This window comes from Canis lupus, chromosome 25, assembly GCF_048164855.1.
Source record: "Canis lupus baileyi chromosome 25, mCanLup2.hap1, whole genome shotgun sequence".
Classification (NCBI taxonomy): Eukaryota; Metazoa; Chordata; class Mammalia; order Carnivora; family Canidae; genus Canis; species Canis lupus.
The window spans coordinates 12,007,061-12,079,149 of record NC_132862.1 but is presented as its reverse complement, the minus strand read 5'-3'; the positions used below and the strand labels follow the sequence as shown (position 1 = coordinate 12,079,149).

The 72,089-nt window shown below is 38.7% G+C and overlaps 1 long non-coding RNA gene across 1 annotated transcript; it reads left to right on the top strand.

The window, feature by feature from the left end:
- The first annotated feature begins 27,529 nt into the window (after nt 1–27,529).
- Nucleotides 27,530–64,110, top strand: LOC140616820 (uncharacterized). The gene is made up of 6 exons (XR_012017155.1): nt 27,530–27,601; nt 29,962–30,033; nt 32,267–32,349; nt 34,082–34,264; nt 37,111–37,268; nt 63,983–64,110. It is a non-coding gene; the product is annotated as an uncharacterized lncRNA (long non-coding RNA).
- Nucleotides 64,111–72,089: the final 7,979 nt, after the last annotated feature.

Here is a 72,089-nt window from a genome sequence, read left to right as displayed (position 1 = left end):
TCTTAATCTCTCTTCCTACAAGGCCTCAACTTCCTGATGCATGACACAGAATATATCCAGAGTCCACGTAGTTCCCAGAGCACCCATGCAACTCTCCCTTCTCTCTCACTCAAGAAAACATGTTAGAATGTAAGAAAGTATAAATGATGGTTAATTATAGATATAACCTTGACTGCCTTAATCCACCAAAGTAATAAAATATTCACAAGCATTAGTTCCTTCTTATTAAGAAGACATTACTTGCAACCCACTGCACCAGGCATAGGAGTATATCACACTCCTATGACAAGGAGACCCAGTACCTGAATAAGACTCAACTCATCAAGATGCATCAGCTCAAGGGACACCTGGGTGGCTCAGTGTTTAAGCATCTGCCTTTTGCTCAGGTCGTGATCCTGGAGTCCCAGGATCGAGTCCCACATCGGGCTCCCTGCACGTTGCCTGCTTCTCTCTCTGCCTATGTCTCTACCTTGGTGTGTGTGTGTGTGTGTGTGTGTGTGTGTGTGTGTTGAATAAATAAATAAAATCTTTAAATAAAAAAAAAAAAAAAAAAGATTCATCAGCTCCAAAGAACAAAAGCCCAAATCAGATGGGGAGGATTTGTTTAAAGTAGGCAGGGGAATCTCCTATGAATGCAGGAAGGACAGAGTAAAGCTGGGCCCCAGAGACAAGTTCAGTGCTGCCTAGACTCTCCTCGTCTTTCTCCTTCACAGCTGCTCCCTTCTTCCTGGACACCTGCTTCCTCCACATTGCAGAGGGGGCCACAGGAGCTCCTGTAGCTCTCACAGCCAGAGAGGGGTCTCTCTCCATTACCACCTGAAAACCCCTGGAAGGACAGTGATTGACAGCACTTCTGCCCGGTGCCAATCCCCAAGTCAATCGGCAAGGCCTGCAGGGCCTGGGTCCCAAGACAGACACTCTTGCCAACCAGAGCCAATCCAGAGAAGGGAAAATTGTTGATATCTGTTACAAAGATACATTTTGTCTAGACGTGGGCATAGTTCTATTCTGATTATGACATTCGCCGAATGCAGGGGGTAAAACTAGCAGAATAAGTCACAAAAGAAGCCAAAATCAGGACCTGGGAAGTGGAGACCAATAAGTGGTTTTCTCAGTTAAAATAGCCAGACGTTAGGTTTAAATCAGAGTTGGATTGAATATCACAGCAGTCTGAGAGTGAGTGAAAGGAAGTTGTTTGTGACAGTCTGATGGCTCCCCATGATAAGGCACTGATCCCCATCTTTAATAATAACCAATAATAAGCACACTGCACGACTCTCTTCTACTTCTAATATTATGGGTAAAATTGTGCAGGCCGAATCAAATGCAATTACTGCTTAAGGCAGAATGGATGAAAACCCACAGCTCCTACACATTAAAAAGATTCAGTGGGTAAAAGACCTAAAGAAGAAAGATGTAATAATGTTTTTTATGATTATTACTTCCATTGTTATTATTTTGGTTTGGGTTATTATAATTATTATGATAATTACTTTTTTATTGATACTTCTCGTTACGTTTATCTTGAGACGGAAACAATTACTGCCCAGCTCTTCTTGTAAAAGTGCCAAGGGAGTAGTTGGAAGTAATGATGAAAAAGTCTTTTTCTTTTATATTAGTCCTGCTGTAAAAGGGGTGGTTACTCTTTCTATAAAGGTAGCTTATGTCGCATAAAATAAAGTCATATATTTTTTCCAAAGCTGTTCACTCAAATCTGGAAGTGACTTCTTCCTTGCAAAATGGCATACTTGAGGGATCATCCATCAAATCTTCTGAACTTCCCTTCCTCATGTAATATGGAGAGTTAATAAAGAGGCATGCCCCCCCCCTTTCTAAGCCTGGGTCTCATTTTCCCCCACGTTCCAGTGCTCCGTTGACTCCGTTGATTAAAGAGCTCACATAGCAGGGTTTCTTGTGATCGGTGTTTTTCAGGAGGAGAAGAACAGGGATTAATTGATCTTTTGTCCCTGAATAATACTATATGATGGAAATTTAATAGGAACTGGTAGATTTCAATATCACCAGGAAGCCATACAGAACTTGACATTTCAATTTGTTTCTGAATCATTCATATAGGAGAAAAGCCAGGAATATACATACGTTAATAAGCTTTCTGACAGAGCAATGAGGAGGAGAGAAGGAAAGAAAGAACTACATGGATCATTCATCCATAGGAGACGCAGCAAGAAACAAGTTTGAGCTGTATATAGAGATTTCTTTTCAGTCGTGTTTACGAGCTGGGAATAAATAAATGTATTACTCTGGGGGATTATATCACTGAGAACCTAAACTTAAAGTAATGCAGATATGCAAGATTTTAGGGAACTTGGGGAAGTCCCTTGATCCCCTCCTCCTCTCCCAGCTAGGGTGGTCCCAGCCACTGCACCAGATGGGGGCAGCCCTGAAACTGGTCCTGGTGCCCCAGGGTCATTAACTCCAGCCCATTTTTCTTATTGGAGTTTAATTTGCCAACATATAGCATAACACCCAGTGCTCATCTCATCAAGTGCCCCCCTCAGTGCCCGTCACCCATTTTCTGAAGCACTTTTCTCCTCCTTATGTCTCAAGGCAATCTCCATGCCCAATCCCTCTGGTCACAGCAGGAAGCAACCTAAATATCCCTCTTTCTTCAAGACAGGAGGGACTGAATGTGTTACCTCTGGAGTATTTGCACTCAAAATAAAAAGGATCGTCCTTAATTATCAAGAATGACTTAGTTACGGATTTTGTGTGTCATACAGCCTGACAGGTCCCACCACGGAAGACACTGCCTCCCACAAACCAAGGTGCCATAGAGTGTACTCTTTAGAGAAATGTAGCTTCTAACCTGAATAAAGTCATAGATTTTTCCTAATTTACTTTTCAGACCACCCAGATGAACCCTCCTTAACTAACCTTGATGATTGACATTTTAGAAAAATTTTCTTCAAGGCTGCTAAAGGGCGAGCATTAAGAAAGTTCATTTAAGTATTTTGTTTATTAAAAAAATTAATGTGAACACCACTTTTCAATAAAAAATCTCTTGCATAAAGAGAGGCTTTCCAAGGATACATGCAAACACCCACACTTGTTAAACCCAAAAAGATAAAAAATGGACAATTAGACCACATCCATTTAAGATGTCTCCATCATGGAAACTAATAAAGCATTAGATGCCATCTCTGGCCTAATGAGGTCTTTTACCTGGGACAACCTATATGGATGGTAATTAATCATTACATACCACAAGCTCTACTCACTACCAAACAGAGAGTCCTCTGCAACCTTCATGGTTTCCCCACATGTATTGAACTGTGGATTCATTGCCCCTTTGGAGTACTGCATATGGAGTGAGTCCATATCTCAAGCAAGTTTTCTTTCAGTTTTGCCTTTTTGTTGGAAGTAATATCTGCCAGCTTAATCTAAGTTAAAATAAACGCTAATTTTTATCAAGAACTTACTATAGGGGCACTTGGGTGGCTCAGTCAGTTAAGCATCTGCCTTGGGCTCAGGTCATGATCCTGGAGTCCCAGGATCAAGTCCCATGTCTGGCTCCTTACTGGGCAGGCAACCTACTCTTCCCTCTGCCCTTGTTCATGTTCTCTCTCTCGCTCTCTCACTCTCTCAAATAAATGAATAAAATCCTTAAAAAAAAAAAAAACTTCCTGTGGACCTAAAAAATAAATCGGACTGAGAAAGACAAACACCATATTTCACTTACATGTGGAATACAAACAAACAGACTCTTAAATACAGAGAACAAACTGGTGGTTGCCAGAGGGGAGGTGGGTCTAGGGATGGGTGAAGTAGGTGAAGGGGATTAGGAGGTATAAGTTTCCAATATTAAAATAAATAAGTCATGGAGGTGAAAAATACAGCATAGGGAACATAGTCAATAATATAATAACATTGTATAGTGACTGATAGTGACTACACTTATCTTGGTGAGCACTGAGCAAAGCATAGAATTGTTGAATCCCTATGCTGTACACCTGAAACTAATATAACATTGTATGGCAACTCTACTTCAATAATATATTTTCAAAACTTACTATGTGCTAAACACAATTCTAAAGACTGTAAAATCATTCATCCTCCCAACAACCCTATGAAGTATATGCTACTATTATCTCCAATATACAAGGGAGCGAATGGAAGCATAGAGAGATGAGACAACTCTCCCGGAATTACGCAGAGAATTAGTGGTGAGTCTAAGGTTAACTTTTCTATCCTAGGCTTTCAACATCATTATTTTATTTCTCATATTATTTCCAGACCATGGCAGGTCATGACTACAATCAGAGCAAGTGGTCTGATCCACCTTCAAATTAGATCCAGTATCTGATTCTTTTTTTTTTTTTTTACCCCCTTCACTGTTAGTACCCTAGCCCAAGCCATCATTTTATCTCACCTGGATTATTAGCATAGACCCCAAATTAGTATCCCTGCTTTCATACTTGTCCCCGTATAGTTAGTTTTTGACACAGCAGCTGTAGCAATGTTTTTCAAATATGCCATACTTCACAAAAGAATATATCCAAATGAATATGAAGAAAGGGTGTTCAGTATCATCACTCATCAGGAGATTGCAAAATTAAACCACCATGCAATGGCACTGCACAACCACCATAATATCTAAAATGAAACAGCAGACAAAACCAAGTGTTGTCAAGCATGTAGAGCAGCTTGAAATTGTCACCTACTGGTGGGTACAATGGCATCAAGAAACTATTTGGCAATATCTGCTCAAGATGAACAAACCCTGTGACCAAACCATCCTCCTCCTGGGCACATATCTAACCAATATATATACATACATTCACCTAAAAGTTTACACAAGAACGTTCACAGCAGCATTATTTATTTATTTTAAAGATTTATTTATTTATTTATTCATGATAGACAAAGAGAGAGAGAGAGAGAGGCAGAGACACAGGAGGAGGGAGAAGCAGGCTCCATGCTGGGAGCCCGACATGGGACTCAATGGACTCAATCCCGGGAATCCAGGATTGCGCCCTGGGCCAAAGGCAGGTGCTAAACTGCTGAGCCACCCAGGGATCCCCTAGCATTATTTATAATAGCAAAACCCAGAAAAACTCATAAGTCCACCTACAACAGAATAGATAAATAAGCCCCATAAAATTGGATTATGCAAACTAATCACATAATAAAATACTATATAGCAACAAGAATTTTAAAAAATAAATAATAAAAAAATAAAAAATAAATAATGCTGAATGAAAGGAGTTAGACAAAATTGAGCATGTTATTCAAACCCAGAACTAATTTTTTATGTTAGAAGTCAGAGTAGAGTTACCCCTGTGGAGTGAGAAGGGGTAGTGACTAGACAAGAAGTTGCAGGAGGAGTTTCTTAGTTGCTGAATCCCATAAATGGTGTTTAACCCTATAGATCCATTTTCAGCTTGTTATTTTCTTATGTTTTTGAAGTGTGTCCACTTTCACATACTTAGATATAGTTTAACCCTTTTTACCTGCTGCATGATATTCCATCATATGATTATATTACAGCATACATATCCATTGCCCTTTAATGGAGATTTATGATTTTCCAGTATAATTGCTTTGTGCCCTAAAATATTTTTCTAGCCATTGTCATGAGCGCTGCATCAGGTTTGTCCTAAGTCACCTCTGTTTGCTCATTGTACTTCCTTGCTACCACAGCCACCAGAATGGCTTTTCTGCACATAAATCCCATCCAACCCTATTTAAGCATTTTATCATTTCTAAATATACAAACCACACTCTCTCCTTCGAATGTAAATCCTTCCAGGGTTTGGCCTTTGCTTGCATTTCCTGCCCGCCCTGCTCACCTCCTGTGCTCCCTGCATGTTGGCCATGACACACTACACATATTCCTTTTTTTTTTTTTTTACTACACACATTCCTAAAGGCATCATGCTCTTGTTCAGTTCTCTACCTTTGAGTTCTATGCCTTCAATTTCTTAGAGTCTTCCTCCTTCTACCTGCCTTCCTTCCTTCCTTCTTTCCTTCCTTTCTTGTTTCCTTCCTTCCTTTCTTCCTCCCCTCTCCACTCCCAGACTGGAAGCCTCCTTTATCCTGTCTGAACAGAAATAAACTCTTCCTCTTCTTGGCTTGTGTAAGACATTGCGCATAACTCTACTGAAATGCTTCCTCAGTGCATTGCCATTTTTTTCAGATATGTCCCCAAACTGCTCCATATACTCCTGGGAAGGATGGACTGTATTCTAGTCATCTTCATATACCTGGTACCTGGTGCACTGGAACAAGAGTAGGAATTTAATAAACGTTGATTGAAAGAATGAACTGATGTATGGAGCTTACTCTGTGGCAATTGAGAACAACAGAATATTTGTCATAAAGGGAGATGAAGAAAATCTGGTTTCTGTGCTTGAAATTGCTCAATATGGAGACTAGAGGCAAGAAATCAAGTTAAAGGTATTGCAATGCTCTAACTATGGTTTCTGACTAGGGTTTCATTGTGTGTTGTTGGCTTTCTATCAAGGGATATGATTTAAATGGAGGTATGTCTTAACATGTGTAATGCTAACTAAGCTATCACAGGTTCTAAAATACTTAGGCAGGAGGCTGATTGCAATTATGTTCACTATAATTTCCTCTCACATGGTACTGTGGTGTCCCCCTAAGCCCCATCTTTATTTCCACCATGGGACATGTGTCATTTATAGTTTCCTGAACCTTCAAAGAGCTATTCCATGGCAACAGACTGCGAGCTTCTAGAAAAGGCCTTAAGGCACTCATTCAGGGACTGCTGTGTACTAATAAATGCTCCTTGAGATGACATGGAAGCTATGTATTAGATGAATTATGCACTTATTCATAAAGAGATCATTAATGAGGTCTTCCTAAACACAAATGTGTCCACATGTATAATATCAACTGGGCAACAGCTCAGAAAGCTTGTTGTTCATATTGCTCATTTTGAGGAATAGGCAGTGACAAATGACAGCAGATTACAGGGCTGACAGTCTAACAAAGTTTTAATAGTAATGTTGACACTTATGGATGGTACTTGAGTAAGTCCTTCATGGGCATTATTTTATTTAATCTTGACCACAAATCTGTAAATCTCTATTTTTACACAGTAAGAAATTGAGCCTTAGATGGGTTAAATGACTCGCTTTGGATCACACAATCCATGTGAGGGAACTGGATTTTTCACCCAATTTTTCTGATTCCAACACCTTTGCTTTAAGCTGCTATTATGACATTACATTGGCAGCTGTTTCCACCACAAGAGTCTGCCTCATGTATGGGGCCAAATCCAAGCTAATGTTTTTCATCTTATCCATTGCTCAATTAAGAAAATTACTGAAGCATGCTTCGGATACCCAGGCTTCATTTCCTCCTTTCTAACAGTACACTGGCTTTCCCATTACTCAAGCCAAGAGTTTCCGGATGTTTCTTCCATTTGAGTCTCTCTTGTCAATATAGTCAGGGGATGGCCACAAGCAAAGCTCAGCTCAGTCAATCTCTCTCCTGGGGATCTGAATTGCCACAGGGCCTCAAATACCAAAGAAACCACTGGAGTTAATTCATTCTAGGCCCCAGTGGAGAAGATAACTGCACAGTTCTTACTAAAGAGACCAATGGAGCTGCCTGGGCCTGTACCTCCCAGCCCTGGTTCTTCATTCTTCTTGTCAATCTTGTAACACTACATCTTCTGTTTTTGCTTAAAATACCCAGAGTCATTTTCTGTGACCTGCAACCAATAAGCGAATTGACTGAAGTGTTCGCCAGTACCTACAAACCTTTCCCTTAAATATTCCCTTATGGAGGACAACATACAATAGGAGTACTCTAAGACAGAAAAATGAACTTAATGCAACACTCAAAGCTGTGTGAGAGGTTGTCAAGTGTGGAGTATCTTGTTATGACTTCAACATCATAATCTTTCCTACTGCAGCCACAGACTGGCCCCAAACCCAATATGAAAAGAGAATCCAGCATTTATCTACCCCCTGACCTGCTAGCTTCTTTGCTGAGCAGTGCAATGAGCCTTTAAACTTCTGCTGCCAGCTGCTTTGGACAGGGGGGAAACACGAGAGGAACGGTGGCAGTGATCTCAACTGCAAAGGCCCTAGCAAGTAGGATAGAGAGATGGAATATAACTTGTATGCTAAGAAGAATCAATCAATTTAGTGATCTAAAATAAGCTAAATGACAAAGACATTTCAGAATCTATACTGGGAAAGTGAGGCAGAGAAATGGGCTGTGCTCAGGAGTGTAGGGGCCATGAAGAGAAAGCCACTGGGTATTAAGGTATGGCAAATAGTAGATATGGGAGTTAGGGGTAGCAAATCAATAATCCTTCTGTGGGTGGGGGCATAACTATCACTCATAAAACTTCACTCTCATCAGTTTGGAAATCATTATAAAATGAATGGCAAATGAGCTGACTGTAGACTAAAAGACCACAAGGAACAACACCAACATTTTAACAGTAGTCATTCCAGGTTAATGAGATTATAGGTGATTTTTGTAATTTTTTTTAAAGATTTACTTATGTATTTGAGAGGAGGGAGGGGTAAAGAGAGGGAAAGAGATAATCTCAAGCAGACTCCCATGCTGAGCCTAACAGAGAGCAGAATCTCACAGCCCTGAGATCATGACCTGAGCTGAAATCGAGTCCAAAGCCTAACCAACTAAGCCACTTAGGAGCCCCTGATCACATGTGATTTTTATTTTATTCTCTATATTCTCTTCATTCTTCAACAGTCAATGTTCACTTCTATTTTTCTGAATTCTTCAAATGTTCCTCAATGAGAATATTTTTCTGAAACTACCAGACATCTAATAAACTGGTTCCAGAATGATGTAATCACCTAATATAACAGGTTGGCCAAGAACAGGGGATGATCACTGTGTGTGGAAAGCTCTGTAATATTGAGTTGCCGAGGAAGTGTTTTTTTTTTGTTATCTGTTTGGGGAGTTTTTTGTCCCCATTAAAGTGGAAAAAAAATTATCCCGCAACCTGTATTTCCTCTAATCCCATCCAGCATCCTGCATCCCAGAACCTGCTGATAAAGTTTGGTCAATTGATTCGTTAACATTTACTCTCCCAATACCTGTAGAATGTGCTCTCCTTGAAATAGTTGTCACTCAATACAGGAATATAGGCCTGGCTGAACAAGTTTCCCTGGATTTTCACAGCTTTAATTCATACAACAATCATTTATTTGGAACTTGTATTGGTTGAAGAATGTTAACTTTTCTTTACCGCATGGCATAAATACACTGCACAGTGCCCTATGTAAGTAGCCTCTCCAGTGGCCAAGAGACCAACTTTAATTGCCTCCAACAAACAGAGAAGAGCGAGGAGCACCTGGGTGGCTCAGTCGGTTAAGTAACCCTTGATCTCAGCTGAAGTTTTGATCTCTGAGTCACAAGAAAGAGAGAGAGAGAAAAGGGATTCATGGTGTGAGGTAAGAAGTGATTCATTATATATATAACCTTGTCTCCTGGGCTGCCTGTGCTCAATTGAAAATGGTTAAGCCCTGTTATCTGATAAAATAAGACCAATAGCTGGTGGTCCTGCTGATTCCAGCTCTGCATCATTTCTAAACAAACCACACCTAGAATGCAAGTTTATCAATGACAGTTTCGCTTTTGTGTGTGGCGTGTATGTGTTTTTGAGAGAGATCACGAGCACGCATGTGAGCACTGGGTGGGGAAGGGGAGGCAGTCAGAAGGAAAAGGAGAACTTAAGCAGGCTCCACACCCACTGTGTGATACAGGGCTCCATCTCAAGACCCTGAGACCATTTCCCCTGAGGGGAAATCAAGAGTCAGACACTTAACCGACTGAGCCATCCAGGTGCCCCACTTTTGCTTTTTTGAAATTGTAACAAGAATTTGAAGATCCTTGCAAGGCTTCACTCTCAGAATTACTCATTTTTATAATATTTAATTAAGTAATATGTAATAAAAGTACAATGGACACAAACAAGCTTAGAAACAAACAAAATTGACTCTTGGGTAAGAAACCATTTGCTTGAGCCTATTAGTCTCCAGTATTGAGCATGCTCTTGGCATCAGTCAATAAGACAGTTGGTTAGGGGCACCTGGGTGGCTCAGTCAGTTAAGCCTCCACCTTCAGCTCAAGTCATGATCCCAAGGTCCTGGAACTGAGCTCTGTGTTGGGCTCCCTGCTCTGCAGGGAGTCTGCTTCTCCCTCTCCCTCTGCCTGCTGCTCCCCCAGCTTGTGTTCTCTCTCTCTCTCTCAAAGGTACAAATCTTAAAAAAAAAAAAAAAAAAGATGGTTAGACAGGTCACTTGAATAAGAGGCATTGGTTAAGAGAATATCCATTGCCCATGCTTTTGTTAACGCCTACCCCTTTACTTCACAGCTGACTCTCGTTCACCCTAATTCCTAGAATTGAAGAAGGAAGTAGAGTAATTGCCCAGAGCAGAGGTTGGCAAACTATGTCTCACTGGCCAAACCCAGCCTGCTGCCTGCTTTTTTAAAGTTTAAAGAACACAGCTATGTTTTGTTGTTTACCTGTTGTTTCTGACTGCTTTCACACTACAAGGTCAGAGTTGAGTAGTTAAAACAGAGACCGCATGGCCTATAAAACCTAAAATATTTACTATCTGGCCCTTTACAGAAAGTTTGCCTATCCCTCATCCAGCCCAACTGGATTAATGAACTGAATTATAGACAGTAGTGTGCTAGTCAAGGCTAAACGACTGGCTCTCTGGGGAAGAAAGTCACTATTTGTAGCGTCTGCTGATTTCCCCAGTATAAATGCTCCCACCATGGCTAACTCCAAGGTACCAATGTGAAGTCACTGACTCTGGGGTTGGGAAAAGATGAGCACAATTGGATTCTCCGGCCAGTGCAAGCCGGCTCTGACACATCACTGACTCTAGAAATCATCTTAAGTAGAAATGACCATTCCATATAAGCAGGGAATGAACTATGAACCCTGGATTCTACAAAACCTTCCTTGAAGTTACCAAGCTAGAGGTCTAAGGCCCAAATACTTTTCAACCAACAAAAATCTGATCTCTAGTTCCATCTCTGGCTGCATTTATAACATATTTAGAGCGCTTACTGTTCACCTAGGACTGTTCTATACCTACAGTACTTTACACTTAATTATTTTAACACACATAATAGCTTTGTGAGGTACATACAATCATCATACCTTTTAACAGATACGAACATTGAAACAAAGAGAATTGACCTAAAAAAAAAAAGTTTTTGAAAAGTCTGCACAACAAAACAGTTGACTTAGGACATTCCCATGACTTTCAAGTCATGTTCCTACAGTCTTGTATCCGTTTCCATTGTGGTGAACATCAAAAATATTGATTTCTTTTTCAGATTCAAAAGAGGAAGAGTCATTTGTTTTTTTCTGTTGTTTTAATCAGGAAAAGTGAAAATATCCCAAAGAAACTACATTCAAACAGAAAGAGGCAAAGGACATTGGGGGAGGGGGGGCAAAGAATAGAGACTAAAAGACAGAGATAGGAACCAGCACAATTTGAGCATTTAAAGATTTTTTGAGGAGGATATAGGAAGAGATTGAGGAATTGCCATAGAACAATATGCAAGGTGCTGGGAGAGAGATGGGAAAGAGGATTTTAGGTAGTTTTGCTGTATGTGAAGCCTTATTAAGAGACATAAATGAAGGCTAAGTGGACATTCTCGGGAGATTTTTGGACATTAGGTTAATGCTTTTAAATGCAAAACTGTGTTGAAACTACTCAAAATGTACTAAGATTAATATGTTACCCCATTAAATCTAATGCTAAAGAGAATCTGAAAAGACAAAGCAGTTGGGTTGTGACTTTGATTATCCACAATAATAAGGAGTCATCAGTCCATCCAGCACAGAGAGTGGAATAAGGCAGACTCCAAAACTCCAGTGGAGCCCCTTCAAAGGAATATGCCAGGGGCTACAAAGGTGACCAAGTCTCAATCTTTATCTATAAGAAGGGCACAGTCTGGCAGAAGAGATCAGACAAGTACATGATTACAATACATAAGTGCTATAATAGTACTGTGTCCGGTGGTAGGCGAAGAGCCTCTGCATTCCTGACTTCCCGGTCTTCCATCTTGTAGGATGTTGAGGTTTGCTACCTGCAATGGGTAGACTGCTGACTGTAGTCACAGCTGTCCCATTTTTAAAAACATGTAAAGTTGGGAGCACTTGTTTGACTGAACCATCTCCTCATTCCTAGTCTTTTCCATCTTTACTGGCACCTTCTTTCAACTTCCCCCTAACACCTACTTGGGAGACAGATGTGTGAGGATGTGCTGCTTGAATCATGGCAGCGATGCTGTGAGCCTGAAGAAAGAGTCAATAAAATATCAGAGACATCAACCCAATGTCCTGACTTGATAGAGCCCCTGAATGGACAAACCATAGGTTCACCATTTTCCAGATTTTTTATGTGAAACAACTGTCTCTATTATTTAAACTTGATTTCTGGATCTGTAATTTACCAATCATGTGACCTTGAGCAAATGACTCAACCTTTAGTACCTATTTCTTTATCCAAAAAATGTCAATTCTAATAATACTTCAGAAGGTGGCTGTGACAATTACGTAGCATGTAAACATAGTATATTTCTTAAACTATAGCAAAGTAATCAATAAATATTAGTTTAATATTATTTACATTATAAGTTGGGTATTTTGCTGCTTCTAGGCATAAATTATTTTTAAGTGACGCAGATACCTACTTAAAGTAGTAAATGGTCAATAGTGGCTCCTAACATTATTTTGCAAGCTTATAAGATATCTTTCTTTAACAGAAGTCAATGAGTATTTATTGAGCCAGTAAGGGCAAGACTCTGTTCTAGACACCTAAGGAAAGCGTATGTGGAATTGGGATCTGTAGACTCCCTGTATCGATGGGAGAGAGATATGGGAGGGGCAGAGGAATGCTCCTGTTAAGTCTTGATATCACAAGATATATGCCATTTCCTTTGGACATACAGAGTTGGTGTACGCTTTGCCCTATATTTTGCCCTATATTTTGCCCTATATATATACCTACAAGCTGGTAATGACAAGACTCTCCATTCAGGTATTGCATCCACTCCACTTAAACTTAAAGATACCTTTACAGCATATTTTGTATATTCGCCTTTTCCTATCTAAAGTCTTACTGTGATCTTGGTACTTGGTACCATGGCATCACCGAGCCCCCTCCAGGCTCCACTCTTGGCCTCTTAATAATGCCTTCTTTCTTTCCAGCATACATTATGAAACCTTGTACACTGATATCCAGTCATCTCAAAGAACTTTGTTCTCTGCCCTCAAGCTGTTCAATTTTGACCACAGCATACGGTCTTGGATCCCCTGGTAGAAGTTGGACAAGGGGATACTGGCCTTCCAGTCGATCTGCTTTGGGTTCAGCTGCTTTCACAAAGGAGTCATTTCACATCCTGAGCCAAATTTGTATCCTCATTCTGTTTTGGCATCATCAGATTTAAATGTTTACAGACTTAGATAAAGCAACGGAAATGCCAGAATATTTTAGCAGCTGTTAGTGCTAGATTAGATTTCTCCCAACTTCTGGTGAGTTGTCAATAAGTCTTTCGTAGGAGTCCTGTTAATTTCCTTCCACTTTATCCCGTCCTTAGAGCCACCAAAACAGCTCTCCCTGATTTTTTTCTTTCCGTATTTCCTTTATTTGAAGAACCATTTTTCCTCTGGCCATTTGCTTTCTTCCAAATAGCTAAATTTTCTTTGGCAGCTACAAGAATAAATCTACCGTGGCTCTTGTTTACTTTCTTTTCTTCCCACGGGCAGGTCACTTCAGGAAGCCAGGCAGGAGGTGTTCCTCCAAGTAAGGTGAACTGTCATGTGGGGCTGCTCACCTCTGATTTTCACATAACTAGCCCCAGGCTGCGGCTCCCCTTACATGCCCCTGGAGTGGTCAGGGCTTTGGCATTTCACCGCTGAGGAGAACTGAGGTGACTCCCACCTGGTATGGGCTCCTCTCACTTGAGCCCTCCTCCCTCACCCATTCCTGACCACCCGTCCTCATTCCTCCTTGCTGGCCGTGCTGAAGGCTAAACTGCAGCAGATTAATGACTGGTAGGAACATTCCTTTCCATTCTCCAGATGCCAAAAATAAATTATGAGGCCGTAGGCTAATTAACCTGACAATCCAGAGAAGCAGGGGTTCCAGGTAAATAATGATACTTTCCAGCAAAATGACCCAGCTCTTGTACCCTGGAGCCCTAGGTTTCCAGGAAGTTATGAAAGGGTTAACACCAAACTGGAAAATGACCTCTGAATCCGTTTTCTCTGAGTACTGGTTTTCTTTTGTTTTGTCTTGTTTTGTTTTGTGTGGAAGCTGCAAAGTTGGGATAAATATGGAATTTACCCTGCATCTATCTTGTTTGCTCTGCAAGCCCTGATGCAGAGGACAGCTCCTGGGCTGGGGGAGCCATGAGGGAGCCTCTGGGCCCTGTGGGAGGGGGGGGGTGCGGAGGAGGGACCTCCATCTTTAGAATGGTCTAACAGAGTGGTGGGAAATCATGTGGGCAGGGGACAAAGGAAATCGTGTGCCTGGGTAGCTGCAGGGACTTCCAAAGGACTGAAGATACTCTCCTGCTGGATCTTGCTCTGCATTCTTCCATAAAGCTCAATAACTGTAGTAGTAAACTACAGCCAACTGTGTCTTACACATTTGATCGTCAACTTGAACTTGTGTCAACCACTGTGGAGAGTGAAGAAAAAATTCGGCTATGAAGACATTTAGGAAATTGTCTATTAGAGAGCAATGAAACATTGGTGACATAAGAACACTCCAGTTATATCTATGTCCAGTGTCTGTCATCCTCCTGGGTTTTCCTCTTTTACCCTGGCCCCACGGCCCATGTCTCCACACAATATGGTGAGGAAGAAGGGGGCAGATTCTGTGAGTCTTCTACAAAAGCCAACTTCTCAGAGCTCCCTAGGGATCTGACAGGTCCTGTGTCATTCCTCGGGGGCCAAGACTAATATACAGGGCTTTTCCTCCTGCCCTGCTCATTCTGTCTGGATCCCAGTGTCTTTACCTTCAAAATGAAGAAAGTAAAAATGATAAAAGAACACAGAACTAGAACTTAAATCATTCCATCAATTGTTTTAATAAAATTTGATTCACAGAATTCTTTCAACATTTCTAAACTCTAATTTGACATTTGTAGAGAGTAAGTGCCCCCAAGGCAGCAGCAGACCTTGTATTTTGTTAGTCATTCAGTTTGTATGAATCTAATACCTAAATCAGCTGGTACTAAAATAGAGGCGAGGGCTGGGAGGGTGGGGCAACAAGGCAAGCAGTGTTGCTTTTGAGGTTTTTATTGTTGATGATGGTGTTTGGAGCCAGTGAACTTCTGTTGTTATCATGCCAGTAGTGTTTGGAGTCAATAAAATACTTGTCTATGGCTGGGGGGAGTTTTTTTTTTTTTCCCCAAGATTATCAATATAATGGGGGAAAAAAAGTCAAGTGGAAATGATTGTAGATAATGGCTGAGCTGGAAATATTGGTCCCAGTTAAACAGCATCAGAAAGGCTCCATTTCCCCTTTGTCAATAGCAAATTAAGTAGCTCTATAGCTGACCAAGTAGCATTATACCTGTAAAGAAAGAGAACAAAAGAAGGAAGCACCCACCAGTTAATTCACCTACTCTGACACTTGCTTGCCATCTATCACTTTTACCAGATGCCCACATAGATCAGAACTGTTCGTGCCTTTCAAACTTTTTTTGACTACAATCAACTAAAAAAGATTTATTTAATATCTTGACCCAGTATGTTATATTTTCCATTCTATTTTTGAATGCAGGCTGTGACCCACTAAATTGATTTCATGACCCCACAAATAGGTTGTATCCCACAATTTAGAAATCACTGAACCAGACCATGTGAGAACCTTTCAGAAATTGTGTTAAAATTTATTAATTATCCTCACCCAGTATTGGTTTAGATAACTTAATTGATTGGCCCCCAGGGAAAACTCAAGCCGCCTACCCTTTCACTCTTACCCACTCCTCTTCCGACAAGGAGGATCCTTCTCTGGATTGATCTAATTCCACGACAAGGCATTAAGACTCAGTCTACTGAGTGGAAATTCCTAAGGGATGGAGTGGTTGAGCACAAAGAGAAGAGGCACTTCCCCTGGGAAGGTCTGAGACAGGCAAGAGGACACCTATTCCTTAGCTTTTTGGATCTAACTCTCTCAGTATTTTCTCTCTGCTCTTCTCTTTGCTTGGGAATATTTCGGGTGGTTCTTCCACACATTGGAGTGGCAAATCCAATAGAAACAGGCAAAGTAGTTCTTTCAGCCCACTTGGGCTTTAGACATCAGTAGGACCACAGTAAGTATTATTTCTCAATATGGTGATGATGAAGTATTTAAGAATTCAATAATGTTATAAATTACTTTTCTCAAACTGGCAAGATTCCAGTGATTAAAGAGGTCTTAAGTTCTGAGTTTTTTATCCTACATCCTACCCCATCCTCAAGGGCTTGAAGACTGCTGGGGACAGCATTATTGGTAGATAGATGTGTCAGCCTGGGAAATCATTTTTAATTATCGTCTGTCTCATTTTTAGTGAAGAAAGTGGCTGTTCTTGAATGTGAGACAAAGACAAGCCAAAAAGAATCTATTTTTACTTTTTAAAATCTGACATCTGTAGGTTCTTGATTTACATGGTCTACTATCTAAAAATTAAAGATTTATAGGTAAGTCTGTTAAGTTTGAACTTGTCTATATGAGCGTATCTAAATAAAAGACAGCTATCCGGGCTAAAATACCTTCCAATCTGATCCTATTCCAAGGTATACATGGTCGAATAATTGTCTTTGGTTCTGCTGAAATAAATTTCAAGATCCAAGATGGAGCTGACTGTGCCCAGGGTGCCATGGCAGCAAACCAAAACTGAGATAACTTTCGTGTTCCTGTAAATATTCTGCTTGACCAAAGACACAGTATATTCAGTCAGTTAATCCCCAAATGCCAAGTCAATTCTGAGCTCCATACTTATTTCTTTATTCCTTCATAGTTTTCTGTTTTTCTCTTCCTCATTCCTTATTCTTTACCTATAAAGGCTTCCTGCCTTCCACCCCATTTTGCTCTTCTCTGGAGCCTTGGGAATGGAGACTACCCACTTCACAAAGTGTTAAATGGTTTTTTGTGTCACCTAAATATTTTCTTAAATCATTTTTAATAGTTCTGACTCATCCTCGGGAGAAAATGCAAACTCCATGAAGACAGGAAGCACGTCTGTGTTCTTCATCACAGAATGGTCAACTCACCACACAGTGCCTGGCTTAGAAAAGACTTAAGAAAATACTTAATAAATAAGTATTTCTTAAAATGAATAAAAACAAGACACATAAAACATAGCTAAAAGGTGCTGAGAAGGAAGGAGAGGAGTTGGCTCTATCAAAGTGAAATAATAAGCAAGAGATCCAGGAGCCCTGAGGACTTTTGGACCAGGACCCTTAGGCTGTTTCAAAGCTGGCATTTCTGCTGCTGCTGCTGCCACCCAGGTGGAACCTAGCAACATGGAACCAGGGAATGAACTCGGTATCCTGCCTGCCTCCGTTGACTGCACAGTCCTCTAAATAACTGCAATAATTGCAAACATTTATTGAACTTTAATGACATATCGAGCCCAGCTCCAAACACAGAATTAGACTTGGTGTCTCCCCATAAAACAAATCCCAAGAGCTACCAAAACACCATCAAATAATGACTTTCAGCTCAATATCTCGAGACAAATATGCATATGACCACAAAGGTTAAGAGCTCTGCTCCCAATTACTTAAGAGTGCCAGTCTTCTTCATTTTTAATCATCTGTTTTATTGCTACTATGTTGTCAGAGTCATCATCATGGTGTCTAGCACATTTTTTATACAGTTAATGCAGATCTTTATCAAGTGTGAGAAGTGTGCTCATTTCCCCTCTTAATGCCAGGCTCCCTCCATGAATTGTCTCTGACGGCTACAATGGGATGAATGCTGTGTGGGATTAATGAGAAGCCACTGGCCCCTCTGAAATCCTTTCATTTACAGGCCCGCTTGAACATTAATATGATCAAAGGATTTCAAAGAGGCCAGGACCACTGTTCACACGAAAGCAAGAAACCCATCCAAGAAAGAACGGCTTTTAAAAACAAATGTAAAAGCCTGTTCTCAAAATTTAAACAGAACGGAGAATCTTAAACGGCTTCACATGCAACTCAGTGTTTGTTAACCAAAGGATAAAGATAAAAAGATTAAAAGAGAGATTTGTTCATCCAGAGTCCCTGGTTTTCTCCCCCTAGCCCAAAAGACCATTTTTGCCAGCGGTACTTTGACATGGAGCTACATGTCACACTCAGAACACAGCATGGTGATTTCAAATTGATAAATCATATGCATGTATTGGTATCTGAATGTATTAAATCACCAAAGCAAGGTGATATTTCAATGCAAGCACATGAGTGGGCTTTAGCATAAAACTTCCAGCAATCAGTACTACATACAAAAGGGAAATGTCAGGGACAGAAATTTTCGCCCTTCAAATAAATAAAAGAACTTCAGTGGAGGAGGCCGTGTCTCATTTCTATCTTGACTTCTGGCTGCCTGATGCCTGCTGTATATCTTCTGGATTTTTACATGTGCCTTTTGGAGAGAAGCCTACTTTGTTTAACAGGACGATGTGACTCCGAATGGAAACCATGGTATTTTGGGGTGGCTGAAGTATTGTTGGCTGAAGGTAAAGGCAGTGGTTATTTTTATCTCTGCAAGTAGTTTTTCTACTTTTCTAGAGGGAAAGTCTAAAGTTCATTAGGTACAAACTGCTATTATGATCTTCAATATTTTTAATGAAATTTTGGTTCTTGCAAAGATAAAGCAAAGATCTTATTCTGGAATGGGAATGACAGACTCAGTGCTGCTAAACACATCAAGCCGATCGTGGTGATTGGTAGCTTTGTAGGAAGCAGCCTAGTTTAGTGGTTTACACTGACACTAGTTATACCTAGGTTCAAATCTGAGCTTCCTCCATTTACCAGCTATGCGACTTAACATAATTTATCAATCTCTTTGTGCCTCAGTTTTCCCACCTGTAAAATTAGAAAGCAGTCTTCCTCATAGGGCTACCTGAAGATTATTTGAGTTGATATATAAGTTGATATATATAAGTCATTTATAATAGAACCTAGAAGGTAATTGTCTCTATATATGTGCTAGCTTGTTATCTCTCTTGGCCAAGTTTCATTTCATAGATTAATTCCCTTTAGGGCAAAAGGAAAAACAAGCTTAAGGGCAGGGAGATAAAGAGACGTTGGCAACAGGGCAGCACTCTGGAGCTGGCAATAGAGTCATAAATAGTAGTTCATGAATGAGGCTTCATTCAAACAGCAGCCATATCTGGTATCCATTTAGATTTCCTTAGTTACAATCATTTTGATTACTCTCAAGTATTCAGTTAAAATCTCTTCAATTTTGCAGTCTCATCTCAATCATTATTGTGGGAGGAGTGATTTCTGAATAAAAAAAAACAAAGACCCACAGCTAGACCATGGGCTGAGGGAGCAAGGAATAACCAGAAATAACCTCCATTCTCTGAGGAGTAATGGATACATGCCCTGAGACTTTCCAGGGACAGATAGATGGAAGATTCTGGTAAATGGCTTAACAAGCAGGATGGGGACTTGTACTCTAAGGATTTGGCCATAAAATGGAAGCATGGATTAATTCCATGATCATGTGTGGATATTTAACTCCTTGGCTGCCTAGTCCCATTTCCAGTATATGAGGCATTCCCATGAGCCTTCAAGTAAAAATAATTACCTTCTCCACCCCTCAACTCTAGAGCCAAATTTTAGCCAGTCTGACTGCCCTCATCTATAACTCATTTTTTAAAAAAGATTTTATTTATTTATTCATGAGAGACACACAGAGAGAAGCAGAGACATTGGCAGACAGAGAAGCAAGCTCCCTGCAGGGACGCCTGATGTGGGACCCAATCCCAGGACCCCGGGATCACGACCTGAGCCAAAAGTAGATGTTCAACCACTGGGCCACCCAGGTGTTCCCTCATCTGTAACTCCTAATCTGATGGCACAAAGAAGCAAAGCAGGATAGATTTATTATGGGAGAGGTGGAAGCAACACTGAGTACTACTAGAAGCTAAGGTTGCGGTGCTTCTGGCAACACAGTCCCCTAAACCTGTTACAGGGTATGACTTGGTCTATGGTCCTGGTTGCCAGGCCTCCCTATATTCCTGTCCTCGCCCAAAATTTGGGTCTTTAGATATGCTATCATTTCTGGGCCCTACTCAATGTCCTTCAAAAAAATTTCTTTATTAGGGGTGCCTGCCTGGCTCAGCTGGTAGAGCATCCAACCTTTTATCTCAGGGTCGTCAGTTCAAGCCCCACATTGAGTGTAGTAACTACTTAAAAAAACAATAACAACAAATAGAAGTCTTTGGGGCACCTGGGTGGGTCAGTTGGTTAAGTGTCTGACTCTTGATCTCAGCCCAGGTCTTTATCTCAGGGTTGTGAGTTCAAGCCCTGTGTTGAGCATGGAGCCTACATTAAAAAGGGAGGAGGGGAGGGGGGGATTTCTTTATCTATTTAAGTTAACACAAGTTAGTTTTTGTTGTCTTACAGCCAAGAATCTTAACCACTACAATCAGGTCATTTGAATTATACTTGAAACATGAAAACAACTTCATATGGGTCTTCCTTATAAACAGAAAAATAAAACACCAATAATAGAACATTTTGAAAAGAACAATTTAAATTTGGTTCAAAAACACAGTCTTACAGAGAGGACCACAGAATTATTGCCAGGTCCTCAATATTTCTTCAGGTTCAATAGTTTTCACTGAACATAACCACCCTTAGCAGGGTCATTGTGATGACATCTCTGACTGGAACATCATATTGTGAGAGAAGTGTTGTGCAATTCATCAAATCCACAATTGTGTACAAATCCCTGTCAGCTCAGATGGCTGCCTGACAAGCCATACCCCCAGCCAAAGGATGTCCTGTGAGCCCTAAAATCTCTGCTCCTAATATGCCTCCCAGCCATCCAGTTCTATAGCTGAGTGGTTGCCCTATAAAGTCACTGGTCTAAATCAAACATTTTGCTGCAGTGAAATTTTTTTAAGTGGTATTTTCATAAAGCTGGATTTATTCCATTTAAATAATTGGTCTTTGTTAAAATAATTATGCCTATACTCCTTTTTATGCCAAAAATGTCCAATTCTTTGTGAAATAATGATGAATCAAAATTGTAATTTGAAGAGGATCTTAATCTCATTATTTGGCAGAGTAAAAAGTTGAAAACCATTGGTTTTCATTTGCTCAGGAAGTTCAGAAGACCTGGAGCTTCGATTGAATGAATACCCCACCACTCCTGGGGTTCTCAAATAGAGAATAATTGTCATTATTCACACTCTACTGATTTCTCTGGTGACCAACACACTTGAAGAATAAGACCTATATTAAATGGAAGAATTTCACTAGACTAAGGCAAGAATGATAATTAGAGACCCTAGTCATTGAGCATCGGAGACCTCAAAAGGAGAGGGGAGACATGTCAATGATGATCAGAAGTGGACTCCTGCTCTCCTTGCAAGGAACAATCATAGAGCAGTTTGTGCCTAGTAGTGCTCTATCATGGGGATGTTTTTTACTACATGACTTCATTTGTGATTAATTTTTTACAAATTTCTTTTCATTGGCGGACTCACCCAAGGAAGAAGCCCTAGTGGTGGTAGGGACTTCCAGAATGATGCTGTCCTCCCCTACCCCACCCTGGATACCTGCTACTTTTGAACCATAAGCCATGACCATATGGCCTTAGGAAAGCTGAAGGATCAGCCTGGGAACTTGTCTCTTTATTTAGTCCCTAATAAGACAATAAATGTTGTTTTTAGAGGCCTTCAAAAAAAAAAATCTGCCCTAGCTCTACCTCCAATGCACCAAAGAAGCTACATGTAATGAAAATAAACTTGTCCCATCAAGATTTTTTCCTTCCTGGCATAGCCCAATCAGATTCTGCTGCTTTCCCATTATCCCAACAAGTGCCTATGAGAAGTTTAAGACCTTGTTCTTGTCTTCATGAATATGAGTACTTGTGTAGAAGTTTTCCTTTGCCTGCTTTCTGCATTTATTCATTCAACATTAATGGAGCACCTACCATATGCCATGCACTGCGGTAAGAAAAGCATATAGGACACAAAGTCCCTACTCATCAGTGGCTTGTAAGCACTCTAAGGCCTAATTTGATCTTCTTCAACTGATACCTTTAGAAACACACTATTGTAGAATCAGCTTTAATAATGAAAAAAATGTAAATATTTATTATTAATCACTTCTTCAGAAAAATTCAAAGTTTATTCAATATACATCCTAAATACACTGGCTAAAGTTGGAATACCCCAGGGAAGCTTGTAGGAAGGGTGAGTGGAAATATTATTTGAAGTGTGAGGCCCAGGACACCACCTTTCTCCAACTTGAGGTAAAACCACAAGAGATATCTGAGGAGAAACTGGCAGGGAGTATAGACCTAAGGAAAAGTAAAAATATGATTGAATCATTATGATTCATTATAATCATCAGGGGAGCAGAAAAGGGAGAAAGGGACAAGGGTCAAGGAGAGGAATGGAATATCTACAAAGGATGTCTGCTCTTCTATAAACCCTACATTTGAGCCATGAAGAAAGCAGATAGACACTGCCATGCCCCAGGGCGTAGAATTAGGACAAACAGGACCAAGTGTGGTGTTTCATTTGAACAATTACGAAAGGAGAGTGCTTTCAGAGGATCTGCTTCCAAAAGTGATGTGCCTCCCATTGCTGGGATTGGTAAACTGGGGCTGGAGGAAGCCCAGCAGGCATACAGCTAAAGAGGCTCCCACTCGGAGTGAAAAGGTAAATAGCACAATCTACTCTCTCAGTGGTAGAAACACTAGCAGAAGTGCCTGAAGAATTACACCAACTAATTTTACATATAAAATAATCCCTCCCAATATGGAGTTTTTATAGTTATGAATAAGGAGCTGGCTTTTTATATATCATCACAACACAGTGACTCTCTCCAAGGGCTCTGCCATTAGAACATTTCTACCCAAAGGGAGCGCAGACCTGGGAAGTCATTTATTACAATGTCATCTCTTTTATGAAACAAACATTCTTTAGTATTCCTTTCATCACAAGAGACCTCCTTAGGACTAACACTTTAGTTATGAGCATGGTAACTAGAGCCAGCCAGGGACCTGAGTAAGAAATTTCATTTTGTCACCATTTGCTCTATTCATTATTCCTCTCTTTATATTTCAATTCTTTGCCAAGTTAGAAGATTTTCTATAGCAGAGTTAGTTACTACATGGTTGTGTCTGACAGTTAAAATGAATGAAAACAGAAGCTTTTCAAAGGCCTACTAAGTCCCAAAGAGCTCAGCGTGGCTTAAGTGATAATTAAATGAAAAGTAAAGCCAACATACATTCTCTATGTTATAGAATGAGGCATGATATTCCAGTATAGAAGGTACATAAAATGGACCAAACAAAACATTCAACTCATCAACCTCCTCATTATTTTGTGTGGCTTCCCATTTTACAAATATTTTGACTCTTTTGCCCTCATAAAATTCTCAGAACAAAGCTGCGAGTTGTCAAAGAAAGAATTGTTATCCCTGTTTTAAGTGAGCCTTTGAGAGGCTGGTGAGACCAAGATTGCAGAACTAACACTTCGACCCCAAAGTCTGTGATCCTTTCTGATGACCTTCAGTAAGGAGCCAGATCTGTATTTTTTAAAACATTCAAGGATGTGTACATCTGAATGATTATTCCCAGCGGTCACAGGTGGATACTCAGAGACAACTACTTGTGCTGTCTGGACAAAATTACATATGTATTAGCCAGTAGTTCTTCTAAATCTATAGGATGGTCTTTGCATTTTTTCAGAGGTTGCAAATCTTTGTTCACAAGAGGGAATAACCATATTTGTAGCTGGGCAACCTGGGGCTAAATATATTCCACTGTTCAATGTAGTTTTATAATTGGTGAGACACTAAACGTAGGAGCCACCCTGTTCTTATTTTCCTGTTCTATCTTTTTTCAATCACAGACTAAAAAACACAAAATCGAGTAAATACTGCAGCTGTTTTACTACCTTCCTCTCCATCTAGGTTTTCCACTAACTTCTGAGTTCAACATGTACAAAGTGTAAATCATCTTCCCTCTGAATCTATGAGCCTTCCCTTTTTCTGTGAATAGACCCTAGAGCCTTCGAAAAAAAAATTTTAAAGATTTTATTTATTCATGACAAAGAGAGAGAGAGAGAGGCAGAGACATAGGCAGAGGGAGAAGCAGGCTCCACACAGGGAGCCTGACATGGGACTCGATCCCGGGTCTCCAGGATCACAACCTAGACCGGCCTTCGAAATTCTTGACACTTTCTTCCCTACATTTCCTTCTCCCCATTCCCATGTTCTCTTGCCCCACAAAGCCACCCATTCTAATGTGTTAAATACATTTTTAGATATATTTATATCTTTGAAAGATGTTTTCATTCATTTATTCAACAAAATATTATTAAGTGCCCCTTTTATCTGCCAGGTACCGTTCTCTAAGCTTGTATAGCTGCTAGCTTTTGCTGCATAACAAACTACCCCAAAACTTGGTGGCTTAAAAATGACCATTTGTCTAGCTTGTGATTATGTAAATCAACATTTTAAGCTGGGCTCAGCTAAGCAGTTCTCTGCTAATCTTAGATGATTTCTGCTGGCCTCTCCCATGCTCTTCCAGGTCATCCGCGGGCTGGCTCTATCATAACACCAGAGCCTCAGCAGCTCCCTGGAGGTCTCTCATCATCCAGGAGCCTAGCTTGGGCTTCTGCACATAGCCTTCTCAGGGTCCAAAAAGCAGCAAGACCAAATAAGCCCCAAGGCACAAATATTTGCAAATCTCTAACTGAATCACATTTATGATTTTCCCAGCAGCCAGAGCAAGTCACACGGTCAAGTCCAGAATCAGTATGAAAAGGGACCACCCAAGCACATGGGTACAGGGAGGTTTGATTAACTTGGCATCTGTGACCGCAAACCATCTTAATTATACTGGAGATTCAAAAATGAACAGAAATGATGTCCCTGCCCTCATGAACCTTCTTTTCTCACATCATTCATCAGCATTTTGCATTTATCCAATTCCTAAGGCTGGCCAAGCAGAGAGCTATAAGTCAATATTCCTTTGTGGTTTTAATTTATCTGATAAATGATATGGACAAACATTTCTTTATACACTTAATAGCCATTACATTTTCCCTTCTATGAATTGTCTATGTGTCTCGCCTATTTTCTATTCGATTTCCTATGTTTTTCTTACTGATCCTAGGAACCCATTGTACATTAGGTAACAAACTCCTATATTCATAGATGAAGGAAGCTGTGTAATAGCCAAAAGTCCCCTTAGTTTGCTAAAACAGGATTCTCACCATGTATATTATTTTACTTTGAATATATCATATAGAGACATATGTATAAAGCATATATGTAGAATTTAAAGAATAGCTATAAAGATCCTTGTACCACTGCCCCAGTGAACTTAGCATATCTTATTCCTCTATGATTTGAAATGCCACCTTTAGCATATATGATTGTCATTGTACACCTAGATCTATTTCTGGACTTTATTTTGTTTATTTTCCACTTTTGAGTGCTTTTATCAAGAATTAATGTTGAATTTTGTCAAATGTCTTTCAGCATAGCTGACAACGGTCATATGATTTTCCTCTCATATTAAAGAAATATGAGAAATTTCTTCTCATATTATTCCTGGAATAAACTCCGTTTAATCATGTTGTCTCATTATTTTAATGTGCTGTGGAACTCTCCTTGCTGACATTTAACTTAGGATTTTGCCTCAATATTGGTAAATGAGGTTGATTCAAAGTTTTTATTTTCTACATTATTTGCCAGATTTTGTTACACTTGTTATAGAGTGGTATGCCTATTTTTCTATGAGCTGGAGCAGTTTAAATAGCTCTGGAATTATCTTCATTTTGAAGATAAGGTACACTTTGGAGGTTTTACCAAAGAAGAGCTCCTTGACAATTCTATATCCTTCATGAAAATCAATCTGTTTAGAATACCAATTTTTTTCTGAACTTATGATAAATTGCATTTTCCTAGACATATGTAATTTTTACCAAACTTTCTATTTGTTTGCAAAGATTTCAGCAAAGTAGTCCCTTGCCTTTTAACTTCTTTTGTTTTCATGGTTATTTACCCTTTAACCATTCTTCATTATTCATATTTTCACTTTTACCTTTTTTTTTCTTTTGGCTCAGGTAGGCCTCCCTTCATCTAATTTATCATTGACTTCAAAGAATAATCTTTTGCTTTTATTTATTAGTTATGCCATTTCCTTATTTTCTAATTTACTGATTTATTCTTATACCTCTACTATTTTTCCCGTACGTTATATTTTCATTTATTTTGTTTTCTTCAAACTTGAGTTGAATGCTTAATTCTATTTTTTCATTCTTTGATATAGGCCTTTAGGTTGTATCTCCTGTTAACACCGTTCAGCAGTGCCCCACAGCTGCCAGTGCACAAGGTTTTCTCTTCTCATTAGTTTCTGGAGGGTCTGCAATTTTGATTTAGATCTTGTGTTTGAACCAAGAGTTGCTTAGAAAAGAATATCTTACTTCCTAAGAGATAAAGGCTTTCATTTTTTGAGATTTTTAAAATTAATTTCTAGTTTTTCTAGTTTATTAAAGAATGTTTTTGTATATTTTTTCCTTTTTTTTTTTTTTTTAGTTTATTGTACTTATCTTTGTCAATTTTTTGACACTGGTCCATGAGTACTTGAAAAGGAAGAATGAAAAAAAAAAGAAAAGGAAGAATGTTCTGTGTTTGCATGGTATAGAACTTTACGTAAATGTATATACCAATATAAAAATAAAAATATTAATGTTGATAATACTATGCATATAATAATTAGGTCCACTTAAAATCTTCTTAAAGTCTCCTATGGTCTTACTTATTTGCTGATTTGATTTTAAAATGTTTTTAGAATCCTTTATAGTAGTAGTTATAGGGATTGTGCTAACAGTGGAGGCTAACTTTTTTTTTTAGGGTTTGAAAACAACATTTATTGGTTATAACGTTTGTATCTTAAATGTAGATTTCTTTTTTTCTTTTTAACTGACATGTAATATTGTGTTAGGTTTTAGGTATACAACTTGTTGATTTGATACACTTATATACTGTAAAATAATTACCACTGCATTATTAGTTAACACCTCCATCTTGTCACATAATTACCATTTCTTTTTTGCAGCAAGAACGTTTAAGTCTTACTCTCCTGTCAACTTTCAAGTATATAATCAGTATTATTAACTATAATCACCAGGCTATACATTACATCCCTAGGACTTGTTAATTTTTTAACTGGAGGTTTGTACCCTTTGACAAATATATCCCCACTTCCCTTACCACCCCCACCCCCACTCCCAGGCGACCATCATTCTACATTCTACTGTTTCTCTGAGTTCAGCTTTTTTAGATTCCATATATTAGTGATATCATGCAGTATTTGTCTTTTATTGCCTGAATTATTTCACTTAGCATAATGCTCTCAAGGTATATCCAAATCATCACAAATAGCAGGATTTCTTTCTTTCTAATGGCTAAGTAATATTCCATTATATATATATTAAATATAATACATAATTTTATATATATGATTAAATATAAGAGTATGTGTATATATATGTATATTATGTATATCTATATAATATTTTTTATCCATTCATCTGTTGATGGATGATTAAGCTTATTTCCATGTCTTGGTTTTTGAATAATGCTTCAATGAACATGAGAATGCAGGTATCTCTGCAATATCCTGTTTTCATTTCCTTTGGATATATACTCAAAAGTGGGGTTGATAGATCATATGGTGTTTCTATTTTTAATTGTTGAGGAACCTTCTTACTGTTTTCCATAGTGATTGATTTACAGTCTCACCAACATGTACATGGGTTCCCTTTTTCTACGTCCTTGCCATTACCTCTTGGCTTTTAGATGATAGCCTTGTAAATGAAGTGATATCTCATTGTGGTTTTGATTTGCATTTCCCTGGTGATAAGAGATGTTGAGCACTTTTTCATGTACATGTTGGCCATCCATGTGCCTTCTTTGGCAAGAATGTCTATTCAGTTCCTCTTCCTATTTTTAATTGTGTTGTTTGGTTTTTTGCTATTGAGTTGTATGAGTTCCTTATGTATTTTGATTAGCCCCCTTACAGACCCAAAGTTGCAAATATTTTCTTCCATTCAATAGGTTACCTTTTCATTTTGTTGATTGTTCCCTTTTCTGTGAAGAAGCTTTTTAGTTTTACATAGTTTGCTATGTTTATGTTTGTTTGCTTTTGTTTATGTTTGCTTTTGTTTATGCTTGCTTTTGTTGCTTGAGCTTTTAGTGTCATATCAAGGAAATTGCTGGCAAGACCAACGTCAAAGAGCTTTTCTTCTGTTTTTTTCTTTTTGGGATTTTGTAGTTTCATATATTATATTTAAATCTTTAATCAATTTCAAATTAATTTTTATGAGCGGTGTAAGATAGGGGCCAATTTCATTTTTCTGCATGTAGTTAGGTGGAGGCTAACGTTTAGGCTAATATTTATTTATTGAATGTCTGCTTTGTGTCAGATAATGTTCCAAATTCTTTAACCCAGATTATCTCATTATCCTGCTAGCACTATTCTTGTTCAAGCCCTCATCTTTCACCTAAACAACCACAGTGCCCTAAATGTGTCTCCCAATCTGGCTATGTCCCACTCAAATTCCTACTCTACACAGCATAGCACCTAAATGATCATCTAGTTGTGCTCTGAAAACTTCAGTGGTGATACTCAGGTTATGCTCCAACAATTCAGTCCACTGAGGGTCGGGCCCAGGAAACTCTACTTTTAAGAAACACCTTGGATGGTCATTTTGCAGACCAAAGTTTAGAACCAATTGTCTACAGGGGAAAAAAAGCATAACATCTTTTCAATATAGCATAGTATTCCATTTTTTAAAGAAAAATATGTATTTAAAATTACTTATGTAATAAGTTAATATTGGGTAATGTGTACTGGGTAATATTACTTGGGCAATATATTACCAAATATATGGAGTGAACAATGAAAGTCCCATTTGATCATCCCCCAACCTCAACCTCATTCCTCTCCCCAGAGATAACTAGTGTTTGGTGGGCACACAGTCCTCTTTTTGTTTATTTAGATCTATTTAGGTCTACTTATATATACATTCTATATATAGAGAGAGAGCAAAACAGAGAGAAAGAGAGAGAGAAAGAGAGAGAAAGTATATGTATAGTAATAGAGGTCTACTTCGCTCTGTTCAATAGCTGCATGTGTGAATCTACCATAATTTATTTACTGACTCTTCAGTTGATAGACATTTAGATTATTTCCAATTTTTCACTCATTATAAACAGTCCTGCATGTGCCCAAGTATTTATTTACTGTATTTATTTACTGTAGATTCATAGAAATTAAACTACTCAGCTAAAGCATATGCACATGTATCAATTAGGAAAGACTTGAAACAATGGATTCCACTTCTTCACAACCAACCATCTTTTCTGCCTTCCCTAATATTTACTTCTTCCCAAGGATAAATCACCTCATGAATCCCAGTCAGCTGCCAACACAGAGCATCATGTTTCCCATCTACTTCCAGCAAGAATAGAGAAAGGGCCTTGGCTCTGAATTCTAAGCAAGAGTCTTGAGATCCTGCTTTGATTAGTTTAGGCCAAATGCCCACTTCTGCACTATCAATCATTGTGGCCAGAGAAATAGAATGTTCTACGGACATTTAGAATAGCTAGTCACACATCGCCCCTCTGTAATTGTAGGTAGAACCAGCTTACTTGGAAGTGCTTTGTTTCCCAAACAGAAATCACCAGAGAGAATTTTTTTTTTATTTTTTTACCAGATAGAATTATATATTTGGACATATCAATGACAAATTGCCTTCCAAAAATTTACATGACCATCAGCCATGTATGTAAGTAGCTGTTTCTCAATATTCCCACCAAAATTTTCTGTTATTTATATTTTATTCATTTTTACCTAATTTAGTATTGATAAGCATTTTTTTCATGTTTATTGGCCTTTTATATTTCTCCTATAAACTGCCTATTTACAACCTCTGCCCATATTTCTATTTTTGAATGATTTATAGAAGCTCTGTATACAATCTACACAATAATCAGTCATCCATTAAATGTGCTGCAAATAGTTTTCTCTGTATGTTACTCATCTTTTAACCTTATCATGCTTTTCATTGTTCAGGGATAATTTTTAATTTTTATGAGGTTATATCTGTCAATCTTTTTCTTTTATGGCTTCTGGTATTTATGTCTTATTTTAAAAGGCCTTTTCCACCTCCCATTTTATTTTTAAAAATTTGTTTCAGTATGATCTCTCTTCATATACATTTATAATTTCTTTTGTACTCAGCTGCTTAACTCACCTGAAGCTTACTTTTATGGATGATTAGGATAATAGTCTACTTTTCCTTTTTTCTTAATCAATAACTAATTTTTCCACACACTATTTATTGTGTAGGTTATACATTCCCCCATGGATTTAAAAATACCAATTTTATTATAACCTAAATTTCTACAAATGAATGTAGATCTCTTCTGGTCTCCCTATTGCACTGATTGGCACTCTAATCTATGACACCATTTTAATCATGTCTTTAACATGTTTTTATCATTGCAGAGCAATATCTATAGGACATGCCAGGGCCTAACTCTTTAGCATGATATCTGATAATCTCTAAGATGTGAAGACTATTTATGACTCCAGTCTTCTCACTCATCATCTAGCCTCTCATCTTTTAGAGCTTAGTAAAACCAAAGGTAGATCATTCCAAATAGAGATAATTCTATTTATTCTATTCTATTCTATTCTATTCTATTCTATTCTATTCTATTCTATTGTTTCTTTTTTGAGGAACATCCTCCCCCTCCTTCCTTACTGAGTGACTCTTACTCATCCTTTAGAACTCAGCTCAATCAAAATTACTCTTTTACTAACCTTTCCTGAACTTCTACTGTCCCTGTTTTCCAATTGTGTCATCTACTTCTCTTAGAAAAAACCTCTTCATACATGTCTTTCTTGCCAACTTTCCTATGACAGAGCTCATGTTTATTTTCTTTATACTTCCAGCAAGTAGTACAGTCCTTATACATAGGAGATACTCAAAAGATAATTGTTGAATTGAGCTATGTACTTTCCCTCATTTTATTATGACTTATATTCTATAAAGTTTATACCTCTATCATCGGTAGAATAAACTAGTCTTTTTGGAGACTAGATTTGCAAAACAAATGGTAAGAAAAGGTTATTTTTATCTTTTTAAAGATTTTATTTATTTTAAAGAGAAAGAGAGCACAAGCAGGGAAGAGAGGGAGAAGCAGTTTCCCTGTGAGCAAGGAGCCCAATGTGGGGGCTTGATCCTAGCACCCTGAGATCATGACCTGAGCTGAAATCAAACACTTAACCAACTGAGCCACCCAGATGCCCCAAGAAATTTATTTTTAGAAATTCATGTCAGCTTCATCCACCAAAAAGTTTCTTATGATTGAGGGAATTTCCTTTTCCCTAGCATATGCTACAGAAACAGGTTGTAAGCACAGCTCTAGTTCAAATATCTGATAACTGAAAACAAATATTTCACTAAATCCAAATCACAGGTGTTATACTTCATTCTGCTTTTTGTTAAATTGCATTTTATTCTTCCTGAAGAATAATCCCCTTAAAGTTGACTGTGTGAAATCCATTGCCTAGAAATTTTGAGAACTTTCAAAATTGAAACCTATCATTGATTATTGACTGAGTTTCATATATATATGCTGGAACCATATCAGGGGCTTGAAAAATGAAGAGAAATACCCTTGTCTGTTAGAAGTAGAACCTCATGAAAATAATATAAGCAATAATGACTTATCAATACTAGACTAAAAGTATGTAGGGAGTTTGGAGGGGCATAAAGTATTCTTACATTTCTTATATTACTAGATCAGGAAAGTAGACTGTAAACATAGTACTCTAAAAAATGGTTGCTGATCTTCTGGAACAAAAAGCCCTTATGACATACAGTATTCTCTTCTCACCAAAAATGCATATTTTAAGTTTTATCACTGAAGCTTGAACCAAGCTACAGTGATTCTAGGATTCAGGCATGTCTGAGGATAGGTGGGACAAACCTAGCAAAATTACCTTTACAGAAGAGAACCAGCAACCACTTCAGAGGGAAATTCTAAGCAAGGAGGACAGAGGAGCAGAAGTCTCATTCATCCAAGGACCAGAGGTGAGAGTGGGAGGGAAAGAGTGACTTTGAGCACAGCAGAGATTCTATAAATGAACTCACTCTGCAGGCTCTTTTCCACCTGTGCAGATCCGTTATCGGCTGAGTAACTCATTCTCTTCCTGATTCATCTCTAGTGAATGGTCATTTCAGAACAAGTGTCATGTTCCTCATTATCCCTTTTTCATCTCCCACTCCAAGAAGAGGAAGCCTGTTCTAATAGGTCATGTTCTTTTACACTGATCTATTGTGTGGCCTCGAACAAACTGCTTAAACCATTGTGTACCTCAGTTTCCTCACATGCAGTAAAAGGTTAATGATAGTACTTACCTCCCAAGACTAAAAGATGAGTCCAGAGGTGCCTGGGTGGCTCTGTCAGTTAAGTGGCTGACTCCCGATCTTAGCTCAGGTCTAGATCTCAGGGTCATGAGTTGAAGCACCAGATGGGGCTCCATGCTAGGTGTGGAGCCTACTTAATAAAAAATAAAATAAAAAGATTAGTCCAAAGTAAATTTTATAAGAAATAGTATTCAAAAAGATTAAAATATTAATGAAGGATTAAAAGAGCAAATACATAAATAGTAATTAAAATAGTTTAATACATCAAGAACTGAAAACAGAGCTTAACACATAGAAAGCTCTCAGCAAATACCAACTATTATTATTCCCTCTCTTCCTCCACTGCCTCTCCCTTCCTCCTCCATCCCCCTACCCCTCTTCCTTCTTTCAATAAATGTTTCCTCCACTCCCTATTTTCTCTTTTCCTATTCTTCACTCCACAAGTAAAACGGGAGGGAGGAAAGAGGAAGACAGCTGCCAGGCATTATTTGAGCATTCTTCATACATTCATATGAATTCATATTCATATATCTCTTACATGAATTTCATAAAAGTCTTATCAGCTAAGTACTATTATTAATATTTTTTCATTTTACAGATGAAAAAATGAGGCACAGAAAGGTAATTAAGTGGTTCAAAGAAAAGAAATTTAATAAATGTCACATTTGGCCTCTGAAGTTTCCACGTTTAGCAATGTAGATATTTGGCTATTTCTCTCTCTCTCTCTCTCTCTCTCTCTTTTAATTGAGATATACTTTGCATGTACCATTATATTAGTTTCAGGTGATATTTTTGCAATTTTATTTTTTTATTGAGGTGTAATCAACATATAACATTATACTAGCTTTAGGTGTACAACATAATGATTTGATATCTGTATATATTGTGAAATGATCACCACAATAAGTCTCATTAACATGCATCACCATACATAGTTACAAAGTTTTTTCTTGTAATGAGAACTTTAAGATCTATTCTCTTAGCAACTTTCAAATACGCAATACAATATTATTAGCCATAGCCACCATGCAGTACATTAATCCCCAGGGTTTATTTTATAACTGGAAGCTTATACCTTTTTGACCCCCTTTGCAATGCATTTTTAAAGTTTTTTATTTCGCTAGCACTTTTAGGTGTTTTCTGATGAGGATGATTTTTCAGAGAATCTTGTCATATGCTACATAGGGATTTATGGTCGGAATTTAAAGGCTGAATTGCAGAGGTGGGATTGATGGCTCTCTTCCTTATTAATTATTAATGTTTCCCTCTCAATGAGGTCCTTTCCACCCACGAGAAACACATTGTAATATCTCCTCTCTTAAAATAAATTCTCTTGACCCCTATAGTGAATGCTACTGGCTTCTCTCCTTGATCTTTTTTTTTTTTTTAAACCAAGCTGATGGACCCATCTCCAGCTGCAATGTTGGATGCTAATAGTTCACAAATGCCTTTATCTTTGGAGTCTTGTCCTTGGCCAAATGGAAGCTGCCTGGACCAAAAGGTTACACACCTCCAAGTGGGAACAGCTCACCACTCATGTCTGAATTACATGGGATTACAGCCAACCCTTTGCAACAAGGTAGGACCAACTTTGTGGTACAATTCATACTCCAGAGTACCCTGCAGGATCAAGATAAAGCCAATTCCAGCTGAAATCTCATCCTTGATTAGCTCCTTCCTCTTCCTTCTCCGGCTTCCTTCATTCTGTCAACCCAAGGCATGCCCTCTATAAATCACAGATACCCACATCTCCATCTCAAGCTCTTCTTCTAAGAATCTCAATGTAACATGTTCTCTAGCAACTACACTATTTCTCTGCTACAGCAAAACTCCTGAAATAGTCATCTAAACTTGCTGCCTCAGACTCTTCCACTTCCGTTCTCTCTTGAACCTACTCCAATGAAATTTTCATACCCACTGCTTTACCAGAATAGCTCTTGGTCACAAATGATGTCCATATTCCTAACCCTAAGGACAGTACCCATTTTACTCAAACAATTAGCTATATTTGACAGAATTGATTATTCCCTCCTTAGAAACACTATCCTCTCCTTGCTTCCACAACACCACTGTCTCTGTTCTGTGCCCACATTCTTCCTTCACCTCCTTTGCTACTTACTCCTGCACTCTCTGATCTCCCAAATCTTGGACTTTTCTCAGCACTTGGTCCTTGAACCCCTTTTACTTCTTCATCGATATTCACTCCCTGAGTAGCATAGTCCTGTGTCCAACTGACACTCCCAAATTTATATCTCTAACCCTGATTTCTCTTCAGATCCCAAAATCATATATACAACTGCCTGTTCAACATATGTATTTGGATGCCTACGGGTATCTTAAACTTAAGATGTTCCAAAGTCAAACCTACAAATCATGACCTATACTCCAGCCCAAATATGTTTCCCTCACACCTCCTTCTTTCTCATACCCCCACCTTCACCATTTTAGTAAATGTCAATTCTACCTTTCTAGTTACTCAGGCCATAAACCTTGGAGTTATATTGTATTTCTCTCTTTCTATGACACTTTACACGTAGAATCTGTTGAGACACCTAATCAGATCTGCTTCCAAAGTGAATTGCAATTAGCCCTTCTCCAATGTCCGTGGCTATTATCCTAGTCCATGGCACCATCACTTTAGCCTTAACTATTGAAATAGTATCCTAACTGGTCCCTTGCCTTCACCTTATACCTGGTGCCCTGTTGTCCACACAGCACCCAGAGTGATCTTATTAAAATTCAGAATACATTATTTCTATACTCAAGTTCCTCCAGTAGCATAGTGTGGTGGCTGAGAGAATGGACTCTAAGCAGCTTTGGGTCAAATTCCAGACATCTCATTGTGCCTTTGCTTCAGATTTCTTATCTATAAAATGGAGGACAACAAAATACCTGCCTCTTAGATTTGTTATGACAGTTAGAGGAGTTTCTATTGATAACAGAGCCTGATGTCATATGATTCTTTGATAAATGAAATAGTGGCCCATCTTGCTCAGAATGAAAGTATAAGTCCTCTCTTCTCTTACCCCTCATTCACTCCATTACAGCCAATTTGGTCTGTTTGCTTTGGAAGGTACTGCTGAACAATGAACACATCAAGCCTGCCCCCACTGCTGCTATCACACCAAATATATTCATGGCTCATTCCCTCAGTTCCTTTCAGGGTTGTGCTCAAAACCTGCCTTATCAATGAAATTTTTGCTGGACATAAAAATGTATTCTCTGACACTCCATCTTGCCCTGCTTTTTTTTCTCCATATTACTCATTATTTTCTAACATATTATGAATTTTCCTCTCTTTTTTATCATGCCCTCTGCCCCACTGTAGCATATGCTCTTTAATGGGAGAGATTTTTTGGTCTGTTTTGTTCACAGCTATATTACAAACACCTAGAATAGTACCTGGCATATAATAGCATTCGATATTTACTGAATAAATGTACCAATAAATGAATAGAAAGGGAGTAAGGAAATTCTTAAAATATTTCACTGGGATATGAATGAGATATGAATTAGAAAAGCAGCAGTAGGAACTGAAGGGATGAAGTAGCATGATTAAAAAGATATAGTAAATAGGATCAATGACACAGAGTATAAGAGGAAAATTATTTTGAGATGCAAGCCAAAGTGAAAGGCAGACTAGGATGGTGGTGCTTAAAAGCAGAATAGAAAACACAAAAGGAGAAATCCATTTGAGGGAGAACGTAATAAACCTAAGTTACAAGAAGCAGACAAACATCTGTGGCTAGCAGGTGGTTGGAAATTCAGCTTTATTAACAAGAGAGATGAGCTCTGTAACTGGGTTTGAAAGTCACCAGGATACACTGTCATTCAAAACCAAATGACTGAATGTGGTTGCCCAAGGGAAAAGAGTGTGATCGAGAAAAAGGGAAGACAAAACTTGGAGAATATCTGTATAATGTACAGATGAAAGAGAAGCTAGTCATGGAGATGGTAGGAAAGAAACATGAACAAGAATGTCTTAAAAAGTACTGAAATGTATGAAAACCTAGTATAGATTTTAAAAATACCTAGTATAGATTTAAAAAATTCTAATGTAATATTCAGTAGCTGCTGAAATGATATAAATTGTGTCAACTAGAAACTTTTTCAATCTCATCAAAAATCACTACAGTGGAAGTGGCAGGATGTAGGATTTTCATACCTCCTGAAAAGATTGAGCAAATGGGGCACTGTGGCCCGTCCGTCTAGAAACAGGGAGCTTTCCCAAGCTCCTCTCCTGTCTTCCAGGTCAGATCCACCTCTAATGCGTTTTCTAAGACCCTCAGGACTTCTGTACATTCAGTACAGAATTATGCTTTCATTATCTCATTACCCTTTGCCTTGGCTCTCAAGACTCTCTTCTCTAATAATGTTCTTACTGGTTCTACAAGGTCCCATTTCATTAACCCTTCTTTGTTCCAGAAATGTAATTACCTTGTGGCCACTACTTTCCCACAGTCCTAGCTGAAAACTTTTGTTCTCTGAGTGCGATTAGAAGCATCTTCAGGATTGAATACTCCTTTCTGCCTCCTCCATCTTTTGGCATAGGAGATTATCCTCTCACTCTAAGGTCTCCAACAGTAAGTAATTCATGATATCTAACTACCCACATATTTTGTACCTAACAAGCTATTTTACACAGTGATGGAAATGGCAATTATTTACTCTGGGAGTCCTGTCAAGGTCACCACAAAATCATTGCCAGACTATTAAATTGGACTTGGAGGTTCCTCTTTTCCACTATTGATCTTATGGGTGAATTACCCCAAAAAAACTTCCTAACGTGCTATTGGCTAATTCATTGTCAGTGCAATATATATTAAGTGGAATGGGAACAGCATACATCTTACTTGCAATATGTTTTAGATGCACAAATTTGAAATTTATAGCAATGTTCTCAAGCAATGTAATATAGATGAAAAAATACAATTTCTAATGTAATATTCAGTGTTCATAAATATGCCAGCTTGGAAATTACAACAGGCAATGTACAGACTAAGAAAATCAATAGACTCTGGGCACTAATACTATTTCTCAGGACAAGGGTTTATCTTATGTGGCAATAAATGCACCTCCATTCTAACAAGGAAAGTTGTATTGTGATGAAAAAATGACAATACCATATACAATCACTATGTTTTCATCCCCCAGTTGTCAAGTGTATGGGTGGGGCAGGTCTTTATAGCTGCTCATTCATGTGTTGTCATATCAGGGTGGGGGGTGGTGGCGGTGGTGGCAGTATAGTGATGGAAGTAGTGAGGGGTCTGGGGACATGAAGAGAATAGAGTCATGTCCCTGCCAATACTGTACTCTCAATTAACAGAACACGAAGCCTATTTAACATTTTTTAATTGACTTGTAAAAATTCCATATCCATGTATTATATATATATGATTTTATATATATGTATCTTTATATATGTATGTAAAAATATATATGTATATATATGTAAAGATACATATATATAAAATCATATATGTATATGATTTTTTGGCCAGAAAATTACGGCTTCAGTCATTCATTCCACATACATTTATTGGGCATCTCCATATGCTAGACGCCATGAGAGATTCTGGGATACTATCAGTGATCACTGACATCACATAGCTTACAGGCTAGACAGACTGAGAACATTTTGTCCACATGCAAAACACGATTAAGAGAATTGAAGCAAGGGCATTTGTATATATACTTATTTACTCAACAAGCACCATCAGGTTCACATTTAGTGTGTATTTTCAAAACACTAGTAGTGCAAAAAAAATACATACAGACCTTGTCCCAATATTTCCAACATATTAGAGGAAAGAAATATTTGTTCAGCAGACCCGGGGGAAAAAAACCCTGAAGCGCAAACTAGAGAGATGCAGAGCAATAGTAACCTCATTTCCTACTGCTCTCCTTCTCTCTCCCTCTACTATGAACACTCATCAACTATTTTTTCTGCCATGAATACTTTTCTGCAGATATCTGCATGATCAGCCTTCTCATTTACTTCAAGTTTTTGCTCGAATATCTTCTCAGTAAGGCCACCACACTATATAATATAGCAATTCCCTGGCTTCTGGTATTTTGGTCCTCCTTACCCTGCTTTCCTTTCCTTTTCCCATAACACTTATCACTTCTTAATACACCAGGTCATTTGCTCACTTATGATGTTTACAGTTTTTTGCTTGTGTCCCCCTATTAGAATATAAGCTCCAAAAAGGCAAAGATCTTGTTCTTCCCCTGGTGAATGCAAAGCATCTAGGATAGTACCTAGCACATAGCAGATACTCAGAAAGTGAGTACAAAGCACCTAGGATAGTACCTAGCACATAGCAGGTACTCAGAAAGTATTTTTTAAATGAATGATAGTGATGATCATACTAATATTAATTGAGTTTTGAAAATGTGCAAGACAGTATACTAAGCACTTTAATATATGACCTCTTTAAATCCTCATAATGCCAGCATAATCCCTTTTTTAACCTCAGAATAGATACTACTTCCAGTTTTTATTTACAGTTAACAAAAAGGAACTCGTTGAGCATTTATCAGAAAGTTCAAAGAATGAATATGAATGCTAGAGAATCTGGCCCGTGAAAGAAACAAATGACACAAAGCATTACTGGGATTCTACATTCTACCTGAGGCAAAAGTCTGCTGAGGACACCATCCTTGGTTCAGTCACACAGGACACTTTCAGCCACACAGCTGGACTCTGCTGTTTCTATGGTCTCACCACTGTATGATGAGATACCAGGACCATTCCCTCCTTCTTGTAGATCTGAATTTCCACTATGCCATTATTTCCTTTCAATCTAAAGAACTTCCTTTGGCACTTTTTATGTGTGTTTCCGCTGGTGACAAATCCTCTGTTTCAATTTATCTGAAAATGTTTTTCTCTGTCCTTCATTTTTGAAATATATTTTTACTGGATACAGAATTCTAGGTTGATAGTTGTTTTCTTTCAGCCTTGTAAAGTTTCAATTCCATTGCTGTCTGGTTTCTATTGTTTCTGGAAAGAAGTTAGCCATTACTGTTATTAACATTCTCCAGTATATAGAAAATCTTTTTCTCTCCTGTTGTTTTCAGATTTTTTTCTTCTGCCAGTGTCATTACTGAACTTCCTTTGTATGTGGGTTGAATGGGATTTTTTAATCAAATTTGGAAAAATTGGAAAATTATTTCTAACCCACTCTCTCTTTCCTTTCTTTTTAAGTCCCATTGTGGATGGAATGCTTGATAATTTCCCCTAGGTCATTGAAGTTCTATTTTCAAAGTTTTTTCTGTGTGCTTTAGTTTGAATAATTTCTATTGAATTGTTTTCTGTTGGGTTTAACTGATTGTTAATCCCATGCAGCAATTTTTTTTTAATTTCAGAGATTATATTTGTCGGTCTTAGAATTTTCATTTGATTATTTTTTAGAGTTTCCAAATCTCTCCTGAAATTTCCCACCACTTCATCCATTGTAGATTCAAGAAAAATGACAAGTTTCTAGCAAGACTCATAGACAAACACATACACACGCGTGCACGGGGTGGGGGGGGCAAATAGGGGAGAAGAGAGAGAACAAATTACCAATATGAAGAATAACATCCCAGATTTTGCTACACCATCCTGCAGACACTAGGATAATATTATGAACAATACCATGTTAATAAATTTGCTAACTTAAACAAAATGTACAAATTCTTTGAGAAACATAACTTTCTAAAATCAACTTATCAATCAATCATGCAAAATCTGAATAGGCTGATGTTTATTTTAAAAAATGAAGTTGTCGTTTAAATCTTCCCACAAATTCAAGGCCCATATGGCTTCAGTGGTAAATTCTATCAACAACTTAAGAAATAATACTGAACTAAGCCCATTGTTTCAGAAAATATGAGTGAAGACAATTCATCTTATGAACTCAATATGCTGATGCCAAACCTCACAAAATCAATACAAGGAAACCAACATAGTTCAAGAACATAAGTACAAAATTCCTCAACAAAATAGTTGCAGTCAAATCCAGCAATATAGGAAAAGTAAAATAAAGCATGACTAATACAGTCAATCTCAATAATGAAAGTTCATAGTTCATCAATCAATGTAACTCACTATAGTACTAGAATTTAAAAGTTATATGATCATCTCAATAAATACAGAAAATCATTTGACAAAAATTAACACCTATTCATATTTAATGCTACAAAAATGAATGCTTTCTCCTCTAAAATAGAAAACAAAGCAAGGATATCTGTTGTCACCACTTCCATTCCCATTTATGTGGATATTCACAGGAAAGTAGAGTCAAAATTATCTTGGGAAAGAAGAGCTTACACTACGTGATTTTAAGACTTACTATAAATCTATAGTAATAAAGAGAATGTGGTATTGTGTGAGAATAGACATATATATAGATCAGTGGGAACAGAACAGAGACTCTAGAAATAGACCCATACGTGTAATCAGCTGATTTTTAACAAAGTGTCAAGGTAATTTAATAAAGAAAAGATAGTCTTTTCAATAGATGTTGCTGGAACAACTGGAAATATATCATATATATATATCATACATATGTCATCTATATATAGATCATCATGTATATCATACATATCATCTATATATATATCATAGAGACATAAATGAGCATCAACTCTTATCTTCTGCTATACACATAGATAAACTCAAAGTGGTACAAAGATCTAAACATAAAACTATAAACCTTCTAGAATAAAATATAATGAAAACTTCATAATCTTGGGATAATAATTTCTAAGCTAAAACACAAGAAAACATAAATCATAAAGACAAAAAATGGCAAATTGCACTACTCAAAATTAAAAACTTTTGCTCTTTTGGAAGAAGACTACTAAGAAAATGAAAAGGCAAGCCACAGGCTTGCAAACACATATGATTGAAGAAAGATTGGATCCTGAATATCTAAAAGAACTCCTATATGAAAAACCCACAGTGAACATCCTATTCAATGGTGAAGAACTGAGAATTTTCCTCCTTAGATCAAGAACATGACAAGGATGCCCACTCTCACCACTTTTATTCAACACAGTCCTGGAAGTCCCGGCAAGAGCAACCAGACCTGAGAAAGGAATAAAAGACACCAAAATTGGTAAGAAAGAGTAAAACCTTCACTATTTGCACATGATACTATAATATAGAAAACCCTAAAGACCAGCAAAAAAACTACTAGAACTGATAGATGAATCCTGTCAAGTCACAGGATATAAAATCAATATGCAGAAATCTGTTGCATTTCTCTACACTAACAATGAAGCAGCAGAAAGAGAAATTAAGAAAACAATCCCATTTACAATTGTACCAAAAATAATAAAATACCTAGGAATAAACTTAACCAAGGAGGTGAAAGATCTGTACTGTGTAAACTTAAAACATTGGTGAAAGAAATTAAAGACAATACAAAGAGATAGAAAGATATTCCATGTTCATGGATTGGAAGAATAAATACTGTTAAAATGTCCATACTATCTAAAGCAATCTGCAGTGAAATAAACCAGTCAGAGAAAAACAAATACCATTTGATTTTATTCATATGTGGAATTTAAGAAACAAACGAAGCAAAAAGAGAGAGAGAGAAACAAATCAAGAATCAGACTCTTAATTCTAGAGAACAAACTGATGGTTACCAGAGGGAGATAGGTGGATGGGTTCAATAGGTGATGGAAATTAAGAATACACTTGTGAGGAGAACTGAGTGATGTATAGAATTGTTGAATATATAGTACACCTGAAACTAATGTAACACCGTATGTTAACTATACTAGAATTAAAATTAAATTTTTTTATTTAAAAATAAAAATAAATAAAAGAACTCTATAAATCAACAATAAAAGAGCAAAAAACTCAATAAACTACTGGGCAAAAGATTTTGGAGACGTTTTACAAAAGAATCTATATAAATGCCTGATACACAAATAGAGGCTCAACATAAGTAGTCATTTAGGGAAATTAAATTGAAACCATTATGATATATTATTTCACACACACTCAAATACTTAAAAGTAGGAAAACTGACAATACACATATTGGTGAGGACATACTACTACTAAAATCCCCACTGGTGGAATCATAAAATGGTACAACTCCTTTGGAAAACATTTGGATAGTTTCTCATAAAGTTCAATACATGCTTACTGTGAGGTCTAGCAATTCCACTTCTAGATACTCCATATTAAAGAGAAATGAAAATATATGTTCACCAAAAACTGAATATTCATACATTTTTATTTGCAACAGTTTCGTACCAGAAACAGCTCAAGTGTCCAACAGCAGGTGAACAAATAAACAAATAGTCATGACAACGGAATACTATAATAAAAAGAAAAAATCTACTGGCAACATGGATGAGCCCTCAACTCAGCAGTTCACTCACAGGGACAGACTCAACCATAATCACCTCAGTGTTTAGATGTGCAGCAAAATACACTACAGGAATGTTTACACCAACATTATCACACACTGGAATCGACTCAAATGAACTTCAACAACAGAATGAATAAACAGTGACATATTCATTTAATAAAAAATATAACTGTCACACACAGCAATATGAACGAATCCTATCTCATGATGTTGACGGAAAGAAGCCTCCGTATGATTCTATTCACATAAAATTCTAAAAGAGGCAAAACTAATGTGTGGCAATGAAAGTTGTCTCTGGCTGGGAAGCAGCACTGGGGAGGCTTGTGGGTGCTGTGAATGTCCTCTATCTTGATCTGGGTAGTGATTCCATGAGTGTGTTTACTTTCCTGTAAATTGCCAAGCAGTATACTTAAGATTTTTGCACCATATAGTATGTGTGATATATTCAATAACAACAAAAGCAAAATGAGGGAAAAAAAGCAGCTGATATTTTCATGTTTCTATTTTAGCCCCATGTAAAGCATTATAGAGAATATTTGAAATATTAGAAAAGGACAGGGGTCCCTATCTCTAAAGACTTAGGAAGTAAATAGCCAGGGCTAACACAGATACATAAAAAAAATTAATACAGGGTCTATTAGTTTTTCATGGTCACTATAACAAATTACTATAAATCTGATGGCTTTAAACAACAGAAACTTATTTTTTCACAATTCCAAAGGTCAGAATGCCCAAATCAACGTGTTTGCAGGGCTACACTCTCTTCAAAGGTTTCAAGAGAGGGTCCCTCCTTGCCTCTTCCAGAGTAGCTCTTGCCATTCCTTGGCTTGTGGCAACACCGCTCCAATCCCTGTCACTGTCTTCACGTGGCCTTCTTCCCTGTGTGTGTCTCTGGGAGCTTTCTCTTCTTTTCAGGACACCAGTCACTAGATTTAGGGCCCACCCTAATCCAGACCTCATCTGGAGTAATTACATCTGCAAAAAATGCATTGTTTGTAAATTATACAGAAGTGCTGAATTGTTTGACCATTGGAATTCAAAGAAAAATATGATCCTTGTGATCCTAAAAAGTGAGAAGCAGTGTCACTGGTCAGCTGACGCTAGAGTTCTGCTATGGAAACAGCACGATTCGATTCCGGTGAGCAGCATCACATGATCTGGCGACAGAAGGGGAGAGACACGGAGGCCGGCCTTACTGACAAGGAGAGTTCTAGCTGAGGAGTGGAAGAAAATGAGATTGAATAAATAGAGTGAAGCCAAGTTATGAGAGTCCTTGAAAGCCTGGCAGATGAATTTCGACTTGATCCAATAGGAAATAAGAAATGACTGTAAATTCTTGAGCAGAGCAGTGACATGGTGAAAGCCGTGTTTCAGGAAGATTATGCTGGTGACAGTATGCTGGATGGATTGGGAGCCAAAAGGGACTGAAGGCTGATGTACTTTGTCTTTCTGTTCTGGATGAATCTATGGTAGCAAGAGATATGAAGTTTCATTTTAAAAGAAGAAAATGGATGGCTAGAATTACTCTCCTAAATCTTAATAAACTTCCTAAGCTCATTCTGAAACAGAAAAGTAGCCTTAGTAGCATTGCATTTGAAAATGCTGATTGCTCTCCAGATTGAAACTCCTATTTGGGGAAGAAAAGGCCAGACCTTAGCACAGGTCCTTACTACTCAAAGTACAGCGACAGAAATCGCCTGGGACTCTGTGAGAAATGCAGATCCTCAGGCCCCATCCCAGACCTACAGCATCAGAATCTGCCAAGATCCCCGGGAAATTCATCTGCCTTTGAACAGCATATTAAAGTCTGAGAGGCACTGCCACTGTTAATTTCTGCTGAGCTTCGAAAGTTTGGGAAAATGTAGATATAGAACTATTGCAACTGTCACGGTAACTTGAGGGAAAAAAGTATGAACCATGTGCTTCCCATGATGAGACTGTCACATCACTCGCCAGGCCCAGAGGGGTGGGGCTCGCTCACCCACTCCCCTGTCTCATGGGGATTAGCTGTTACACGGATGAAACAGAGCATCTGGTTGCCTTGTGAAATGTGTCACTTAGTACGTGTAGTTGCAATTGAGACATCTGTTTGTCTCCCCACCATTCTGTGGACTCTTACTCTAAAGTGACACTTTTTTTTCTCATTGAAATGTAGCTTCATCCTGCAGTGGCCTCATTGCCTTGCTGTGAAAGTATGAGAGAGAGGGGAGTACCAGATTGGTGCAGATAATGAAAATCAGCAGATAATCCACTTATCCAGAGCCTTGGCAGGACCACTCGCCTTGGGAACATGGTTCTAACCCAGCTGCACAATTTTTTCCCTGGCACTCTTTTCCCCCAATTGCAAGTATCAGTGGTTGCCCCAGGACATCAACAAAGGGAAGAGTATTTGGTAACTGTCCTTTCTGTGTCCCTGTTGCTAGGAGAAATTAAGTTTGCCAGGCCACACAGAAGCAGAGTTTCTCAAACTTTAACATGTCACCTTGTGAAAGCACACATTCTGAATCAATAAAGTAAGAACTGAGATCCTACACCTCTTTTTTTTCTTTTCTTCTAGCTTTACTGAGGTGTACTTGACAAGTAAAAATTGTATATATTTAAGGTATGCGACTTGATGTTTTGACGTACTATACGTTAGGGGAAAAAATCACAATCGAGTAATTAACATATCCATCACCTCACATAGTTGCCATTTTTCACATGCTCCTGTGCACACACACGTGTGTGTGTGTATGTCTATGGTGGAAACACTTAAGGTCTACCCTTTTACAAATTACAAGTATCCAATATTGTTGACTATAGTCACATTGCTGTACATTTGATTTCCAGAAATTATTCATCTTGCATAACTGAAATTTTGTACTCTTTGACCAATATCTCCCTTTATCTCCCTGCATTTCTTTTTTTTTAAGATTTTATTTATTTATTCGTGAGAGACACAGAGAGAGACAGAGGCAGAGACATAGGTGGAGGGAGAAGCAAGCTCCATGTAGGGAGCTGGATGTGGGACTCGATCCCAGGACTCCTGGATCACACCCTGAGCCGAAGGCAACACTCAACCACTGAGCCACCCAGGTGCCCCTCTCCCTACATTTCTAAGAAGCCTGCAGATGACACTGGTACTGGTTGTCTAAGGACCACACTTCAAGTAGCAAGGCTACTTGCTTAGCAAAGTTACATCAGGCAAATAGAGAAATCAAGAGCAAAATGGAATCATGGTACAATTATCTCTGTGAGTGGGAAGAACTAAAGTCAAAGATGAAAAATGATGTATACAATGGAATATTCCTCAGCCATTAGAAACAACAAATACCCACCATTTGCTTCGACGTGGATGGAACTGGAGGATGGAACTCGTTATGCTGAGTGAAATAAGTCGATCAGAGGACATACATTATATGTTCTCATTCATTTGGGGAATATAAAAAATAGTGACAGGGAATAAAGGGGAAAGAAGAAAAAAATGAGTAGGAAATATCAGAAAGGGAGACAGAACATGAGAGACTCCTAACTCTAGGAAACAAACTAGGGGTGGGGGAAGGGGAGGTGGGGGTGACTGGGTGACGGGCACTGAGGGGGGCACTTGATGGGATAGGCACTGGGTGTTATTCTCTATGTTGGCAAATTGAACACCAATAAAAAATAAATTTACAAGAAAAAAAACAAAGATGAGAAGTGAAATGAAAGAACAGAAAAGTAGTTTAAAAATAACTTATAAAAATAAAAATGTCAAAAGAGTTTTAAATGAATTAGAACTAGGTTAGTCTAATAGCCTAGAATCTGGTTAGCAATAGTCCTTCTAGAGACACCCACAGCTAGCTATTCTTGATAGGGATTTTCAAATCCCTGGGCCAGCAGGATGGTAGGGAAAAAATATTGACTCTGGCAGAGAAGATCTTCCTCACTGATCCTGGACATCTGGTCACTAAATCTTTCAGAAGGGCAGATTAGAGATGGTGAAATGAAAACCCCTCCAGCAGAGGCACCAATAGTGATTTTTAAATGAGTATGGAAGCTAGCCAATCTCTTGCCATAAGATCTGTAAAACCACATTATATATTCAATTTTGCAAATAGAAACAAAAGAAGAAATTTTGCCGGACCACATTTTTTAAGACCCTGAAGCATTATAAGGGCAACAAAAGAGTGAAATAAAGACTTATTAATTCACTCAGAGTGCCTCATATGACTCCACTAGGTCAAAGCAACTTTTAGTAAGGTGACCTCCATCTGGTAATAGCAAATCTCTGCAACAAGCTTAACATTAAAAGTAATGACCGTGTATCCTGAAGATGCTCACGGGATAATGACTTTCTAAACTGGACATTTGGCAATCAGTAGAATTTACACTTAAGTCTTTGTAATGAAGTAAACAGCTACACACACGTAGCTCATAATTTTATTTTGGATTTTATGATACACCTTCGTCAGAAACTGAGGACAGTCCTAAACCTGACTTAAAACTTGTCTGTGACACTGCTGCAAACAAAAGGGACAAGAGGACATAAAAATCAAAGGTCAATCAACTCAGAGACATATCCCAATGCCATCATCCCACCACCTAAATGCTGTGGCTATTAGGAGAAACAGGTGATCGAATCTGATGAGCAACACAATTATTTAAGCTGTCAGTAATACTATTTTCCAATGGAAACAAGCTCTACTTAAATTGAACGTTGAATGAGTGCCTTCTTAAATATCCTGATTTTTGCCTTTCCTGATTCAACCTGAAGGCTAAAAACAGGCCTGATCTATTTTACCCTAAGGAGCCAAACACAACAACATATCCTATACCCTGATCCTGCCACAGCCACCCCATGGTGCAGACTCCGTGTCTGAGTCTGATGGTAGTAGTCTGCTCCTTCCACCTCATCCCCCAGTCACAGTCTCCCATGGTGGAGTCTTTAATGGTGGGGAGAAACAAGTGGGATGGGCCACAAACTGTAACCTCTCTTTCCTTCTCACCGTGCCTGGCAGAGACAGCATGTGAGACCACCAGAGCATCCAGCGACCTTGTCTTGAGACCGTCCCATAACCCAGTTCTTGATTCAGATATGAAACTGATTAGGAGCCACGCCCCCACATCCAAGAATTGGTACAGTGGTATCTAGTATGGAAAGTGGGGAGCACGAAGAAGTGCAACTATGGTAGAAGAATGTAGAGACCCAGATCAAGCCCCACTCTCTTGGTTCAGATCCCAGTTCTGCTACTTAACAGCTTTGAGAAGAGAGCACCGTACACGACCTCTCTGAGCTTCTGTTTTCTCCTTTGTAGAGATCATGGTGCCCATATCACAAGTATTTGAGGATCAGATGAATATATTTTCAAGCAGCCAACACATAGCCACCTGCTCTATAAAGTTTTTTTTTTTTTTAAGACATAATGCAAGAAACAAAAATGGAAGGGAGCTTACAGTTGGAATCGACAACTGTTCGTTTGTTTAAAAAAAAAAAAAAGCCATCTTTGTCTTAAGAGTTTCTTCTTTAAAAGACAAAAATGTCCAAATCCTGTCTCTGATGTTCTATTATTCCTTTGAGACTACTTAATTAGGTCCTTTTTCCAAGGCCATTCACAATTTTAACATTTTCTATTTGAGAATTTTACCAACCGCGAAATCTCTGTGAACACATTTGATGGATTACATTAATGATTATGGCCACCAGTTCGGTGTCCTCTTACCTAGTATTGGAATCAAACTCTGCTTTGAAAAATGATGAGAATTTTTTTCTTTCTTCATCCTTCTCCAAAAGTAGGACATTCCTTTCCTTGCCATAGTATCACAGACAGTGAATCATAGTTCCCCAACCTCCTCCCAAGTGCAAGGACAGCACTGAACAGATTGTGAAGACTGCTTTGGGGGAGGAAACCGACAACTCTCAGCCTCATGGCTTAAGGAGGGATTCGGGCACTTGTGCTGGAAGCGGTACTTGCCAAGCAACACACCAGATATGCTCGCGGTTCAGCGACAGAAGCTACACAGCATGCCTCCAGTGTCCAACATGTGGCATCCCTCAGGCCAGCCTGTTTGCCACACATGGCCCTCATCCCCAGTCCCCATCTGGCCAGTCCTCACAACAACTTTGCTAACTTCATACTCAATGTCTTGGGCCTTCCTGCCATGGGCCATGGGACCTTATTTAGAGCCACTTCTTCCCACCGAGGAGTTAATCGTATGTGTTTTCAACAGTGCAACCATCTGGGCATCTGATGCCAGCCACCAAGTAATTAGTGGGAAATGTCGCAGCATAACCAGGGATGTTTAATAAATATTTCTTGAATGAATAAACAAGGCTCAGCAGCTCCATATTTGCTCACTCCACAAGAGAGTAATAGAGACGCTTCCTAGACTCCTCTGGGCTCCACACTTCTTTTCATGCTCTAGGTGTATCAGCCAGTGACCCATCCTTGGCTTACCACTCTTCCCAACTCCTCTCACACTTCTCTTTGGTAATCTCATCCATTGCTTCTGCTCTAAGTATCACCTGTATTCCAATAATTACCAAAATTTCTTTCTAGTCCACAGTACTTCCCCAACAGATATAAAAATCCAACTTTCTAATGGTCATTTCCATCAGACATTCATGGACACCTCAAACTCTACACACACAGTACTGAATTCATTATTTCAGCCCTAAAGCATTCTCTACCCTTAGAGCCCCTCTCAGTTGGCGGCCTGTCATCCACTTCAAAACTCCTGGGACTATTCCTCAACTTCTCTAACTAACTCCTGCCTCCACTCCCACTCAATCAGTTTTCAAGTTTGCTGATTTTATTTCCCAAGTATCATTTGAATCTGACCTTTCTCTTCCCTCCCAAATTCCTCAGCTCAGCCTCAGGCCTTCATCATCTCCAGTGTGGAGTGTTGCATTAGCCACCTAACTAATCTTCCTGCTTCCTGACTTGAATCCCACAGAGAAGTAAGAGTAATCTATACTGACACAAACCTGGTTCTATTATTCCCTTGATTTCTTTTCAATTTACTGTAAAGCTCACCCAAGGGGATTATGTACCAGGCTTCATGTAGCACACCTTCCTGGATTATTAGTTTTTCTCCAGAAGTTGTCAGGGAAAACTTCACTTTTATATGAAAATAACCACTGTTATATAATAGGAGTACAAAGCAAAATTTTCATTAAGCTTGATTATAACATTTGGAAACCAAAGGCCCTCGTATCTCCATAGCCCATACCTGTGTGGTAATATAACTTCCTTCTTTACAAGGTTCCATTTATTATTTCTTATCACTTTCAAAGGATAGCTCCCATGTAGTCCATAGAATTCATGAGTTTCATATATTTTATTCACTACTGTAGTCCCAGAGCCTAAAATAGGATCTTGCATATACTAGGCACTCAATTAATATTTATTGAATAAATAAATGAGTCCACTAACCAGTCTGCTAACTGAAGCCACCATAGGATTAGATGACAACCTATTCTTTCTCTTTGCCTCTGATTCCCACCTTCCATCTCTGTAGCCTACACAGCCACTCAGAGAAACTTCCTGGCTATCACACAGCATCAAGGTTACACCATGGTTCATGGTTCATGGCATGGTTCATGCCAAAGGGCTAGTGCCAGAATGTAACTGGGTTCCATGCAGACACAGGAAGATGGTCACCTTGGCTGTAAAGCAGAGCTGTGCCTGAAGTCCCAAACATCCTTGAGTTTCCATCAGATCCTTACCTCTTTTTTCTACAGGGGATTTAAAGGATTTAAAATTAACCCATAGGACCCTGTAGACTCCACCCAAACTTCCTTTCTCAGCAACAGTTATATAATAAAGACATCCATGCATAGAAATGAAAGCAACATTCCTGAAGGAAGCAGATAACCACATGTGTTCCATAATTAGACTGAAAAAGAAATTCCATGATTTGGGCAAGCCCCTCTACAATTTGGAGAGTTTATCTGGAAAATTCCTACTCATCTTCTAAACCTCAGCTTCCGGGGGATCCCTGGGTGGCGCAGCGGTTTGGCGCCTGCCTTTGGCCCAGGGCGCGATCCTGGAGACCCGGGATCGAATCCCATGTCGGGCTCCCTGCATGGAGCCTGCTTCTCCCTCTGCCTGTGTCTCTGCCCGTCTCTCTCTCTCTGTGACTATCATAAATAAAAAAAAAATAAAAATAAAAATAAATAAACCTCAGCTTCCATGTTCCTACTGTCTTTCCCACACCACCCTCACCCAAACCTGCAAACTCCTTCAACAGCTAGTGCCCATGTCTATTACCACCAAAGCAACTCCAGGTTCATGGGGCCTAAAACTAATACAATTTCTGTGACCCTTTGTAAGCAAAAGGGTACAAAATTACAAATACAAAACTAGATGTAAAACTGAATATTATTTGTAATGAGAAAAATCACATCAAATTACAAATTTTAAAGTCAAAAAACATACTGTCTATAAAAAAAGAAAATAATATCATATTTAGCTTGGTACTTTTCAAATACCTCTGCTATGCGGTTTCCTGCTGGTTAGTTTCACACTCTTTATCACCTTTTCATATGACAATGATTTTGTAAAAGTTTTCATGAGGAGAGGATAAATATAATTTTATCTTTCCATTGCCACAGTTGATCAATATTTGTCTTTATCACTGGTAGTTGACTTCATAAAACATGCTTTATTATACACAACCTCTCTGTATTGCTACAAACACAGAATTTCTGATAAATACTATTTTGCATGATTCCCATTCACAAAACAACATATGGATGTTTATAACTGCATATGAGCTTCCATTTCAATTAGACATCAGTGAGAATTGAAACCTTTGCTTATAGTTTAACATATTGAATGACTGGAAAAATTTTCCACAGAAGAGCTTCTAGCTTCTGATTATTTCAAATCTTGTTTTTCCCCTACCCACATTCTTTCTGTGCCAGGACTGTGGAACACATTCATATCATCTTACAAACTCTGGCTTCACCCTAATGTCACAATGTCAGGTGAGTTGACACAATAGGCAATACAAGCATTCTCAGAAACCATTTCTACACCAAGATGATCAGTAATAGCTTAATTATACATGGGAGTGACTGAAAAAACACATAAGCATATCCCAGCAACCCCTCCCTCCAAAATACTACTCAACTTGACTTCCTCTTATTCAAATCCCAAAAATATCTGCTGCTAGTTTAATGCTACTTGCCACAAGGGAAAGTGAGATGCAGTGGAAGTCAGAGGAGAGAGAGTACACTCTTATCTGAATGCAGTTAAAATAGCTAAAATTTAACAAACATATGATCACGTGAACACATTGGTAGGGCTTTGTAACAGGTCCAGCTATTGGGACCTGCAACTTAAGCTTCATTAACTTCAAGAAAAATCATCTAATCACTGCATTTAACAGATTGTATATTAATTAATTGATTATGTGTCTGTTTCCATCTTCAGATTCTAAATTTCCTAAAAGTGATATTATATCCTATTCATCTTTCCAACTCCAGTACTTAATACTCTCTGGCACATAGTAGGCACTCAATAAATGTGTGTTACCTGCACTAACCCTGAGATGGCAAGAAGCCAAAACATTTCACAGTGGCCATCTAGGTCATTTTTAGGGCATTAAATGCCCTAGAAATAAAAATGCAGGTTGGTATCAACCAGCCATTTTGCATTTAGTGAAAGGTGACTGACCAAGCACAAGCTTAACAAGGGAAAAACAATGCATTTACCTAAAATATCATGGATCTTAAGCTGCCTTACCAAGAGGCAGTATAAGGTCCATCTGGCCAAAGTACTGAAGAATTGTCAGCTTAGCAAAACAGCATGTGCCAAAAACAAAGACAACAGAGTGATGAAAGGACTTATGAAGAAGTTGAGAATGAAATCCAGTAAATATTTTCACATGCTTTGATTACATTTCTAGTCTACTTCTCCATTTAGCAGGTATTTAGTGAGTTCCTGCTATATGCCAGGCATTGTGTGTTAGGGCTTAGGATTTGCAACAGGAATCAGATCAGACATTGTTCCCATTCATATGGAGTATACAGCTTTATGGGGGAGATAGACATTAGTTAAATTGAAATTATCATACTACTAGCAAGATAATTACAAACTGAGATAAGTCCTGAGAAGGAAAGGAACCAGACTCCATGAGAACATAAATGAAGTGCCTTGACCTATGTGTTGATTAAAGATATCTTCTCCAAGACACAGAGATTTAAGCTGAGGTTTAAAGGACAAAAAAGGAGGGGCACCTGGGTGTCTCCATCAGTTAAGCATCCAACTCTTTTTTTTTTTTTTTTTTTTTTTTTGCATCCAACTCTTGATTTTGGTTCAGGTCATGATCTCTGGGTCCTGGGAACAAGCCACACATCAGGCTCCTTGCTCAGCAGAGAGCCTGCTTCTCCCTCTACCTCTACTCCCCTTCCCCGCCGCTCATGCTCTGTGTTTCTCACCTTCTCTCACTCAAATAAATAAATATAATGTTTTTTTTTAAATAACAAAATGATAAATAAATCTTTTAAAAATAAATGAATAAAGGATAAAAAAGAATTAACTAGTCAAAGAAGATCAGCATCACAGAGGGGTATCTAGACAGAACAGAGTATGTGTCACTGCCATGGTTAGAAAGAGCTAGAGATTATTCTCTGCCCTTCCTAATCCACTCTCTACCCTTCTCTACCCTGCTCTGGACCCCAAAAGGTTAACTTCTATGTATCAGTTAGGTCCTTTGACCTCTGGATTCTATTAATGTTCAGCCAGTTATTTGGGACATTTATTCTCCTGGTTCTCTCCCTGCGTTTCCTTGGGTTAGTAATTGTTGTGGCAGTCTTTCTAGGAGCACAGCTCCTGTTGGATAGTCTTATCCCATAGCTACAAGCAAGGGTCATCTCAGGAACCCAAAATCATTCCTTCCTAAGAAATCTACAGAGACCTACAGTCTTGGTAATAGCTCTTAGCTTTCAGGTGCATCATTGTCTCTTGTTGCCTTCCCTTAACCCTGATTATACCTCTGTAATTAGTTCCTTATAATCTCTCTTCAATCACACAATTTGAATGTACCAGCTGGTTCCTACAATTTGAATGTGTATTAGAAAAAGAAAGACAATGGTTGTAGTGAGAAATAAAGAGATTAGAGATCTCCATCAGAGCTAGACTGTCCAGGGCCTTCTAAGCCACTTGGAGAATTTGGATTTTTATCCTAAGAGCAGCAGACAAATACTGAAGGGTTTTAAGCATAAGGGCTGGCTGCTTGGTCAAAGATAGACAAGAGTGGTTTGAAAAATAAGTTGGAAGTAAGGAAATGGCGATAACAAGGATTGTCATTATTCATAAGAAGTTTGGCTTTGAAGGAAAGGAAGCTTTAGGGCCGTAGCTAAAGATGTAGGATTAATGGAGAGTTTATTAAAAGGTAAAAGAGAAAGAGGGAATAGGAATGTGCCAGTAGGGGAATACAGTAGAATGTGCATGAAAGAAATAAGGGATTGTTAGTGCGTAAGTGTTAGAGGGTAGGAAAAAGCACAATAATGGCACTGGCCATAAATAGAAAGAGGAGCCCCTGTTTCAATTGATGAATAGAAATGTAAATCCTTGCATTTGCATAAGTGTTAGGTACAGGGATATGAGAGGTTTGATGATAGTAGGAATGATTTAAAATATTTGTTGTTAAGAATGGACTTGCAGGGTCACCTGGGTGTCTCAGTCAGTTAGGTGTCTGCCTTCAGCTCAGTCCTGGGATTGAGCTCCACTTGGGGCTCCCTGCTCAGCAGAGAGTCTGCTTCTCCCTCTCTCTTTGCCCCTCCCCCACTAGCATGTGCTCTCTCTCTTTCTCAAATAAATAAAATAGTTTTTAAAAAAGAGTGTACGTGCAACTTGAACTAGAAGAGTGTAGTAGGAGTGCCAAGCAGTTTGAGAACACTTTTGAGTTTGATTACTGACATGCACATTCCTGCCCCCACTCTACTGTAAGCCCGCCCAGCCCCAGAGAATTCAGTGGACCTAGCAGGCACTGGGACTCTACCCTAGGGTAGACCTAAGACTGAAACTTGAGTTATTGGTCCAACGATGAGCACATGACCCAAACTAGGCCAATCAGAATAGTCTAAAACTTTCAATACTGGGGCACCTGAGTGGCTCAGTGGGTTAAGCAAGTTTGCTTTTAGCTCAGGTCATGATCCCAGAGTCCTGGGATCAAGCCCCACATCAGGCTCCCTGCTGAGTGGACAGTCTGCTTCTCCCTCTCCCTCTGCCCCTCTCCCTTGCTCATGCTATCTGTCTGTCTGTCTGTCTCTCTCTCTCTCAAATAAATAAATAAAATCTTTAAGAGGGCAACCTTGGTGGCTCACCAGTTTAGCACTGCCTTCAGCCTAGGCCATGATCCTGGAGACCCAGGATCGAGTCCCACGTCAGGCTCCCTGCATGGAGCCTGCTTCTCCCTCTGCCTCTGTCTCTGCCAATCTCTCTGTGTGTCTCTCATGAATAAATAAATAAAATCTTTTTAAAAAAATCTTTAAGAAAAAAATATTAAAAAATTAAATTCTCACTACCATTGTCAGGAAAGACATTCTTTCCCTCCCACTGCTATTAAAAGTACATAAATAATGTAAACTTAGTTCAAGCTGCTACATGTGATCTTCTCACCAAGCTGGAAAGAGAACAGTGCGTGCCCTGATGATACTGGTTGAATGACTGGAACCAGCCATGCCTAAAGCCTGAACACCTCTTTAGCTTTCCACTTACATAAGCCAATAAATTTCCATTTTTCCTTAAGCTAGCTAAAGTTGGACTTCTAATTGTATGGTAACCACATTGTAATCATAAAATTTATAGCCCTACCAATCCTTCCCTCACCTCGCTTTCTCCAATATGCTTTGCTGCTTGAATATAGGCATGCAAAAACACAAGTGGTCACCAGATTTTATTGAGGAGAAAGATTTTGCCATGAAAGTACAATAAGAAAAAGGTACAAGAGGATCAGCACAAGCCTTACAGCCAACTTTCGTTCTTTTAATCTCTACACTTGAGGTGAGGATTGCAATTGGAAGACCCATATATTCAAGGTTAAATCCCCATGGAGAAAAATCTAACCGGGGCACCTCTCCCTCCCCAACACCACTCTCACTAGCCAAGGCAAGGAGATTCCTGACAATGCTGCATTCACTGCCAACAAGGATGCTTCTGGAAGGACATGCTACTGATATTAAGGAAAGAAGATCAGGAGGTGGAACCAAAAGAGGTGGGGATACAGAATATGAAATAAATCTAATAAACTGAAACAAAATTCAGCCTTTTGCATTTTCAGATATACCCAAAGTAACGGTTGGGATTGTTGATCATGGAATCAACAGTAATTGTTGGGACCAAGAGAGAGTGTGACGCTGAGTTTCACCAAGTGCATATTCTTCAGAGCTTCTTATCAGAGAGGAGAGGAGAGTGCCATTGGTCCATGAATCATCCGCACTTGTGCCTGGCAGTAAACTTCTAATAATTTATACACCCCATCTGGATGCAACTTAAAAGACTAATTACTAGTGATACCAACTAATACCTAGTAAGATTAATGGATGACGGTCCCCAAAATGGAGCCAACAGGAGTCCCACGCTCAGCATGACTACAAACAGACAAACAGTTTTCCTGTGATATAGCAGATGGTATTTAGAGCTTCCAATTTGATACAAGTGAAAGGCAGTCCTCTTGTTGAGTAAATTATTTAAGCTTCACTCCAAGATCAATAATTTAATTTAAAATGTCACTTGTATCTTTGCATTATCACCTCTACCTTTTGAAACTAAGAACATAAAGAAATTTTGAAAGGAGGAAAGGCCATCTGGCCCACCCTAGTTACTACTTATGGTTAATTATTATTAATATTAATAATTTTACATAAAAGCACACAAACCTTGAGGCTTAGAGTCCTTCGGCAGACATGATAGATCAGGTAAGTCTTGCCAAGCCACAAAAGCCGGGGAAGTAATTAGCTAGTAAATCCCACTGAAAAAAAGTATTTAATCAAAATAAAAGTTGAGCTTCTGTACAGTATGTAATGACCTTTTCCTGAAAGACCATATATTTCCTAGTCCCATTTTCATACCAGATCCAATTCCCATTGCCCTTTGAAGTCAAAGTCACCTTTGTACACAGAAGGTACAGATAAAAACTTGGAAGCAAAGGGAGAAGAGAGTTCTAGTTTTATCCTAGCTAGCCTTGTGGGCCATTGTCCATCCTTGGAAAGCACAACTATGGTCACTTTAAAATCATAAGTAATTTCTCTTATTAATGCCCTTTCTTCAAAATTAGACTTTGCCTTAGTATATCTGCTTTGATTATTTTTAAAATATTTCTCATAGATGACAGCAGGAATTTCATTCCATCGTACATTGACGATCAGAGAACTTCTGTGACTTAACCTATTATACTATTAGTAATCAAGTTTACCTAATCCCACGGCATTATTTCAACCCCTGAATCAACTATTCTCAAATTTTTTTGTTCCCTATGTACTTTTTTTCTTTTTAATTTGCAATATCCATGTCTTTATAGCTAGTATTCCACTAATGGTAGACATACAGAAAATCTAAAATTGATCACATTGGAAATGTTCTTGCAAAATAATTTAGAGCACTGTTAGGATGAGAACGAGAGCATTTTCTCATCTATAAAATGGAAAAAAGTCTTATGAGATAATACAGGGAAAGCACCTGACACAGTGCATGACACAGTGTTTCCTAAATAGTAATAATTATCACAAACATAGTTTTCTCTCTTTCTCCTCTTCCTTTGGTCCACTTTTCCATGTTTCCTCTCATCAATCTGAGTTATTTTGTCTTACATATTGCATATCTCCCAGCAACCCAGAGAATGATTATCCATGATAAGAATTATTTACTTTCTTCTTTTCTTTATATCAAGGTCCCACATAGCCTTTCTTTAGACCCAAATCTTACTAATTATTTACAAGCCTCTTCTGTTCATAAATAATTTCCAAACATCTTTGGAAATTCTATTCTCAAAGAACACTTGCCCTGTGTCGCTGTCGTCACACACCTCCCTTTTACTGCACCCCCTTGGGAAGCCTGGTGGCTTCTCCTCACCTGTATAAGCTACAGCATTTACTAGCTGCACTCTCACTTGTTCCCTTTTAGCTCAATAATCTACACACTTGAAGTCAGGTGGAAATTCATCTCACATGAGTAGATTTTACTTCCTTCCCACAGCAGCACTGCTCCCCGCCCCTGCCCTTCTGGCCTCCACTACTCTCGTGCTGTTTAAAATGGAAAAGGAAGAGGTGCAGGATCGCTGAATCAAAGGGAGGCAGCATCTAAGCCCAGTTCTGATTACAAGTGTCAAGTTCTTTCTGAAATATTTCTGAGGAGTGAGAGAACAAGCAGATTTATAGGGTACATACTTCACTGGTTTTTATTTTGGTGGTGCGTGTAGATGAGAAAAGATTAAAAGCCCAAACAAATGTCTAAATCATTGTGCACACTACCGCAGTACATTTCCCAGCCCCAGGCACCACGGACAGCCCCCTACAAGGGAAAATAAGCCCTGGCAACGTAAGGGAAAAAAGATCCCAAAGAATTAGGAGGGAAGTTCCAAATTGTCAAAGCTGTATTTCATGAGAAACAGTGATTCCATTTTTAATATGAGTCTTCTTTGAAGTGTTAAGTACCAAAAACTAATTCAAAGGTTTGGGTACGGCGTGATTCAAGGAATGATTTATACTGAAGTTGGAGGACCTGGGGTGTTATATCTTCCAGAAATACGAGTCTAGAGGAAGAATAGTACAGCGATTAAAGAGCAGTTTTGAAAGTCATGGTTCTGAATTCGAATCCCAGGTTGAGTACTTTCTAACCAAGTGACATGGGACAAGCTCCTTAATCTCCCCAGTGTCTAAGGATCACCTATGAAATGAAGGAATTGCTCTTAGATGTAAATAGTGCAATGTGCATAGTGCCATTCGCTGTCATTAAACTAGCTGATAGTAACTACTACATAAAATTTACTCTGCAAAAGAAAACAGTGGCCATAAGCAAAGAAACGGATGCCTACAACTGGAGTTTCACTGAGAATAACAGGGGGGCCGAGGAGCCAGCCTTCCAGAGCTTCGCAAATGATACCAAACAACAGTAGCTACTTTTCCCACCTGAAATCCAGTCTCCCTTCTACATCTCTATCTGACTCAGTCCCATTCACCCGTGGCATCCAATACCTCACCACTTTCTCTGTTTCCCCACAGACGAGGTTCCTGCCTTTGATACTTGGTTTCTATTTCAATGCAGAACTAGCATCCACTGTATGCAGCCATCTCTCCTGTACAAAAGAATCCAGCATTCAGTGTGCAAAGGAAAGATGTTTACTTCCAGGGGCTTGGGGGATGGTGCAATAATAAGGGTCAGATTACATGTGTGATCAATTTTGGCCTTTTGCACGTCAATTAACATATCGCACTTGAATGTTTTATTGATGGCAAAATCCTATAGTGGGATGTTATTATGCTCATATTTTAATGTCTTAGGGGTCAGCATCTTGCACACAGATATCCACTAGCATATATTCAAATGCAGAATTGCTAGCTTTATCATTTTAAATGATTTAAGCCAATGAAAGGACACTCCATTTGTTTGCTCAGTAGTCAATTGAAATGGAAACGGTTAGCTGAGTGCATCTCCCTTGAAAGTCTCTTCCCCTCTAGTGCCAATTACAGAATATGAAAGGTGCACTCCGCACAGCTTGCTCAGGATAATAAATCACTAAATTGGAAGCTTCAGTTACCTTGCTGATTTTGATAAGAAAATTAATAGAATTAGCAGCTTATCTTCCCTACCAGGAGATTCACATTATGAAAAAGAAGAAAAGGAAAGAAAAAAAGAATGAAAAAGAAAAGAGAAGGAAGAAACCTGTTTCCATGGCTGGGGCTGCCTGGTGACAGGGAGACAGTCTGGATGGTTTCCTTTGGCCCCCTATGGTGATAAAGCTCCACCGAAAACAATGCAAGTAGCATTATCAATTATTGTCTACTTGTTCTGCTTTCATGCATAATTAAAGCAGGACAAAGCCAACCCTGGATCAGACATTAAATCAGGCTGCATCCAGCAAAGTCCAGCAGCGGTCCTACTACTGATAAACAAAAATTCTGAACAGCCCGAAACTGAAAAGTGGGGAGATTGAGATTATTTTCAAAGAGAGGATTTACAGTCTTGCATTTTCTTGGCGAGGGGATGGCTCCTCTTCTTTTTGTCTAGGGAAGGATAATTGTTTGCAACAAAGCTGCTGCTCTCAAACCAGAATGAAAAGATAAGGGTCGTTTATTTAGAAAAAAAAAAAAAAAAAAGAAAAAGAAAAAGATCCTTCGTAGCCTTCCCCTGCTCCTTTTTTCCTTAAATATATATGAAAATCTGTAATTATTTCTTTGAAAAACATTTTTCAACAGCTGTAAATGATAATGAGCCAATCACTGTGTGCTCCTTTTTTTTTTCTCCAGCAGCTGCAGAACTCCCCATTCAAAGCAATTAATTGATATTTTAAAGTGCTTTGAAATTGAGAAGTGGAGCCTCATAAGTGCTAAATATTGTTCTTATTGCTGCTGCATTAGGAATTAGGAAAACCAGCCCCTCTTCAGACAAGCCTCAAAAGAACAGCAGTAATTCCAAGTGTCAAAAACAATCATCTAAAACTCCAAGGCACCCAAAAAAAGATTCAGATTAGCAGACCTTTTTATGAAACATCAGAGGGTAATTACTAAAGATAACTTCACTGGAAATTGTATTTCAAGTGTTGAGCAGAGTAAAGCTTTAGCTGTCTGCTACATTTATCATTTTCACACATTTATACCAGTGTGTCAGCTTGCACCACACTTTTTCTTAAAAGATACTTCTCAAGCAATATACATTTGAGAAGACAGCGCTTGTTTGTACAATATGTCAAAATTAAGACTTTCATAGTTCATCAGGCCAATTTCAAGAAGGTCTGTCATTGTATTACTGTTTTGGGGTGGAAAATCACTCTACTAAACTAAAAGATACTCTAGATTATCTCAGATTTTATTTACTGGCAATATATAGATTTTGGAAATGCTCAAGCATTAGATATTGCAGTGGTTTCCAGCAGACTTCACTGTTTTCATGCAATCTTTCAATTTTTAAAAAATCTTTTCTGATATGGACATTGCTGTTATCTACATCGTCAACAGTGTTGGTCATAAGAAGGGCTGGTCTGTTGACAGTATATGTTTCAAAGCACAAAGTAAAAGAGAATCTTTATAGAGATATCTCATAGAGATAGCTACAATTGAAATATTATTTCTTGGGGCAATAACTCTAGAGATGGAGTCATAAACCTGCTGGCATCCATTGCTGTTAAAAAGAGCTATGGGTGGCAAAATTCTGTCCCAATCACTGACCAAGCACATGGATAGTTTTTCTTTCCCCTGATCCTGAAAAGGAGTAGCTTGTTTAAAAGTCCTATGTTGCTAAGCAATTAATTTTTGACCATCCAACACCACTTCTTTACTGAGAAATGAAGAAAATTACAGATGGTTAGCACCAGCCGGAAATGCTCACACACATTTTGAAACCAAAGATAGATATTTATGAGTCAAACAATGAAATTAGTGAGCATGCATACATAACATCTCTGCAAGGGAAAAAGAACACATAATATTAAATAATTGCCATATATAAAGCAATCTGTTAATTTTTATGCCATTAAACAAAAACTGCAATCCATGCAGTTTATTTTTAAAAGCTGTAACCAAGCTTAGCATTCTTAATTATAAGAGTGCTTATATTTTTTTTTTCAAAAAAGATGGCTTCAATAAAGATTTTGAACACTAGGGAATTTAAGGTTTGAAAAAAAAAAACAATGTTCCCACTTTCAATTTAATTGTCTAAGCAAAATACAAAGTTTTATAAAATTAAAGCAAATATCTGTGGGCTCCTTCTTCCTGTCATCCTGGTTGTCCCAACTTTGGCAAACAGGGCCAAACTTACTCTCTCTCTAAGAGTGCAAGAGTTGACCCAAAAAAGGCCAGTGAATGACCCTTCTGAACTATGCACAGGCTAAAGTAAAAAAAGAAGGGAAATAGTAATAGAGTTCCTCCCATTCCAAATTACTCAAAATCCTAAAGTAGTTCCATGGAATAAGATCTCTGTATCTGATCAGATGCTTTTAGAATATTTATGTCCTTTTTCCTAACATACTTTATACTAGTTTCTCTCCTACAGAGAAGTGATTTTATTTAAAATGCTGAACCTAAACAATGTTGACAGTGTCATCTTCTATGGAGCCGTGGGACAGAAAAGAGAATTACCTAACCAACTTTACCTAGGTTTTAGTTTAAGATGATGGAGCTTTATTTTAGTTTAAAATCACATAATCATGTAACCAAAAAAAAAGGGGGGGGGGATTTGAAAGAAAGAGAATAGGAAACTAATTTTGTTACAAAATTAATTTTGGGCCAGGCACTTTACAGGGATAATCTGATTTAATCCTCACAATACTACAAGAAAAATATTGATGCCCACGTTTCAAAAGTGAGATCTCTGAGATTCTCAGATTAAGAGTTTTGCTCAAGAGACCACAGAGATGACACTGAGCTGTGAATTAAGGACTGTGTAACTTCAAAATGCACGCCCTCCCACAAAGCCACACTGTTGCCCTTCCTGCCACACACCAACTTTTTAGATTCATTGTCCATAGCAAATCACCTGCAAAATAAGAGGCATCAGCATATCTAAGGGGCTGTGCTTTCCCCTCATGATTTCCTTAATAAAGAATCACTATTGAGTTTATTTTTAACTAATAAAGAAACTGCAAGTTGCTGGGTGGCATTACCCAGGGGTCTGCCTTCTAATTTCCTGAAACATTTTCTCAAATAGCAGCAAATGAATTCGGCTTCAAGAACATTTTCATCCATTCCTGGATGAGCATTCTTTTCAGGACTTGGCACATTTGTTCTGCACTAATAATAAAATTAGATTATACCTATTTCGTATAAGCAATAAAAAACTAATCCCTCATAAAGCAGTCTAATAAGTTCTTTTTTTTTAACCATGAATCAACTAATCTGCTGACCAAGAAATCTCACGAATGCCTAGTGAATACTTCTCCTTACCTCATAATTGACTTCCTGCCTCTGTTCATTTCCCATAGATGAACTCAAATCACACATGAAGCATGTTGAGCCTCTGCTCATAAATTTCAGTTGACCTGTAATTTGTGATACCAAAAAGTCAATACGACAGAACGACATTCTTCCTTCATAAAGCTCAAAAACTTTGCAGGTTCATTAAAAACAAACAAATGAACAAACACCGGTTCCAGAAATGTGCCCACATGTTCAGTCATACTTAGATCTTGTTTGCACTGTAGATGCAGCGAAGAAGAGGCATGAGAAAAAATTAGTGAGCAATACACACTGCCTCAAAATCTCTTTAAAATAGAGTTAAATAAGAACAAAGATAAAATAATCCTCTTAAATCCCCCAGAAATTGTGAAGGGTTTACTTCTGGATTGTGACTCTCAGCCCAGAATCTCTTTAACCACACAAGTGATAATGACTCTCGATGCTCTTCCAACTATCACACAGTCTTGTTTTTAGTGCAGAACTGGTTGACCCTGACAGGGTTGCTTTTACACAGAGCTAAAGTTTTCCTCTCACAACTTTAGTGAGTGCCTCTGTTAGAAGTTGATTTGTGTCTCCCCTCCTGCCCCCAAATCCAAATGCTGAAGTCCTAATCTCTAGTACCTCAGAATGCAAATTTATTTGGAAATAAGGTCTTTACAGGGGTCATCAAGGTAAAATCAGTCCATTAAAGTGAGCTCCAATATGGCTGGTATCCTTATAAAAAGGGGAAATTTGAACATACATACGTATATACATGTATTTGGATATACATAGATATGGACACAAACAGAAGGAAAACAGTGTGAAGACACAGAGGAGGAAGAATGACCATGTGATTTGACTTGCAGATGCATCTCTCCATGCTAAGTATTGCTGGCAAACCCCAGAAGCTAGAAGAGTTAAGGAAAGATTCTCCCCTAGAACTCCTGGAGAGAGCACAGCCCTGCTGACCCTTAATTTTGAACTTGCAGACTCCATAACTGTGAGACAATAAAGTTCTTCTGGGTTTATTGTTTGTTTGTTTGTTTGCTTGCTTGCTTGCTTGCTTGTTTTAAGATCTTTTTATTTAGTTGAGAGAGAAAGCATGAGCAGGAGGGGAAGCAGGAGAGGGAGAGAGAGAATCTCAAGCAGACTGCCGCGCTGAGCACAGAGCCCGACACAGGGCTCGACATGGGGCTGGGTCCCAGGACCCTGAGATCATGACCTGAGTCAAAATCAAAAGTCGAACTTTTAACCAACTGCACCTCCCAGGTGTCCCTCACATTCTTCTATTTGAAGCCGCAGAGTCTTTGGTTCCAACAGGCCTGGGAAACTAATACAACAACCATCATGCTTCCATTCCCTCAATACCTATTTCACCTGGGAAAAGAAAACATATACCGAGGGCAGAGAACTAATTCCAATTCACATGCCAATGCTGATGAAGTGTCAGGGACTCCTGGAGTGCTGTGTTGCAAAAGGTTCTCAGATAAAGCCCAGGATCAGCAAAAAAGCACACCATGACTGCTTACTTTAGGTGCAAGAAGATACAAATTGATATTAAGCCATGCATTTGCCATGATGACATTAAATCGTTACCAGTTGGTCATCAATCCCTTAGAGTAAACTATTTCCTCAGAGTCTTTCCAATAGGCTAGTTGACAGTAGAATGTGAAGGAGGTCATTAAAAAGTAGGTTTAAAGAAACAGTTATCATCCCCAAGAAAGCAGGCCTGAGAGCGCCCTGCGTAGCCTGGGATTGCATGAAGACCCTGCAACCCCAGAGATCTAGAAAGGTTATTCAGAAGAAAGGAGAAAAGATCCACCTTTTTTACCTACATCATAGTTTTGTCCAGAGAACCCTGTTGCTTCTCACCACCAAACGCTATGTTTGTCATTAATAGACCCAAAGCATTAGATTCTATCAATTTGCATTCAATGGTCTGTCATTATAAAATACAAGGCAGTATTTTTGTCACACTGTAGTTCCATATTAATTATTGCATATCACAGTCATTTAAAAATTGGGGCACTGGTGCAAGAAAATAGAAGACCCACATTTATCAGGAAAAATTATATAATAAGGTTATATTTAAAATCAGAGGAAGTGGATATTCAATAAAGAGTGGTGAGTCAGGGGATCCCTGGGTGGCTCAGTGGTTTGGCGCCTGCCTTTGGCCCAGGGCGTGATCCTGGAGTCCCGGGATCCAGTCCCACATCAGGCTCCCGGCATGGAGCCTGCTTCTCCTTCCTCCTGTATCTCTGCCTCTCTTTCTCTCTATGTCTATCATAAATAAATAAATAAATAAATCTTTAAAAAATTAAAAAAAAAAAAAAAGAGTGGTGAGTCAATTTCCTAATTACCCAGAAAGAATTTTAAACCAGATACTTACCTTCATACAATAAAGAACAAAAAATCCTGACGAATTAAGAGTTTAAATCAAATTTGTAAAAATACAGGTAAAATTATCCAACAATATTTTTATAATTGTTGTTTCAGAAGGCCTCCCAAGCAAGACCCACAGGCGTAAAGTAAACACCAGATAGATTCGGCTAGGTAACAAAATTAAATATTTCTAGAATTTGGGATCCCTGGGTAGCTCAGTGGTTGAACACCTGCCTTCCACCCAGGACATGATCCTGGAGTCCTCGGATCAAGTCCTGCATCGGGCTTGGAGCCTGCTTCTCTCTCTGCCTGTGTCTCTGCCTCTGTGTGTGTGTGTGTGTGTGTGTGTGTGTGTGTGTGTGTCATGAATAAATAAATAAAATCTTTAAGAAAATATATTTCTAGAATTAAAAAAAATACTACAAAAAGGGTTAAAAATAAATAGCAAACTGGGGTAAATAGTAAACATATGTGTCAATCTAAGCGGACACAAATAACTGCAAAAACAATTATTGCAAAAGAATAATAATACTGCCTTCTAGAGTTCAAAGTATATGCAGCATTACCGCATGACAACAAGAGCACACAGGACATTAAAACAGTTCCTAAAATTGTTTCTTATGCTCAAAAAATTAAGTAGACAATCTATTGAACCCAACCTAAGGGGCATCTGGATGGCTTAGGAGGTTGAGCTTCCACCTCTTGTGATTTCGGCTCAGGTCAAGATCTCAGGGTTGGGCTCTGCACTCAACAAGGAGTCTGCTTGAGATTCTCCTTCTCTCCCTCTGTTCTCCCAACTGCTCCCCCCCATCTCTAAAGCAAATAAATAAACCTGTAAAAAAAAAAAAGACCCAAACTGAATTTTAGAGATGAAAACTCTAAAGGAGGGAGGATAAAAGACGAGTTAAACATATTCTAATAGAAGAATTCCAAAATGAAACACAGACAGAAAAAAAGAATTCCAAAAAGAAAGAAAGAAAAGAGCATCGGTTTGCTGGTTAAGAAGACTAATAATTATGTAACCGGGGTCCCAGGAGAAAATAAAAGAGGAAATTCTGGGAGGGAGAGAGAGTATTTGAAGAAATAGTGGTCAAATATTTTCTAAACTGGACAAAAAAATATAAACTTACAGATCCAGGAAGGCCAAGGAAACACAAGCACAAGAAACATGAAGAAAATGATGCCAAAGCACATTATGATCAAATTGCTTAAGATAAGTGATAGGGAAAATCTTAAAAGCAGCCAGATTTCAAAAGATATGTTTCATATATTGGTTGAGGCAAAGGCTGACTGCAGATCTCTCACTTCAAATCATGCAAATAAGAAAACAGCAGAGCAACCTCTTGAAAGTCCTAAAAGAATAGAATTTACCAGAATTATATACCCAGGGAAAATAGCTTACAAAAATTAAGGTAAAGGGTGCCTGTGTGGCTCAGTCAGTTAAGCATCTGCCTTGGGCTCCGGTCATGATCCCAGGGTCCTGTGATCGAGCCCCACATGGGGCTCCCTGCTCCTGTTTCTCCCTCTCCCTCTCCCCATTCTCCCTGCTTGTGCTCTCTTTCTCTGTCAAATAAATAAATAAAATCTTTTTTTTTAAATGTAGGCAAAATAGGCTTTTACAGAGCAGATAATAATATATCACAAGCAGACCCACATTACAAGGAATGTTAAAGGATGTGCTTCCGGCAGAGGTAAATGATACCGATGGAAATAGGAGGAAATAATGGTCAAATGTTTTCTATACAAATAAGAGCACTGAAAAAATTGTCTCTATTATTAATATATGACATTTGTTATTTGTATATCTTTAAAAATAATTGATGACTCCTAATAGGTATGGGGTTTCCTTTTAGGGTGAGTATAATGTTCCAAAATTAGACAGCAGTGACCATTGTACCACCTTATGAATATACTAAAAACTACTGAATTGTACACCTTAAAAAGGTATGTGGATTATATAGTATGTGAATTATATCTCAATACAAACAAATAAGTATTTGTAATAACTGATTAAACAAAAATGATAACAATGTAGACTAGGATTTATTACATATGTAAAAGAAAATCACATGACAATAATAGATGCTAATTCTCTCCTAAACTGATCTATAGATTCAATGCATTCTCGTTCAAAATCCCAGCAGGACATTTTTGCAGAAACTGACAAGCAGATTCTAAAATACATACAAAATGCAAAGGACCTAGAAAGAGCCAAAACCACAACTTTGAAAAGACAGAAAAAAAAGTTGGAGGACTATCCACTTACCAGAACACAAAATTTTAAAGATTGAAAATGCATTGACAAGGATATAGAAGAACAGAAACTCCAGTGATGTTGGGAGTGTACAGTGCATACCCTTCGACCCAACAATCTCCCCCCTAATTATACACCCAAAGGATACACATGCAGTGTGCACCAGGAGGCATGTTCAAGTATGTTCCAAGCAGCACCAATCATAATAATACAAAACTGGAAACAACTCAAATGTTCATCGGCAGTAGAGTAGATGAATTGTAGTAGATTCATACAATGGATTTCTAAGCATCAAAGATAAATGACATGAATAAATCTTGAATATAATGTTGACTGAAAGAGATCACACATACCTTATGCATAATTCTGTAAAATTTAAATAGAGGCAAAGTTATTCATGAAGTTTATAGATGCCTACATAGATGGAAAAGCACAGAGAAAACAAGAAAATGTTTACCACCAAAAAAAAAGATATTGGTTATCTTTAGTGGGCAAGGAAAGGGAGGGAATGGGCATCCATGGGAACTTCGAAGGTCCTGGTAATGCTCGCTTTCTTGACTTAGGTGGTAGTCACATGGCATTATTTTTATGACAATTCATTAAATTTCTACATTTTGTTTTAAGTATGTTTTCACAAGTGAGGCATATTTCAAAACAAATGCTTGGGGGGAAATCCCTTTGTTTTCACTGTAATGGAGTTTGAGTTGTGGTTATGGGTTGAATTTGCTCTCTCTATTCCATAGACTATTAACACTTCATATAATTCCATACTATGTGCGCTTTTTAAAAATAATCCTGTATTTAAAAAAATAAAAAAATAAAAATAATCCTGTATTATTCTGTGATTAAAAACAATACGTATGAAACATAGGGAAATGAAAGATTCTGCAATTTCTGGAAGTGAATAAACGTGGATAAGATGATAGAGAATGGAAGTTTAATCAATAAGGAAAAATAGCTCCTATTCTCAGCCAGCTTAAAACCTTTGGAAGAATGGTGGTAAAGAACAAACAATTCTTATATGCCTCTTTCTTTACTCAATCAAAAGCACTTAAGCTCTTTCCAGGAGTATAATGTAAATATGAGTAATGGAATTGATTTTTTTATCAAACATACAAGAATAAATCAGATGAGTTCTATTCCCTTCAAGGTATTCATCTCAGGAAGTTAGACACTTTTTCCAATGAAGCTTTTATTAATGCAAACATTTTGGCATGCCTCTTGGAGAATTGCTTTCAGAGCCCATGGCATCCTTTTAATAACCTCAAGGATGGTAAATTCACCCTTTGAGAATGAACTGAGGAAGTTATTTGGATCTATGCCTGATAAATAACATAAGTAAACTCACTCATTCAAAGTGTATTGATTCGATACAAAAGTGAAGTGCGGTTGTAAAGGAATGCCACTAGTTTCAAAGGAAATTCCCAAAGAAAAGTTCCTTCCAAAAAATAGTCTGAGCGATGACAGCATTATTGAAATATACGTTTTGCATCTTAAGTAACCACTCTGGGGACAAGTGCATATTCCATTCACCAGTCAACAAATGCTTAGGGAGGTCCTGTGCATCAGGCATTGTTCCTGACCCTCTAGAGAGAGGACAATGGACAAAAGAGGCCTCCCCTCCTGTAGCTTATTTGGATATAACCTTATTAACAATTCGCCGCCAAATTTAACGTTACACTTTTACTTTCTGAGTCTGTGTATTTCATGAGTACAAGGAACACCTCTGCAACATCTTTACAGCGTTTTCGGTATTATAGGTCTTCTGAGGGCAGATCAGGATTTAGGTCTGGTGGGCCAGCTCAATGCTATAGGCCGCGGAGGACAGATACCCCAAGGGCTTTCCCAGTGGAAAATGAAGAGTTGCTCGTGTTTAACTTGAGTTTTTAGTAAAGAGATGTAGCTGGTACTCAGAAACTTTTGGCTTGACGATATTAGCTTTAAAACCTCACTGTAATAATAATAATAATAATAATAATAATAATAATAATAATAATAAATAAAATAAAACCTCACTCTAAGGGGATCCCTGGGTGGCTCAGCGGTTTGGCACCTGCCTTCAGACCAGGGCGTGATCCTGGAGACCCAGGATCGAGTCCCGCGTCGGGCTCCCTGCATGGAGCCTGCTTCTCCCTCTGCCTGTGTCTCTGCCTCTCTCTCTCTCTCTCTCTCTCTCTCTGTGTCTCTCCTGAATAAATGAATAAAATCTTTAAAAAATAAGTAATGCATGCATAAAAAATAAGGATCGGCTCAGTTGAGCCTTGTAGGGAAGATGTGGTCAAGTGTCCTCCTGATGTCGCAGTCACGCAAAGAGGCTTTTCCAAGGTGACCAAGGAAGAAAGCATCACACTAGGGCTACGCACTCAGCACGCAGCACTGCGACCCCTAAGGGAGTCTCTCTCTCTCTCTCTCTCTGTCTTTCATGAATAAAGAAATAAAATCTTTTTTAAAAATGCCTTTTGTGCCATTGTTAACGTTAATGGGAAAAGCTGTGCTGAACGTTCAAACAGCGTCGCCCCAACCTCGCGGCAGGAGGCGTGGAGCTGCTGTACCTGGCCCGTGAGCGCCGGCCTCTGAGCGCAGCCTGCGGGGAGGAGGAAGGCGCGGGGAACGGCGCCCCACGGGCCCCAGGACCCCCGAGGACCCAAGAGTCAACAAGAGTTGACTTTTGACAACCAAGAGTCAAAGGTGGCAAGGCGACAAGAGGGTAAGAGCCTGGGATCCCTGAATCATCGCCTAGAGTTAGAGCCACCTGCCAATCAGGAATACTTTTTTGGGGGATTTACATAAGAAAGAAACTGTTAGTGGATCAAGCCACTGATGTTGGGAGTTTATCTTTTCAAGAATTAAAATAACAGAAATGAAGATAGTCGGTTCAGAAAGCAAGTCCACTGGGCCATATGGTGAGATGACCAGGCTGCGTGTAGAACAGACAGGACTTTTGCGATCAAAGTGCAGATCACTGGGTATTGATGGGTTTCTTTCTGACCATGTTAAGCTTCTCAGAGCAGATGTGGAATACACAGAGTCCTGTTTTGAAAAAAAAAAAAAAAGGAGGAAGCTGGGAGCTGGGAGCTGGGGAGGAGCCCGGGAGCTGGGGGGCGCCGGGTGCAGCCCAGCCGCCTCCTCCGAGCTGGCACCGCGCCCTGCAGCGCGCTCGCCTCCTGCCTCCCGCTCTGCTTCACACCCAGGGCCTAAGTGTTTTTGTTTTGTTTTGTTTTTTAAGATTTGATTTATTTATTCATGAGAGACACAGAGAGAGAGAGACAGAGACCCAGGCAGAGGGACAAGCAGGCTCCACGCAGGGAGCCCGACGCGGGACTCGATCCCGGGACTCCAGGGTCACGCCCTGGGCTGAGCCACAGCCTAAGTGCCTTTTAATCGTCCTGCATCCCTTCCGGATTTGGCGGGAACCACTGCTGGCAGCCGGCAAACCTGGCTTCCTCGGGCCTCGCCTTTGCCCCGAACAGGCCCTCCCGGCCCGTTCCTGGTACTGAAAATGCACCTGACCCTCCAGCGACTGCGTGGATTGTTCGCCTGTGTCCCTCTTTTCCTTGCCCAGGATCTTCGTGCTTTTGAGGGACGCGTTCTCGCACGCTGAACTCTATTGTTATTTGTCTGGCTTGCCTTTATTTCTTGCCAAGGCTCCTGAATATTTTTCAATGCCATATGATTGGGGGGGCAGGGGGGGATGCCTCCCTATGTTCCTGTAAAGCAGGAATCCAATATGCAGAAAGAATTGGGAATTGGTTTTTAAATTCACATGCAGAGGTTTCAGAAGAGGATGCTTCTTTTCACATCTTTAATTAGTTGTTTGATTATTTTATTTGTTTAAATTGTGTTTGTAATTACAGATGTCCGAATCTGTAATTAATTTGTCTAAAACCTAAAAAGCTTTTTTTTTTTTTCGGGGGAAGAGAATCCTATGGGCAGCTTAGATGAGGACCTATGGTGATCCAACAGGCCTTCCCTTCCTAAGCTGCTTTTCCCTGGTCCCCAGGAGTCCACTGAGCACTTTCCCATCTTGCTGCCTCCCAACTGCCCCTTGGGGCCCTCCACCCACACTCTAACATCCAGGAAAACCCCAGAATTGCAGCAAGTAAGGCCTGGAGAGAGGAGGCCTCTATTAGAAGAGTTTTTGCCCAGCTTTATGAGTAAAAAAGATACACACACACACACACACACACACACACACACACACAGGGACAGCTAGTCCCTTAAAAGCAGGAGCCTGTTTTTGGGATAGGAACCATTTTTCTTGGTATTTTTCTCACCAGTTCCTGGGACAGTAGATGCTCTATAATGCTTGAGTAATAAGTGAATTGATTAATTAATGA